The sequence below is a fragment of the Ammodytes marinus genome, assembly GCF_949987685.1.
Source record: "Ammodytes marinus genome assembly, chromosome: 6".
NCBI classification, from domain to species: domain Eukaryota; kingdom Metazoa; phylum Chordata; class Actinopteri; order Uranoscopiformes; family Ammodytidae; genus Ammodytes; species Ammodytes marinus.
Genome location: NC_137235.1, coordinates 10,706,866 through 10,773,323, shown reverse-complemented (window position 1 = coordinate 10,773,323; position 66,458 = coordinate 10,706,866). Strand labels below are relative to the sequence as shown.

Sequence of the window (66,458 nt, the reverse complement as noted above, 5' to 3'; positions counted from 1 at the left end):
GGACCTCCAGGTTTTTCCATAGTCATTTGATCCTGTTTCTGTCCCGGCTTTTGTCTCAGTTCATGTTTATGGCTGTCAGTCCGTCATGAAGTTTATCAGAGCAGCTTTAAATAATCACACCTTCTCTCATTACACTGTACTTTGTGGAAAAACCTCTACGGTAGATAGAAACTTTTTTCTCTCACATACTAGGAAAAAAAATCAATGGGTCCACGTGCTTCATGTTTGTTAGAGACTCTAGGTCAAGCATGGTTTCAAGTGTTTAAAGTTTTTATCTTGTACAAAAATAATATGTTGAGCTGATTTTGTTTTGTCTCTTTAGATCTTCCTCTTTTTAATTGGAATAGTCGTCTCACCGGCATGCTCGGGCCGTTTCAGGTGAAACCACATCCCTGTCTTGCTCAAAAACATTCTGTCCAAAAGGATGTTTTCACTTTTTAAACTATTCAGAGATTTGACAAACGTTGTAGGCACATGCATCTAGCTGATAACTGCACAGCCAGGATTATTACCCATAATACCCATAATAATATTCTTTATTTTTTACATATCAACATGTGCGCATGATAGGTCATATGTGATTCAGATAACAAAATTACCTGCAAAAAAATAAAACTGAATTGACTCCAATTTCAGCTTCAAGAATTTCTGATGCAACAAGACGAAGCTTGCAATCTATAATAGCTCTTTGGTATTTTTATCAGTACGGGCGAAACTGTATTCTTAAATATGTGATATTACCTATTTGAGCCAGTGATTAGTGGAGTGATGACATGATTTGAAAAAAAACAAACAGTTGTGAAGTTTTAAACTGTTTGAAGTGATGTAAGAAAACTATGGTGCATAAGTTTCAATCCTTCGACGTGTAAACATTTATCAGCAATTTGTGTGAAAAATGGTTGATGTATTTGTGATATAATAACTTATAGGAATTAACTACTCATTGGGGCAACTGTTTTGTCTGCAGCTAAAGACTTGGCTCTTTTTTGCTGCATCCCTACTAGTCCGATTAGTATTCTGTAGTTTAGCTGTCTATAAGCCATTGGTTAAGATGAAAACTGGACTCGGGACAGGACTGCGAAAAATGGCTGAACAGAATGAGAAATCATTTATTTTTGTTTCGGTGGGAATGTTTTATTAATTGAAAGTATGCAACCTACACTTAAAAAAAAACTTTGTCCAGCATAATGGCGACTAAAACCTAACCTGCCTAGGGCTTATGCAGTATTGTGTGGAATTCCCCCACCCCCCTTCTTTACCTGATGTACTCATAATCTACAAGTCAAACCAACCCTCAGTTTTTGCTGAATATGTTTAATTCAGCTGAGCAGTTAGGTGGCGCAGTGATAACGTTATCGCAGGGGGTTTATTCTCTGCAATGTCAATGATGTATTAACCCCTTCTGCTGAACAATCTGTGCAGCGCTTACCTTATTTTTTCCTTTCATCTCGTGGTAATGTTGTGCATGTATTTCTGGGGAGGGGAGTGCGTATTTGGGGTCTGCATACTGTACATGTTGTGCACAGGGACTGGACTGCAGAGGACCTCTGATGCTGAGCTATTTAAGAGATACTGTCTCTGACGGTGTTCAACATTTAATTAAACATGGATGTCTCTTTAATCAAAGGACCAACTCATAACAATATTCACTAGAATTACAATAAACGCTAAATCAAACTGAGAACCCATAGTAAGTGTTGTTGTTTTTTAAAGGGGAGCACAACTTATACAGACAGTATACAGTAGTTGGTTGGCCGGGGAAGACTTGCGATACAGCTTGAAGGTCACATATTTATTTATTATTTTGAAGGCGATAAAATCCCTTCCTCCTTCTCTTTCACCTTTTTTTTAACAATCATGTGTATCTTTGCCCTCAATGAGGACTGTACAGCTTTTCTGTGTTTTGTTTTCACCTTGTGTGTATAGTCGGTCGCGCATCTACAGTAAGGTATCTTATTTTTGTAACTGTGACAAAAGTATACACAACAGTATAGATGTATATATACAGTATATTATCCAGAAACAATGTGAAGAGAGGGATTCTCTGTGCTGCACATGATTGTCTTTGGATTGGTTCTGTTTCATTTGTTTGTTTTCTGCTTGATTTGATTCATGCACTGGATTCTAAGACTGTATGCTTGATGTAAAGAAAAACAATGTGATAAGTCAATGTAATTTATTCAAATAAATACCAAGAAGTAGTTCTTGCACCAGGCACTTTCTTTTCCGAGATGCATACACCTCTGGATCTTATGTCAACAAATATATAAATCTGTTATGAAAAATAACCACTTTTTGAACTAAATAAAACCCAAGCTAATTGTGAAATAATCTAACCATCTCTAGCTGCTGTTTACAGAATACAGAGATAAGACAATACGCAGTAAGAAAGATATGCATTATTTATTTTGCTGGTGGATTCTTTCATGTCCTAGTGCAAGAATCCAACTGGAAAAAAATAGGTCAAGTAAGAGATAAAAAAATATCTTGATAATCCTGTTACTGCAACATTAGCAGAGTACTGACTACGGCTTTAAGCATCTCAAAGTGTCTATATGCTGGGCTATACAATGCAAACTCTTTAAAGCCTGTACCGCACAAATAAAGAATTACAGTAAAGCTGTTATGTGAACACTGAATCAATTACAGTCAGCAGTGGACAAAAAGAAACAAGGTAAGTTTGCTCAAGCTGTGTCCTTATGTAAAGTACAAGTGCCACACAATTGTTCTTGAGTATTGTCACCACAATTCCATTTAAGATACAGTTCAGGGGTAAATATTGTCTCCAGTGACAGTGACTAAGCACCAGAAATGCATTATATGTCAATGAAGGTCCTCACAAGTATAGGAAGACATGTGTTTCAGTTAGAGTGTGTATTCTAGAACACTCACATACAGAAAAAAAACAAAAAAAAATAATGCACATTTTGAAACATAACCTCATTTGCATGAATTAGAATTAAGAACTTTAGAACAGAACTCTGTGATGTCAACACTTAGACTAGATACATTCATTTCAGTATTGAACACACATATGAACAGACATAACCTTCTAACTTCTGCACTCTATATATATTCACAAACTGAAAATACAACCGACAAGGAACATACCTTAGGAAAGATTGATATAGGACAAGCAACCAACATGTCAACTATGACAGAGGTACAGTATTAATTTTATATTTTTCTATCTATCTGAAAACATATCTATCTATCTATCTATCTATCTGTCTGTCTGTCTGTCTGTCTATGTATCTATCTATCTGAAAATATATCTATCTATCTATCTATCCATCTCAAAATCTATCTATCTATCTATCTATCTATCTATCTATCTATCTATCTATCTATCTATCTATCTATCTATCTATCTGTCTGTCTGTCTGTCTGTCTGTCTGTCTGTCTGTCTGTCTGTCTGTCTGTCTGTCTGTCTGTCTGTCTGTCTGTCTGTCTGTCTGTCTGTCTGTCTGTCTGTCTGTCTGTCTATCTATCTATCTATCCACCCATCTACCCCTCCCTCCCTCCCTCCCTCCATCCATCCATCCATCTATCCATACCAAATGTTTAAATGGTTTAACTTTCTTTTTTTTCCCAACAGCCTACCGGTCTGACTGAAGACTCAGTGCCCGTCAAACTGTCCTCCTCGCCCCACACTGACCTCCCTGTGTGGGACATGTACCACGGAGACTCACTGCTCTGCTCCACACCACAGCAACACGTGGAAACCAATCTGGGGGAAATCTTGGAACCAGGTGTGACTTATTTATCTAATTTTTTCAAATAGATAGATAGATAGATAGATAGATAGATAGATAGATAGATAGATAGATAGATAGATAGATAGATAGATAGATAGATAGATAGATAGATAGATAGATAGATAGATAGATAGATAGATGGATGGATGGATGGATGGATGGATGGATGGATAGATAGATAGATAGATAGATAGTTAGATACATACATACATACATACATACATACATACATACATACATACATACATACATACATACATACATACATATTATTTATAAGGTTTTATCTTAATGCCTTTGTCGTGGGTATGCTCACCCAGGAACAACAGCTGGCGTGGTAAAAACACTACCGCTTTTGTCCAAAGGGGGCGCTAGAATGAACACACACTGAATGTTCCTCGGAGCACCTTTAAAGTCTTATTGTTTGATTTCTACACAGGGTTTTCTTCTATTTTATCTTACAATACTAACTTCGTTTTATTTCCAATTCTTCCCTCAACAGACCCAGACAAAGGCAAAGACGCCTCTCATAACCAGAATTGTTCGCTTCTGGAGCAAGAAAAACTGAAAGACCCTTCCTCTCCCTCTCCCTCTTCCTCTCCCTCCCCCTCCCTCTCCCTCTTCCTCTCTCTACAAGACCATCTATCAACTCAACATTGTATTTGACTTTTATTTGTATTATACTTTATTTTAACCCCCACATCTCCCCTCCCCCTCCCCCTGCCACCTTACTGACCCACTCCTGCATATACCCCTCCCCTTACCCCCTTAGTATATCTATTGTCCCCTTAGTTTAGATCCTACCCCCTTAGTTTATCCCTTACCCCCTTAGTTTATCCCCTACCCCCTTAGTTTATCCCCTTACCCCCTTAGTATAACTGATGTCTGAATGGGTGTGTGAATGGGTGAGTGGACTGCGGTATACAGCAATTTGAGTGGTCGTATGACTAGCAAAGCGCTGTATACTTTTATATGTAAGTCGGTCCATTCACCGTTAAGTTAAGGTGGATTTTTTGTTTTTCTTGTCTCTGAACAGACCCCCTCTCCAGTATTTAGCACACTGGGGAGGGGGCCAGAGCACGGGGTCAGCCATAGCTAAGATAAGATAAGATAAGATAAGATAAGATAAGATAAGATAAGATAGTCTTTATTGTCACTGTACAGTCGCCCATACAACGAAATTGGGATTGCCAAGCGCTGGCCCTGACACAGTGCCTTGCTCAGGGACACAATGGTAGAGATGGTGTGGGGTTCCAACCAGCGACCTCATGGTTACTGGGAGGCCCCCTTTATCTACTTGTTAGGACATCCTACCATTGCTTACCACCTTAACTTAACTGTGTAAATGTGTGTGTGTGTGAATGTGACTGCCATATATAGCAATTTGAGTTTTCCAGAAGGACTAGCAAAGCGCTATATATGAGCACTAAATTTAATATGTATTACCCCCCCCCCTCCCCCCCTCCCCTTTTTATTTAATTACATTTAATTAAATTGAATTAAATTTTATTTTATTTTATTTTATTTTATTTTATTTTATTTTATTTTATTTTATTTTATTTTATTTTATTTTATTTTATTTTATTTTATTTTATTAGGCCCAATAAAACGAAATTATTTCCCATGTAATTCTTGTGTTGTCGTATGTCTGGTCCATGATAAAATATGTAATAAACAAACTCAAACACACCTACACATATACACACACACATGCACAAACACAAACACACACTTAAAGGTGTTCATCTGTTGACCTGATTATGTGAGGAAGAGATGCAGATACATGTAATTTATGATCATCATAGGAAAAATTCAAGGGCTCAGTGACAGACTGTTTACTGTTGCCAAGCAACAGAGGAAATATCGCCTTGCATGCCTTATTCAACCTCTTGCAGAATTTTTTGGAAAGATTGATCCACTATATTTTCAATTGGACACATGCAAATGTAGAAAGGCTTCTGAAAAAAAGTTTATATTGCAATTTCATGGTTTTGGCCAACAAAAGAAAAAAACACAACAAATTGGTAGGATCGCAGTTCAACAAGCAATTCAGTGTGTCACCATGAACTCTGAAACAATTACAATAAAATAAAAAAGATGTGTTGTAAGGAATGGGACGAGTGGATTATGAATCCTTTGGATACCGCCTCCTGTTTGCGTCTGGCCACATCGCCTCATCGACATCACATGCAATGTCATCCTTTGAGAAGCAACAGCGAAAATATTCCTGATATCCAGTCTAAATGTCCTAATTATGGAGCTATTTTGTTGTTGGGCTGAAACCTCCTGTCGCTCTCTCCTACATTGTTAGTTACACTTATATAAAGTCAAAATGCAATAAAGATTTCAACTCTTGCTTTAGCCAATATCTAGATTTTTGGTTTTTAAAGACATGCAAATGTGTGAATAATTTGTGAAATATGCTAAATTTGCATATATATTCAAAAAAAATTGAAAAAAACTGAAATACAAAAAATCATTGTTTTAATGCCAGTAATCAACTGGCAAAGTTTCATGATGATATCTATAAGATAAACAATTTAAATTTTACCCTCGCATTAAACCGTGGGTCTGATTTTCTATTTCGGCCCCCTGTAGCTTTCCAGCAGGTAGTTGTGCAGGTTGTCCACCCAGGTTGTGATCCTTGAAGGTCCTAGATATCATTTCTGGTGAACAACCTTTTACAACAGCCCATGTCCAAAAAATCACTTTGCCCCCTAGGTAACATGTGATTATTCTATAATATAAAATTCTAAATTACAGATTAACCCTTTCACGCATAGTGGTCACTACAGTGGACAGCTATTCAAAAGCTGTTTTCTTGAATATGCATGGGTGTAGATCGCCTAGCCCTAGTTGCATATCAACCACTACAGTGGACTCTTGTCTGTCATCCAATGCATTGCCAACCAGTGGCCAACCATTGTAAGAGCAGCCACAATTAGTCAAAACCAAGATGGCCGACAGATTATGTGTAAAACAGTTGGTGTCACTATGATGCCAATTTTCATATAAAAATAGCTTTGATGAAGTGATTGGAATTGGAATATGTTAATATATGTGAACTATGAAATATATATTATTTTATAGTTTTCAGATAATATATCATTTTTTTCAATGTTTTGTTAAATAGATAAGTGCAAAGTTGAGAACTCAAAACGCATGGAGTCCACCCGAGTGGACGTGTGTAAAACTCTCTGAAAAATGTGTGTTTAAAAAAAATGAAGTTATATTTTTTCTTTTCATGCCTAAAGAAGTATAAAATCACTTGAGAAAAAAATCCAGACTAAGGATATCATAATTCATGCATGAAAGGGTTAATTAGTTCTACCTTGATTACATGCAAGGCAAAAAGTGCTCCTCACTCAATAATAATAACTCAATACTTAAAAAGTATTACAGTGTTAAGATGGCCATTTTTAAACATATAAAGAACTTTTACCTGTTATACTTTGATAACATGCTTCTGATAATAGGCTACTTCTGTAATATTACTGGAGAAACTGTTTCAGTGCATTTCTTCTAATGGAGAACTGTTACATTGATATATTGTGACTTTTACTTTACCTTCATTAAGTAAATCTTTTGGCCATTAGGGGGCAGTGGAAACAAAAAGTGAACACAATACTGACAACTCATTTATTCTTAACAATCTCAAAACTACAATTCATTTGTAGTTGTTTCTGTGGTCACCTGATGAACGTCTGTCCAATAGTTATGTTTTTTGGAGATATCAGGCTCTCTCTAACTGCTAAATGTTCCACTTTCTTCACCAACTAATGCCAACCGTGTCTGTCTGCTGTGTGGTGCTGAGCAGTTAAGTATACAGTGGGTTTGTAGAGCTTTTTTGGTTAAAAACAGCTGCCTGTTGCTGTCAAACTACCCTATGAGAGTAGTGAAAGTAAATCGGACTCTGTGTGTGTGTGTGTTTGTGTGTGTGTGTGTGTGTGTGTGTGTGTGTGTGTGTGTGTGTGTGTGTGTGTGTGTGTGTGTAAATTAAATTGTTGTCTTTCTGCTATTAGCGTAGCAATAAGCGATCTCATTGCACACTTTTTGAAGATAATTAGTGAAAAATATTTATGAATAATAATATACAATTTTGAGATGTTCTAAAAAAACCTGCATATACAGTATTGTGCACACTAGCCGATGTCCAAATGATGGTGCCTTAGTTACATGATAAAACGCTGCAACACTCTGATGCATCAGATATAAGGAACTCTGTGATCCATGACAATCTTGATAAGCCAGCTCTGGTTGTAACTCATCAGATCTTGGTGACACTTTCTGGTCCCCACCCCATTATCTGTCACCGCTGGTAAACCTACACCCTCCCGTCACGCACAGTTTAACCCCTGCTCTCCCTCCACCAATCCACACACATGTTATAAACAAGAAGGGGGGCTCATGCTGCTGCATCATCCTGCAGATTAGGTCAGTCAATTCCTTTGAACAGCATCAGAGCATGGCACCCTCACAGTCCCACACCCTGTGGCCTGTCGCTTCTCTGCAAACTGCAAATATAGACACAGCCTGCACTTTGTTTGACATGAGATAAATCTACAAACACTTGTGAAAACCACAAGACACAGTAACTGGCATATGTGTACAGGTGGATATGGAGGATATAGGGCGTCTCCTGTTAAAATGTTGTTTATGAAACGGTGCCAACGCTCGCTCGCTCGCTCGCTCTGCTGCATGCGTACAATCTGAAGCTAGAAGATAAGCGTCCTCTAGTGGTTGCAATGGCTCACAATGCTCGGTGTGGAGGTTACTAATACAAACAGGACAGGGTCACTAATAATGATTGGTATTGCTTTACTCATACTTCTGTCTTTATTCTTAGCTTGAGTTCTCTCTTACTTACATTAGGAACCCCTTTTTTATGTGTATTTTTGTATCACAAAATCACTTTGCTATTCGAAGGAGGGAGGAGAGAAATAACAAATAAAGGGGGTAACTGATTAGCCAGGCAGTAAAGATCTTAAAGAAAACATTAATTACTTACATGTACAAGCAAATCCACTTGCTATCTGTAGTGCACAGACACCTCCTCCACTCCAAATGGTCCTTTTCCCCTTGGATAAGGTCACCCAGGGCCCTGAGCATGTGATTACTCACAGGCAGATCCATAAATCTGTTTTTATTACCTTTCACTTTGGTATAGAGCCTTTCCATTGGGGGGGGAGACATCTCCATGCCAGCATTTTAGATAAATAATCAAATAGATATTGATACCAGGATGTGGCTATACCTGGGTGTTTTTTCTTCTCCAAATAACATAAAATAAGATAATCCTTTAATCGTCCCACAGCTGGGCAATTAACGGCTTATAAGCTGCAGCAAAGGGGTTGGTGCAGAGTGAGAGACGTAATAAAATATAAGTAAACAAAGGTGTAATAAAAGTTAACAACTGTGTAATTAAATGATGAACAAACATAATAAAATAAGTAAACAAACGTAAAGGGGAAAAAACAGCCATACATAATAAAAAGTAGAAGAAACACCTTCAAGGGCTGGGACATATATGGAGGATAGCTTCTCTGCTGGAGAGGGCATTCTAGGACAGAGCTGTCCTTTACCACCAGTCTGTTAAGTCTCCTTTTGTCAGCAGTCGAGATGCTGCTGCCTCAGCAGACCCATCCATAGAAAATGGCTGATGCTGCCACACAGTTTAACAAGGTCTTAAGGAGCGTCCCCATGCAAGGCCTGAGCCGAAAGTCCTCTCTGTCCTTTCTTATATTTTGCATTTGTATTGTCTGTCCATGTCCAATTTATTATTCACGTGAACACCCAGGTACTTGTATGATTTAACAATCTCAATGTATGTGCCCTTGATGTTAGAAGGAGGTGAAGTCTGCAGTGTAGAGGGTGAAGAGGAAGGGAGCCAGACCAGTGCCCTCACACACTGTGGTCGTTTGGTGAAGTAGTCCAGGATCCAAGCTGTGAGGTGGTGGTGGTCCGCCCCTGTGCGCTCCAGATTTCCTCTAGGAAGTGTATGCTGTATACTATTAAAGTCACTGGAGAAATCAGAAAATATCCTTCTCACAGCATCACCTACCCCAATGCCAGGTTGGTATAAGCAAACTGTAGCAGGCGGGCACACTGATGGGCTCACCAGGGGATGAAGATGGACAATGACCAGCCTCTTTAGGGGTCTTCTTCAGATGTGATTCATGTGCCAAATTGACATCTGTGCCTCTCTTAGATGGTCTGGCACCTGTTTGAATTTGCAACTCAAAAAAGAAAACAGTGCTCTCTTTAATTTCATCTGACAGTTGGAATTCAAACAGGAGGTCTAGTCTACACTCACAGTCAAATACAACTCTGAATAGCACCGCAACTTACACTTGTTTTTATTATCAAAAAGTCTAATGAGTATTTCTCTATTAATCATTTATCCTATATAATGTCAGAAAAAAACATCACAATTTATGAAATCTCAGCTGGGAAATGCATCTTGCTTGAGTCCAGAGCCCAAATCTATACTGTACATTTACTGTCAAACAGGGCAAAGATAAACAAATAAAGATAGAATACATTTCTGGTATTGAACTTTAAAATCCATGAAGAACCAAAGGTCTTATACCAGGCATAATTATCCTTTGTTAAAACTTGGTGCCTTTATTACCCACAATGCATCTCGATCCTCTTCAATGCAGTCAGAGATGTCTGTGTGTTATATGATAATAGTTGCCTGGAGCTGCTTGCCTGAAGTAGAGATGAGGAGTGGGGTAAGATCACTTCTGTCTAACTCCCCAGCCCTACATTTGTTTTCGATTTGACTTCATGCAGCTTCTTCTGAAGCCACAAAACGCTTAATGCAACCTTCTTTCAAATTTGGTAGAATTCCCCTTTACCTCTAAATAACTTTTGTATCTATCAACTTATCATTTCAGCTCCAACTGTAATTAAAAGAAAAAAGCGGCCTCTTGTGAAGTCTTTCCTTGAATAGTCTGTCAGCACGACCCATAGAAGAAGAAGAAAAAAGAAAGAACCGCCAACTCAAAACCACAACACCGGTGGTCACAGTGCACGTGGAAAATCCCTGTCCAAGCAAACACAAACCTGCTGACGCTGCGCTCACAAACACTCAGCGGTGTTCTCACATGCACAAACAACACACACTCGTCTCTTCCAGGTAATGTGTGCAATGGTGCGTCTGACACAGGCCCATGCACACACACAAACACTGTATAGGTCTGAGAAGAAGGGGGGTGGACAAGACAAGCAATCCAGTAAAAAGCATTCCTCAGACCCCCTCTCTCCTGGTGGGTGGCCTGCTTGGACCATGCACCACAGAGACACCCAGCTCCTTTTCCTAAAAAGCCTTCACAGCCATTGTGTCTGCCCATGCCGCCGCCGCCCAGTCTTACATAGCCACTGACACACTTTATGTAGCCGCTGAACATTTCTAACCACTCATCATCCCTACAGGTCTAAATGCCAAATGATCCGTGGCCTCTGTTGACACAGATCTTTTTAAACACCTATCAGCTGAATGGTTGTTTGCATTTGCTTACATGTATCTTAAGATAGAAAGCAATCTTCCTTGATGAGCCTCCTCCGAATCCAGCTAAACTGCAGGAGTTAGATGCACCGATTCATTTAGTTTGCGTGTAAAGAGGAGCAATGCTACACACTTAGTCAGCCGCTCAGCTATAGCCAGCTATGGCAAGCTTAAACTGGCAGTGGTAGTAAAGCCACTCCATCATATTTGACACTTGAATCAGCCACAGCTCTTAATGCATGAATGGAAGGCTGAATCTGTTTTCTGGCCAACCCCAAACCGCAGCAGACCGCAAGACACCCACACCGGTTACAGACATGTTGCACTGTATTCACCATGTCTGAGGGAACAATACATATCAAACTCAGGTAACTCCCACGACTTACGGTACAAACTAGTTCTCCTACTACCACCACATGTAAAAAATATACTTTATTTGCAAACTTGAATTTAAAAACTTACATTGTATAAAAAGTGAATTCATCTCTTTAACCATGTGAATTCAGAACTCAGAATTTGACTACAAAATCGCAGAACATTATTTCAAATTCTGATGTCCAAACAGAAAACACAAAAAACAAATAACACTCATTTGCCAGTTTATTAGCTACACCTAGCTTAAACAAAAGTAATCCACAGAAGAGTCAATACAACTGCATTGCAGATCAAATGTTTTTAAAGTTGCTCCGAGGAACTTTAGCACTGTAGAAAACTACAACGAGCCAAAGAAATATGATGCATTGTTATAGAATAAAATACAGTAAGTGTCAGTGTGATTTTGCGCCGTCTCTTACACACACTTAATAACAATCAAACAATCAAACAATCAAACACACACACACACACACACACACACACACACACAAAGACATAAAAAGTATATTAATGTTGAAATGAAGAAATGCTGAAAATTAAACTAAGAAAAGAGTTAAGACTTCTAAGAATTCACACACACACACACACACACACACACACACAGCCTTGCTCATGCACTCTGAGTAGCAGCTGTTAGTGGGAGTGTGCCAGTGTGTGTCATTACATGTTTTCCCTTGGCGTTCATACATAGTTTCTCTATTCAGCAGGAAAGCTGAGCTCTCAACACCAGACAGAGGCAGCTAATACCCCTGTCTGTCAGAGACGCTCAAAGAGCAAGTGATTGGAGATGACAAACAAGGCGGTAAGACAGGTCAGGCAGCTCTACCACAGCAGCAGCAGCAGAGATGAGGGTTAGGGGGGGGGGGGCGGGGAATGAGAGTGCCAAATGGGAGGAGTGTGTTTATGTGTGTGTGTTAATGTGTGTGTGTGTGTGTGTGTGTGTGTGTGTGTGTGTGTGTGTGTGTGTGTGTGTGTGTGTGTGTGTGTGTGTGTGTGTGTGTGTGTGTGTGTGTGTGTGTGTGTGTGTGTGTGTGTGTGTGTGTGTGTGCTGCATATTTGTTAATTACACCGTGAGGGTCTCAGGGGGTCTGACGCCACACTTGTCTGTCAGCCTGAAGGAGAGCAAAGGATTGTTTCCGGCCCTGGACTCACTTCCAACACATGCTCCATCCCCTCCAACCCCCACAAGGATCTCTGTCACTCAGGCTTCAACACCGGAATCTCCACAAAGAAGAGAGGAAGAGGATCTTTGTGTGTGTGTGTGTGTGTGTGTGTGTGTGTGTGTGTGTGTGTGTGTGTGTGTGTGTGTGTGTGTGTGTGTGTGTGTGTGTGTGTTTGTGTGTACATATGGCTGCAAAATCCTTTTTGAACCCTAAATAATTGAGTGTGTGTCGGACTTCACCTCTCGTCACCAGGCTCCATTTTCCATTTGCCCTCAAAGGGGGGGGGTGTTGAAATAAAAAATGATTGGAGTGGATTCAACACATGTCAAGTATGTCACACAATGACAGAAAAATACACTTTTACTCAAATTATTTACCATTTGTCCATCATAAGACTCTCACGAGGTAGGCCTACTGTACATCACTGGCCTATAGGATTTGTTATAGGCCTCATTTCAGTGCAAATTATGACTGTTAGTGATGATACACTGCATGTGACCTGAGTGAACGCATCAGGTAACTTGTCACCAACGTTTGATTCATGTTGCATGTGTGTGGTTTGAGAAACAAATGAACACAATGTAGGTGCGTGACTGAAGGATATTACACAGCCCCGGAAATAAATCATTTTGAATATTTTGTGCTGATGATCAATTGCTTCATATTAGCTCATTTTCATACCAAAACTATTAATGTTGTCCTTAATAACCTTGACATTAAAAGACAAAATGCTAAATCAGCAGTTCTTCAAGGATGATAAGACAATCTAAATTGAATGATTCATTTAGTAAGGCAAATTAAACTAATACACAATCATTTACCAGATATTTTTTTATTTGTTGCTCAGAATATTGTTTGCTATGAAAAACCCTAAAAAACTTGAAAGCTTTTTACCTTTTTCAATGTTGCTTAATGATTTCAAGGTGACATGGAGAATGATTTGTTGGATCTGTCTCGTGACTTGTCTGGCACTCTTTGTGCAAATAGTTAGAAGCGACAAAAGGATGGAGGCAAAATTATTATTATTTTTAAACATAAAGAGGACATGTTTTGTGGAAATTAATCAAAGATGAAACACACAAAAAAGTAGCATTAAACATTTAACTGAAATTGTAATAGGCTTTGGATTTAAAAATGTATTTCCAACAACAGGGTGCATCAAAGTTAAAGCAATACCCAAATTTGACTTTAATATCATATACAACTATGTAAATAAGGTAGTAATCTGCTTTTAGAATATACCAGCCCAGCTTAATGGTTAAAAGAGTTGTATTAACAAATAAAGTGCAGGCTTTCTTATACCAGTAACTTCAGAAAAGCCTTTGAGAGTGATCAAACACCGGCAGACAGAGTGATACTGTTGTTCAGTTGTTCTGAGGATTTTTTATTTTATTTCTTACTTCCCATGAAACAATACTTACCCTGGGCCCTGCACTACAGCGGGCTACTTATGAGGAACTGGGTTTGGAACCAGAGTTATTTGGCAGCACTGAGCACATTCCCTTCAGTGCAGCTTACTCCTGTTCAAGAATTCTCCACAGTGGTTAAGCTTGTAAAAGTTTTTTTTTTTTTTTTAAAGTGCGAGCCAACAGTGAACCAGAGCGAAGAGCTTTCATGACAAATGGTGCCAGGTTAAGGGCCAGGCAGCCGCACGGCATGCAAAACAACACAATGGGAAAACATTTGGTGTGCAAATCCATCAGTCCATTCAAATGGTGTCTCCGAACAAAAAGTTGATACACAAGCAAACCAATTAACCTGAGGGGGAGACGGTGGGAATAATAATGATAATAAAAAATAAAATAGAAAAATAAAAAAAACTTAAGAGGAAAGTATTAATAATAAAAAAACAATTTCAACTTGTTACATCAGCTAATACTTAAATCATAAAAACATAATACAAGTCATACTGCTGCAGACACTGTGACAATTGTCAGGGTTTCCCCGTTCAGTGTGTTAAGGAGGAGTCGAGCGTGCAAGGCAGTGGAACCTGTCCGTTTCTGGATCTATTCTCCGACTTTAATCCCGGAGACAGTCACACCCATTTGCGCTATGGCATTGTGCAGATGAAACCGCTCTTTGCATGACAGAATGTGGATGCTTGAGTTTATTAACCTTTAAGCGAAGCCAGAATCACGCACTTATATACAGGCACACATGCACTTATACACACAAGTCTTGGCTTTTAACTGTTTGTGCATTTATGTCTGTTATACATTAGATTCAGAGCCTCAACATGCATCTAGATATTGCACTCTTTATCTCTCTTTCGCTCTCTCTTTCTCATCATCAGGCATTTAAAACAGCCAGACATAATAATGAAGTTGGCTATTTCCAGAATAACTATAGATTGCTGAGTTCTCGACATAGAGCAACGTTTCTTCAACATAGTCTAGTGGAGCAAGGCATGGCAGCGGTTAGCTGATCAGAAACTTAAAAAATTATCTAGATTACAGCACATAAACCGGAGTAAGCGAACCCAAAATGTCACCAATAACCCCTCAGTTTGTGAAGTTGTTTTACAGTTTGCCTTTATTTTTACATACGTTTGTCTGAAACCTGTCAGATCACCCGACTGCCCGTTTCTTGCTGTGGCAGTTTCAGCAGTAGACTTGAGTGAGATGAAATGTTTACCATTTCAGCATCGGTCTCAAAATCTACTAAAATAAAACCCAGAAAAAAGTTGTAAGAAACTGGAATCATCCTTTAACTATAGCCCAGATGATTTAATAAATATCCAAAGATTCCATCTGTAACAAATGACCTTTAATTTCATTTGATTTGTTGATATGTGGATTACTGATGGGAGCTGAAGGTTGTGTTTATGAACGTTTCGCTCGGCTGCTTTGGCCTTTCAGTGTGGAGTTTGTTAACTCTAAATCACCTTAGGCGTGAATGTCTCAGCCCTGTGACAGTTAACCTATCCAGATGTTCCACGCTTCTCACCCTGTCTCAGCTGGGTTTGGCTCCAGCACCACTCTCTGTGGCCCTCATGAATAAGTAGAAATAGATAATCAACGGGCCAATGTCTTTGAATACAAGGTCACACTATTTGGTATGAACCTTTTCTGTGACCTCGCTCCCTCAGTCCTAGTTATTCTAGATATGAGTAATAATAGAAACACAGTATATTATGTAAGTTGATATTAATCCCCCTTAAACAGCATAGATTGTGAATAGAGCATGACAACACCTGTGAAAGCTAAACAAAGAAAAGGGAAAGTATCCGCTTAGGGGCAGGCTTCCAACTGCACCTGCACAGAGAGACACCCAGGTGAGTCGGTTTCTGATGAGGGAGATTATCAGCACTCTTTCAATGTATTTCCTCTTGTAATGTCTCCTCAGCCGTTGACCCACCTTTAACCTGTGTTGGCACCAAAATTCAGCTATTGTTGCCAAACAAGCCACGAGTACAACTAATCATCCAACGGCGCTCAGCATAAATCCACATTACATCACATACGGCATCAATCTATGACTAAAAACAATAAAACACTTCTGCTTCAGGGTGTCTGTTTATGTTTTTGAAAAGAAAAATTACAATTAAGTAGGGTTACACTGAAACAACATAATTTTTCCAGGTGTAATTACAGCAATTATACTGGTAGCAGATCTTTAGAAGATTCCGTCCACAAAGGGGAAGAAAAGTTGTGTTTGAGTGCCTGATTGCTTGCACACAAGAAGTGGCTTGTATTGGCCTTTTTGCTGTAAGTACAGATAATCCGCATGTGTCAGTGATTGAGGAGGTACAAATCCCAACAGTAACAGACACACAGGTGGCACTGGAAAGACTCTAACTGGAATTCTGTGGAATTCTCTTACTCTACTTACTACCATGCGAGGCTGAGTCAGAAAGGGCAGCCTCCCTCCTGCACAACCCAGATGCAGGTATGCGTGAGACCTGCAACACCCAGTGCACTGCCACCTTTCTCTTGTTTCTAGGCACACATTCCCTCACACACGCACACGTGGACGGCTCTGCACCACATCCTGTTTGAGTGTTCATGCTCATGTCTCTCAGTCAAGTGACGCATGACAATAGTTGCATGTGTTTTTTCCTCGCTCGATTGGAAAAAACACATGACCCTGGCAGAAATTTTGACCAAACAATGTAACCTGAAACTCAAAAATAACCAACTATTGACTTATAATGACTGATCACCATAAATTATGTCAACGTCAGTTCTATTTATTTGAACCCTTAAGAAAACCAAGACTTGCTCTCATCCTTCACTGCCAAGTAGAAAACATTTGTTTTACTAACATTAGAGTAATAAAACCGTGGCTCACCTGGTAGAGTGCACACCATCAAGGCTCAGTCCTTATCGTGGCATGCTCTGGTTCCGCTTCGGCCTTGGCCGTTTACTGCATGTATTCCCCCTTTAACTCTCCCCATTTCAACTCTGTACTTAATTTTTTTTTTCACTGACACTGTTGTCTAGAACAGTTTGCAAGGAGAGAAATGCTCAATGGTTTCTAACTTAGCAGGTTGATTAACAAACGAGGAAGAAAATGGAAAAAAAGATCTCTATGATCTAACTTTTCTCTTTTTCTTTGGATACTTCGTCTTTTCATCAAGCATCATCTTCATGTCACAATTTTAATTTGTCCAATACTTTGTTTTGGGACTCAGTACCTGAAACACAAATTTTCTCACCATCAGCTGTATTCAGTATTTAGTGCTTATTAGCAGATGTGAACATGCTAAAGTGTTAAACTAAGATAGTGAACATAGTAAACATTATACCTGCTGCACATGTTATTATTAATGTCATTGTGAGCATGCTCAAAGCACACATAGAGGTGCTTGTACGGCATGTACACTATTAGTGTTGTTATCACTTGCTTATTTATTTTATAAAGTGTACCTTGTGTTTTTTTATCTGTGGGTTTTCTAGGAACATTTGTCCTGCACGTCAATTGAGGAAGTCGTGCACTATGCTGTATCATTAGAGGAGGAAATATTTCTTCCTTTACAAAGTCTTCTCACTGCTTATGAGTAATTTCTTTAAAAATCAATCATCAAAATATATTAAGAAAAAAATCACTGGTTCAATATCATACAATGACAAACATGCATTTTCCAAGCCACAGCCTTTTCCACAAGTGCTTCGTCTGTCAAGCTTAAGAAGACATGTCAGGAGTTTGACAGCTGAGAAAACACAACTCTGTGCTCAGGGATATCTGTGGAAGCTGTATGAATACCTGTATCTTCCTGCTTAGGAATCAGAGGATTTAGGTGGCGGTGAAAGCTTGTCAGCAATGACACACAAAAAGAATCATGCTATGCACCACTGAACAATTGCAATACCTGCAACCAAAGCAGCGATTATGGTCAGGTCCAGATAGAAGATAAAAAAAAATTAACTGACCATTATTGCAGCAAAAATAGATATGTGGTTTTGGCAGGGGGATTGGCGCACACAGCAAGACAGATACATCAGAGAGCATGTAACCTAACTATACATACCGACTGGTAGCATTGTCATGTTAAGGTAGTATTTCCACATTTTCGCTCTACCTTTTTACTGTGTATAAGATAACCTATTTTTAGCTGTGGGAATCCTTCTTGTGTTTTTTTGTTTTTTTTTGTAGTTTGCATAAAAGGAATAGTTCAAATAGTTCTTTGTCAAGGGTTAGATGACAACATTGATACCATATACCACTTTCATGTTAGTATATAAGCTACGACAAGCAAAATGTCTGGAGAGACAGAGCTGCTCCAAATGAAAGGTAATCATACCTACCAGCTGCTCCTCCGAAGCTTATTAATTAACTATTTGTATCTAATTAGTTTAATCCTTAGATTAACAACAGTGTGGTTTCCCCAGAGGGTTATCTGGTGGACTATCTCTTAATATTCTTAAAAATAAAATAGACCTTTTAATTTGTGAGCTTTAAAGGGTGCTACTAGGCGGGTTTTGTTATATTTGGACAGAGCCAGGCTAAATGTAGCTATGCTACACTTACCACCTACTGGCAGTAGCTTTATACTTTGTATTTACCATACACACATGAGAGGAGTGTTCTTTTTTTATCAAACTGTGTCTGCAAAGAATTTGATTAGTATTTTATAAAACATTAAACAAAAACCTCATAATTTAGAAGCATTTTTAAGCCTGAGTTTAAAATGATGTGTTTGAAAATCACTTTGAAGACTGATGTGCGTGCCTTTACGTGCTCACACAGAAAGGGCCGCACCACACAACTCGTAAGGAAAGACAGCAAAGGCTATTAACTTCATGGGAAATACTTTGCCAAAAGCCGCAAGAGCTCTGTGTGGCAACAACTCATCTCCCTCCACCCTCCTCTCTGCCTCGCTGTCAGACGGCAGACACACGGAGAGAGAGAAATGAATCCACGCTAATGAGGTAGAACAAAATAAAAAGGATAGTGTTCGACTTGTGTAGCCATCCTAACGTGCGATCCTATTGTGCAACTGAGCTTTCTTTCAGGTGCAGGCATGGGTAAAAATGCTCATGTGCGGCTGCCTGGGCTCTGTGCAGGCTGAGACATCTGTGAGGTGTTGACACATAGATCCTTACAGAACCCAACTGACATAGATGGACTGACATTTTCAACAGGGCATGACTATAATTGTGAGCTCTGTTACGGTGCAGGAGAGAGATAGCGTCTCTATCGGGCAAAGGGGTGAGTCATTCTTCATGTGAGTCATCCAAAGAGAAAACCTGATCAACAACTGACTTTGAAGAGAGATATTAACGTGGATCTTTTCATTGCCTACTGATAGCCTGTACATGAAAATATCAAACATCTGTAAGAACAGTTTTGTATTCATTACCTTGGTTAAGATTGTTTTCCTTCTAGGTTGTAATCCCATCCTCCAGCCTTAAAAAGCGTAAACTTTTCACTGATAATTAGTTTTTTTAAATCGGCCGACTAATTGACCCAAAGTTATTTTACCACTTTTTGTTAACTTGGATGTGTGTGGACTAACATAAAGGCAGTTATGTTATGTTATGGTAGGATGGCCTAGAGGTAAGGTGGCAGACCAGTAACCATGAGGTCGCTGGTTCGATCCCAGGCACCGGACAGGAGGGTGTGAGTCGTAAAACTAGCAGAGGCTGGTATTGTGTCTACGGTGCCCAACATCTCTACCATTGTGTCCTTGAGCAAGACACTTAACCCCAAAACTGCTCCAGGGGCGCTGTACTGCGGCTGACCCTGCGCTCTGACCCCCTCCGAAGTGTGGTAACTTGAGAGGGGATATGCGAAAAGACAAATTTCAATGTGCCTCGTGTACAACTGACAAATAAAGATAACTTAACTTATCTGTTCCATATCATTGTTTCCATATGACTGTCAATAAAATGAACATTTGTTCAAACTAATTGTGTGGCTGAATGTATTAAGATTCAGTACAACAATATGCAGGCCTTATTTACAGGGCTGTAATCCAAACATTTAAAAAAAAAAAAGTATCCTAATGTTCCGCAATGACATGTCCTATTTAGATACATTTAATACTACGTTTTATACTTGTTGCGAGAACTTATTTATTTCTAGTTGTAAGCTTTTTTAAATATTTTTTTAATGCGATTCTTAATACTTTGCCATTTCTTATTTGACAAAAAGTGGTAGAAAGGATACAGGAGATGAGGGAGAAGAAAGAGGAGGAATGGCGAAAACCAACAGTTATTTGACCCCAACATAGTAAATGGATTTCAATTATATAGCACTTTACATAGTTTGGTTCATTCATCCATTCACTCATACACCGATTGCAGCATCTACCACGCAGGGTGCGAGCTAACCATTGGGTTTAGTGTCTTGCCCAGGGACACGCCGACATGTGGCAGGAGGGGTGGATCGAACCACCATTGCTGCAACCAGTGGCTGCTGCTCTTCCTGCTTAGAGTATATTATCCCACATACACCCTCCTGCTGCTGTAAAGATGCATCAACACACATGAATCAATGACTCAAAATAGTCTTCAACCAAGGCTGTTTTAAGAAATTATTTTGTCTTTTTCTTTAACTGAAAGTATGTATTTGGGAGCAATTTTCAAAGACAGGAAAAATGTATAATACACCGGAACTTATATACTTTAATGTCAATAAGAAATTAATTTAGACACTGGTGTACTGTAGTCTCAAAGGTTGTGCAAGGAAGCTTCATCAGATCACCAGACTCCTATGGGAATCACCTCAGTTATTTAAATCTCTGTGGGTTGTTCTGTCCCGGAGATCAAATAAGAGTTTTAATGTTGACACAGAAGTCATGTTGGGTGTAAAATGGACTAATTCAGACTGAGTCCTCTTTTCCAAGGAGCAGCCGATCCAAGTTTATATTTTAAAGTATGAAAAAGAAAAAAAATATTACTATCCATAATTAATTTGTATTACATGCTTTAGTTTTTTTTCATGCAGTGCATATCATGTTGTAAGGTGGAGCTTCATATTTCTATTTAAACTTCTGCTCTGCATGTGTGTGTGTCTGTGTGTGTGCACGTATGTGTGAGAACACTGACCCAGTATCAGGCCACTGTGGAGCAAGTGATGGCTTCTTGTTTGCATTAGCAGCTGCAGGGGCTTGGTGAGGATGCAAAATCCTGACGGTTGACTTGCTCCAAACCCGGGCCAGTTTACATAACTGAAGCGCTGCACTGCCTGGGGAGCCTGCCGTTAAATCACTGTGTGTGTGTGTGTGTGTGTGTGTGTGTGTGTGTGTGTGTGTGTGTGTGTGTGTGTGTGTGTGTGTGTGTGTGTGTGTGTGTCTCATAAACACAAAGACAGAAGGATAAGCAGGTGGATATACGTACTGTATGTGTTAATAATGAATAAGTGTGTAGCTTTAACTCATATATCAAGTTGGTACAATTTCAAGTCAAACTAAAACTATCCATTGGACTTCATGGCTCTATAATGAGTATATTCTCAAAGTTAGTTAGTTATAATTTACCTATTAGGTGGAATTTGATAATAAACGTATTCCTTGTTTCCATTAAAAAAATGTTTAAGGGGAGCTCCGGTGGCGTAGTGGATAGAGCGCATACCATATCGGCTCCTTCACAACTCATGTGAAGTATCTTGTGTAAAAAGTTTTAACTCTCCAAAGGTACTGTCAAAGATCTTCCATTATCTGTTCTTTTTTCCTAATTTCTGGACATTGCTGCATCTGACATGAGCCCTGTTTTTATCAGCCCTAAAGTCATTCAACACCTGTATGTGCGTGGCCACCAAATGGTTAAAGTCAAGTGTTCAAATTCAAATATCTAATTTGTTTGCCTTTGTTTGGAGAGAGCCGTTTCTCTCTGGCTCAGCCAGAAGTATACATGAGACACAAAGTGAAGAGCTCTTCATTTGCCTTGGCTGCAGCCCCGCTCTGCTGTGCAGCTGTAGCAGCCTCCAGCCGTCATTTGCGTCTCCACACTGTGCTGTGATGGACAGCTGGAGGCCTCTCACAGCAGCAACAATGCATGGCTCCAGGGCCCTTGGCTGTGGAGGCCCCGACTTATACTCAGTGATGCTAAACTCAAGTACTCTTCAAAAGAAAGACAGAGTAAAATAAATCCAACAAAAAAGGTCTAGAAAGTTGTAACCATAACACACTGACATATTATCACCCGCATAAAGTTGATATACAGTAGCAAATATATTAGCAAACAGTTGCTTATTTACGCACACACAGCAGTTACGGAGCAACACAAGCTTAAATTCTTATGTGTGTAAAACTGGGGAATGGACAGCCAATATACACTCTACTTATAGCTCGATGTTGGTTTCCCATCTCTTCATGGGGAAATATTTGACTAGCAGCTGAAATGTTTCAGAATGATGCTTAACTTATCTGTGTGCTGTTGTTGTGGGCAGGTTCTGTAAAGTGGCCTTCTTGGTGATGAGAGTTGTGAGAGCGAACCAAAACATTTTAAAAACAGAATAATTAACTAAAAGTTGCTAAAATGCTCCCAAGGGGAACTGCCTTTTTGGGGGATAATTCCCTTTGTCACCCAAAGTCATTTATATGCATTGTTAATATAAACATAATGATGGAAGCCTCTTTGAAGTAAAATAAACAAACAATCAAAGAATACAAATATTTGAAATCATTGATCAAATAATTGTTTGTGAAAAGAGGAAACGACAACGATCTTTTCAAGTTACACAACATGATATGTTTGAGCTGAACTGGATATCATTTACGTACTGTAGCACATCATGTAATAAAACACCTTCTTGAACACAAATGTTGACAGTGGAGTGTTCTTCCAACGGCATAAGTCATATTTTTAATCAACCGGCACATACGCTGAGATAAAAGGCTCACGAACAAATATTAACAGTCAACGCTGTACGATTGCCAAATCATGATACATAAGCAAACTTTGGCTACTATGAGACTTAGCTCCAGTAACAACCATCACCTGAGAAAATGACTCACCACTAATTGTTCACAGCCATAAAGCATAAAACACTGTTTTAGGGAAAGGGTGAGGTACACTGCAATTTACACTACATGTCCGTCACATCTGTCAGAAGTTGAAGCGAAGTAACCACACAATCAAAACATTATTACTGTCATGCGAATAAATGGAGTGTGGATTAACTTAATGCAATATTCCCTGTGTTTGCACGCTGACTTAAAAACACAACCCAAATCCACTGTTTAAAAAATTATTAAAGATGACACGTTGAAATTATTATATGTAGCCTAATAAAGGCTCTTACGTCAAACAAACAATTAAGTGCCTCTTGGTTCGCTGTCCAGCCAAACACTATCCTCATTGCTATTCTTTGCCGTTTGCACTGCATTAACTGTTTATTTTATTTTGTACTGTGTGTACAGTATATTTGCACGTTCTTCTATCTTCCTTGATTTATTGTTTTATTAGTGTATACTCGTTTTAATTGTGTCATGCATAAGAATTTCCTTTTGCAGGAAAATAAAGGCCTGTACTAAACTAGACTAGAACGAAAGCAAAGTGATTGGAAAAAGAAAAAAGATTATCGGCTATTTTTAGTTTTATATCAACTAAATAATTGTGAACTTTTGGTAATGTTTTGCATAATGTTGCATCTAAGTGTTTCAGCATGTATATATTCATTTACTATCTTATACTGTAGACGTTGTGTATATTTCTATCTTTTTAATAAAATATTTGTACTATTTAAATAAGATAACAGAATAATTACTAATGGTTGGTTCTGTTCGGCCAACAGTCCAAAACCAAAATATTTTCTATTTTCAATAGAATGTTTGCATTTCAGAAGCTGAAACTAGTGAATCTTTGGCAGTTTTGCTTGATAAATGACTGAAATTATTATCAAAATAGATTTATTTTCTGCAGATCTACTAATCGATTAATTTTGCATTAATTTACATGTATTTGCATCAAGGATGTAAATTCTAAAAATAAGAAATATTTATCTTCACATATGGTATACACTATGTATTTTATTCCTTTCCCTGACCGGGAATCGGGGATGTGAAGTAGCTTTGCGTGATTTGTGCACGCACACACCCACACGCACGGCCTTGAACTGTAAATACATACAACTAAAGATTTGTGATATAAAATATATAAATGTCTTTGTATTCAATATGTAAATGTAAGCAGTAATAACTGACTCAGAAAATAGTTTTACCTCAAGAAGATATCTCCAAAAAAAACAGGATGTTTAATAACGATTATGACACAAATAAAATGGAAACATAAATCAACTACAGACTGAGGTTACATAAGCATATTCCAAACTTGAATAACTAGACCGTCCGAAAGAAGTAGTGGCTTAGTATAGCACTACAATGGGAATTATCACATGCACAATACTGCAACTGTAACTTGTAACAACTAATGAATGACTTCCTCATTATCTGATGATAATCAAATCATTATAAAAAAGTAATAATCAAACAGGGTATAATAAAGTCTTGCCTAACAAACTTTGAAGGACAATGAATTTAACTGCTTTGTTGGATTGACAAGAATGTGTTTTGTTGTTTGCGAGTACAACAATTTGAATTGAAGTCAACAGGTATGTAGACCATAACTTTAAACTAAATCAGTTCCTCTTCCCATCAGATCCAGTCCAGGAGAGCCACGTCCCCGGCCTTCCCCACAGGACTAAACCTTTCGTCAGGCAGTTTGTGTGAGCAAACCCACGCCCTCCTACCATGCTCCGTCTCTGACACATGCCCGCAGAGTTAACCCAGGCTGGTGTTGAGAAGTTGGAGTGTGCTGCCGTGTTCTCCTCTCTCTGTTTATTTAAGAGATTACCGTGGTGAACCCCAGCCCTGCGGAGTCCCCAGGCTTCATACCACTAGTGCTACTCAGAATGTCGCTATTGTCTCTACATCTGGTCGGGGTCAAATTAAATAGTGTTCTAAGAAAGCAGAGCTTCCACAGATTGGATTATCCAAAAGTGGGTTTGGTCATTTCAAATTGATTGTGCATGCAGGAATTTTCGCACGTAAAAATCAAAAAAAATCAACACATACTGTATTTAGAAAAACACTTGTGTGACACTGTTTATAAAACATGTCCATGGAGTGTTACCACCAATTCCTAGAGGACGATCATTATCAAAACCAATTTCAACGAACAATTTGCCATGTCAAGAGTTGGTTATTCCTGTTGCTCGGGTTGCGTCCAGGGATTATGATGATGGCCTATATTTTGCATGCTGCAATCACAGGACGGCCTTTGCCTGAAAAACATTTACATCTCTTAACACAGCTGGCTGGTCCAACCACTGGCACAAAACAAACAAGGAAGCAAGGTAGAAAAACAACACATAGGTTAAGTTACCACTAAAGAGGTCTTTTAGTGTTAAACGTCAAAACAACATGGACCATTTCGGAATTTTTAAAACAAACAGAGGTCAGCTATAAAGGGAAATGTGACTTTAAAGGGAAACAATGTTTGTTTTGGCAGTTTTGGTCTTTATCACCAAAACATATATATAGCTGAAGGAAATACATCAAAGGTAATCAGAGGTGAAAAGAATAAAAGTGCTTTTATAATTGACAAAAGTTGTAAAGTTTCGAATTCTGTATAGATTTGGTAGATGAAAGTAGATTCTAATTTAGATGGTAGATATGTTGTGCTATTTCAGGCTATTTATTACAACTGAATATATGCAATATGTCAACTCTCTCAAAATAGAAATGTCCACCACAAGTAGGTAGACGTTGTCAACATGAACAATAGACCCTTATAAAGCTGAGGTATGTCACGAGCATGTGATGCTAAGGGGGTGTGGCCCCTCGGGTGCTGCGAGAAGGTAATACACTCTTCAGGTAACGCTGAGTGACTCATTCTCATACACACCTTTTACACCAGGCATGGCGCACTCACCTTAACTCTTCCACTTAACCTGACAACAAACTTGTGGGAATAAGCTGAACGAGTGAGCATTTCATGAAACAGGATCTCTTGGAAGAGCAAATTGCTTCCACTGCATTTTGAAGAACCGCTGGATTTGGACTAATTGACAGTGAGTTGTTACAAACAAGTGTGATCTTTAAAGCCAGGTTGCGTGCCCGGCAGAATTCTTGTTTTGATTCCAATTGTGCAGGACTTAAACTGTGTCCTCAGGCAGAGGGAACTTTATCTAAACTGTGGAAGTACTAATACTGTGCAGCTTTTGCAGTAAGTTCACTTCATAATCTGTCTTCTAGGGGACATTTTTTAACCGTCCATGACAATGCCAGTGGTAAAAGTGGAGAAAGACTCTACGGCAGACACCACCTTGTCTGCCACCAACCAGTCACCTCAGACAGAGGAGCAGTCCAGGGGTCGTAAGAGAAAGAGACCTCTCCAGCGAGGGAAACCCCCTTACAGCTACATTGCGCTCATTTCCATGGCCATAGCCAACTCTCCTGACCGCAAGCTGACTTTGGGAGGCATCTACAAATTCATCACAGAGCGCTTCCCCTTCTACAGAGACAATTCAAAGAAATGGCAGAACTCAATCCGCCACAACTTGACTCTGAACGATTGCTTTATCAAGATCCCCCGAGAGCCGGGGCGGCCGGGGAAGGGCAACTACTGGGCTCTAGACCCAAACGCAGAGGACATGTTCGAGAGCGGCAGCTTTCTGAGGCGCCGGAAGAGGTTCAAGCGCTGTGACTTCAGCACTTACACCACATACGTCCATGACACCCCAGTTTTTTCTCCTGTCCAGATAGCCAGATCGGCCGCATATGCCAACTCAGTCTACCCCAACATGACAGTGAGTCCAGCCTACGGGCAGCAGCTGCCCTCTGCCTATTATCCCTCTTCATCTCCTCCTGGGTTTGGACCTGCTCAGGCCCGCATGTTCAGCATCAATAACCTCATAGGGCACCAAACTCCAGCCAGCATGCTGGGAGGCCAAGGGTCAGAGGCCATGCAGCAGCCCACACGAAGCTTCAGTCCAGATGGGCTTCCAAACGTGTCCACTCCCTGCAGCCTGGGAGCTCCGACTTTCCAGAGCCAGCCATGCGGAGGGACCCTATCCTCCCGCTCCTCTACCCATCCAGGGTTCACCTACTCAGCACCCAACGGTCACCCACACCACCATTCACACCATAGCTCGTACGGACAAGGCCACACCCAGGGGTATGCAGCGACAGGACGCCTCCATGCCTCAGCCCACGGGTCCGCAGAGTCCGTGGACCATTACGGCAGGGCCTCCCCAGTCCAGCTGGGCTCTTTCTCCCAGTACAACAGTGCTGCAGGTCCTATCGCCAACACTGGGGGCTACCTCAGACACCCCACGTACCCAGGGAATATGGACAGGTTTGTGTCTGCCATCTGAGCTACTGACAAATCCAGATCCGAGCACCTCAATACCTTGCTTACAGGGTGTCAGAGACTTCACCAAAGTGAGCCAGACATTTCTGCACACAAACATGATTTTTAAGGACAGAACTGAACAGACTGATTAAAAACATCTCTCCTGACTTAACTGTGCTTCACCACATCAACCTAACACCCGATTTTTCAGATTTATGGTAATTTACTTTGGCATTCACTCTATAAATTGGAATTTAAATGTCCAGGCCTCTTCACGGCATGTAAAAGTGTCACATTAATATAATGTTGTGTGTGGTTGCAAGCTTTCCTTTTTTCCTGTTGTGAATTTGATTTTCAAGTTAATTATTTACATTGTTGGTGAGTGTCAGACATTACATTTTTAGCATAAATTATTGTCATTGCATTATGTGGCTTGTATGAAGAACATCAACTTTAGTATGTTTGCATGTATTTTGTTGCCAAAGAAAATGGATGTTAGGTTGCATTTTTGGAAATAAACAGAATCATATAGCACTTTTTGTCCCTCAAGTATAAAACATGTATTGCCATTACAATTGTGCCAAAATATCACACTAGAATATTATTTTTTTAATATTATGTCTAATGAGAAGATGTTGCAGGCAGGTGACATTTTTCATTCATATTACTTTTATTTGCAATAGTTCAAATTCAACTACTATATATAACAAAATAAGAAGGAACAACCTATTGACAAATTCCAGCAAAAACAAAAAAAAGATGTCCTCTAAAATCTTTTTCTTTTGTGCTCCTGTTGCTTTCTGCTGTTTCAGCTCAGCTGGTTTTGAAGTGATGTCTGGAGCCACAGTATTACCAGTCACCGTGTCCGGCCTCAATTATCATGTCCAGACATCAGCACAGCACTTAGACAGACAGTTAATCTACCACACAGATCCACTGATCAAGTAAATGAATTGAGCTGCAACTCTATATTTCAGCCTTCAATCTCAACACCAGTAACCTCCTGAACAAAAGTCTGCATATCTGACAAGATGAGACTCGTATGGAGACGCTTCGTTATAGTGAAGACACTTCAATTTTCTATCAGGAAAGAAGCTTTGCTGACGGATACGACTTGAATTTTTTTTTTTTTTACCAAAGTATCCTCAGTTGAAAGGTTCATAATTCTTCTGAAGTGCAGCTGAATCTCAAAATCTTTGAGGATTAAATGAGGATAGCAGCAATCATTAAGTGTCATATTAGCGACATTTCAGAAGGCCAAGTATTTAATTATTGAGACGTGCACTTCAGATAAAAGTGTTGATATGCATCAAACGTGTGTTTGGTTTATGGTCTATTGGTAGGCTTTAAAATAATATGGCCCATTGTTTTTTTATGTTTTCATAGTGCACTTATTTTATATTTGTAAAATTAGATGAGCAATATCTGAAAGATTCAAACACACTTGGGTTTAACCTACAGTTGTGTACCTATCTATTTAACATTAACAGTTCGCATCAGAAAAGTACTGCGTGGAGTAAACGTAATATGTTAATGTACAAAAATATGCAATAATGTGTGAAACCACTTTAGATTCAATTGTCCCTGAAATCATAACGATTGCACCTGTGCCAACTGTTACTGATGATTGCTGAACTTTGTTAGATATTTAATTCATGAAAATAAAATAATGTACAGGACAAATTTTCTTAATTTAGTATTTTGCATATTAACGCTTCTGAAAGAAAACTGAAGGGGGGGGGTGTGATTCTAGTATCATAATCACATATTGCTCTAAAAAAATATTTAGGCCAAGCTGTTGAAATCACTAACTGCTTTGGCAGAAAAAAATACCTGTCATTAACTGTTTTTCTTGGAGCTTCACATGATCAGCATGCCATTTTGGAAGAAAATCCATGTGTCATTTGTGCACACAGATTTGCCACGAAGCAAACAAACATTCAGAAAAATGGCTAATATAACAGCCTTAGCTCTTGGAAAATGCAAAAAAAAAAAAAAAAAAAAAAAAAAAAAAAATCACACATTTAAGAGAACCAAAACAATTCATAAGATTTAAAAATGTATTTTCTTTTATTTCAAATAACACCTAAAAAAACAAACACTGACAGCGAGGACAAGCTTAACATATATACAATCAAAATTTGACTAAAAAAAGAAAAGTAAAAGTTAGCCAATGTAATCAACAAGCTGCTGGAGTTGATCACATTTCTTCACAGCCTCTGGCAAAGAAAGCAGCGTCTGTGTGGAGGTAATAAAAGTAGTTGAGAATCAAATATTAATACACTTTTCAGTATTCACAGGATCCCAAAGATGAAAAGGCATAAAAAAAAATAAAAAAATAATCACCTCTCTGACTCTATTGATCACGTTGTTTAACATTTGAAGTTCATTCTCAGATTTCTGCTGGTTGGTTTGGTGGATGCTTTGCTGCAAGAGGCAATACACCATCATTAACAACATACTATATAACTACATAATTCTTTAGTAAAATAAATCTTTTACAAGAAGATCAATAAAAAATACTGGTCAATAATATATTTAACTACTGCAGCATATCAAGCCCGTACTTACATGTCTTTTTGCTCTATCAAGGAGTTTGACTCTGGCCTGCTCCGCCTCCTGCAGACTCAACTTCAGCCTCTCCACCTATAGTTCAAAAACACAGACACATTAGAAATAATTGTACCATAAATGTTTCCTAAATTATTGCTTAAGTCAAAATGTATAACAGTAAATATTCTGTATCTAGCAATCCTCACATCTTCATCATCAGGTGATAAGATCATACCTCTTTCAATAAGTGGATTTTCTCTTCCATGAAATGTGCTGGGTTTGTCGATTGTCCACCACCAGCTTTTTTCAACTCCCCGCGCAGGAATTGAGACTCAACCTTTGACTGCTGGAAAGATCGACGAAGCTCAACCACCTCCCTCCGCAGTTCCTGGGAAAAATTCACGTATTTAAAAAAATGAAAAATAATTGCATTTAGCCAGCTGTATAGTGAGTGTTTGTAAGGTATGTATTGTTTATTGATTGTGTGCCTTACATTGCTGTCAGTCTTGTGTTTATTTAGAATTTCCTGGGTCTCCTGTAGTTCTGACAGCAACCTTGTGACGGTTTTCTCATCCTGTGTAAAGAGAAACAGCTTTTCAGCGCATAACTCAACTTGATAAGATAATTCCCATCAGCTGTCACTATTTTTGAAATGTAACTTAAGTCTTTATTTTGTCAATTACACACATGCAAGATGAGTCACACACATCTCAATCGAAGTTACATTTAGCTCACCCCTCCTACATTTCTAAACACACACATGCAGTTCTACATACAGGGGATCGTCGCACAGGGACTTAGACGAAGGTCTACAGTTTTGGGGTCAAATATCTTGGTATACGCAATACCAGCTGCTCTAGTATTACAAATAACACCCTCCTGTCCGATGCCAGGGATCCAACCAGCGACCTTATGGTTACTAGTCGGCCCCCTTACCTCGAGGCCATCCTACCACCCTAGTCAGGCACCATGGATGATTTCAACACTGAGGAGATGTACAGTAGTTTCTTACCTGAGCTTTATGCTGCAGTGCCTGACTGCCTCTCTCAACCAGGCTGTTCAGACTGCTCAGTTGAAGCTTCAGCTCAAACACCTCAGCCTCATGCCTGCTGTTTGCTGCCCGCTGCTCCCCCTGCTGGCTACAGCTGGAAGGACACATTCAGTCACGTTAGACTAGACGAACTACATTCACCAGCCTCAATATTAACATTGAACATAAAAACTCATTTGTCAGTTATGAAAGAAAAGAAACGTAATCTCCATACTTCATTCAGAGAATCGGAATCCTGATATCTTTTATTATATTTACCAACAACTGACCAATAATATTACCCCTTGTTGTTCGTCTCTTTGTTTACATGTTTCAGTTGGTTTTAGTCAAAATAATTGCTGTTAATTGAAGTCTTCACCAATTTATATATTGCAAAGAGGATTACCTGAATATTCAATAAATTGATGATTAATCAATTTGTCATTTATCAAAAATACCAAAAAAAAAATATATATATATAGATTCTGTTACCATTTCTAAAATGTAAGATTTAATTTTTTTTCGATATTCTCGTTTTTAAGTTTAAATATTCTTAGATGTATGACTTCAACTTTGGCTCTTGAAACCTTTGTTGGGCAATTTCTACTTTGTTATAATGGTACTCAGTGGCTCTAAAAAAAAAACTTCCAACAGATTAATCATTAATTAAAACAAATGTTAGTTGCAGACCTACTGGTACAAGTCATGATCTCAAAGCAGATTTTCCATTTTTGTATTTCTTCACCACAGGCACTTTTTCTGTCACTTACATGGTGTTGTTCATCTCCTCCAGCTGGCCATCTTTACGCTGTCTCAACAGCTTCAAGACGTTGATGAGCTCTGTGACGGTGCTGCTCAGGCCAGAGAACAGCTCTGCCACACTGCTCTGCTGCTCCTCCTCGGGCGTAAGCTCTGCTGTGTGCAAATTCTTTTTAGGTTTGACGGGGACGCGCGTGAAGGCACTCGTCTCACTGAATAAAGCTTCACACTGTGGCTCGGGCATGTCTGAGGAGGCTGAAGAGAAAGTGAATTACAATTATTACTATTTTTTTGATGATCAGTTGAGGTCCATGTTACTCCTGTAAAATCAATGACTGCTTCAAAAGACAGGTTCCTTTCAAAATACTGGGCGCAATTCTAGCAGTACGTTTTACTACGTTTCATGGTCACATCCTAATATTTAAAAGGAGGACCAAAGCACTGCAAGTGTGGGACCTAAGTATGACCCGGGTCTGAAGGAGGATCATGAAGCGAGGTTTGAAGATGCACCATGACCCATTCAGACTGACCAGCATGCATGGGTTTAACAAGAATCACTGTGTTGGCCTTAAAGTGCCTTATTGTGTCCACAGTATATAAAAACAGAAGCTAAATAAGAGGTCGTTTTTATGAACACAAAAAACGTGTTGATTAATTCTATTCTTATCTCTTAAAAAGGTGGAGTCAGCATTTCTAGAGAACAGTTGTTGTCAAAATCAGTGAATATCTCCTCACGACCCTCTACATGTCTGTACTGTGTGCTCTGAAAACATCTGGTGTTTATACAAAGCCTGGGCTATGTAAATAGGTATGTTAAGCCTTTTACCAGATTTGCTGAATCCACCTTTAAAAGAACCAAGCAACGATTTTAAGGTCATAAATTAAACTTCATAGCCATTTTGATTTCAAGACACATGCGGGGTGAGCAACAGTACCAGGAGGGGCCTCTGTGCTGACGCCTTCATCCTTCTCAGCGGTTAACGCGACCATGATGCTGTCCACAAAGGAGCTGGAGGGGTGACGATGCTCCGGGTTGTGAACTGATTGAGACTCTTTATCCTTCTGTGCTCCTGGTGTCTAAAAAAAAACAGTGAGACATGAAAGCCTGAATCAAAAACCTGTCTTTCTGCAAAGTGCTGCAGTCTACTTACCAACAGTTCACTTCATCGTAACTTGCTTTATAAAAATGTTTTTTTTTTTTTAAGAATTGTATGTGTAAAGTGTCTCTCATAACTGAACGATTTCTTCCATGCTGCATCTATGGACAGAATAGAAGTATGGGTGAAAATGAAAAAATTCAACCGAAGCAGTTAAGCCGTTCTTATGCATTACCTGCTCATTAAGAGCTGTGTTGAGTTCGTCGGTCAGTCCTCGCAGCGTGTGATGCAGCAAAGTTATTTCAGTGACCACCTGCGCAAGTTTCTCTCCGAGCTCCAGTTGGGCTGCACTGGCCCTGGACCTTGTGCTTTCCAGCTCCTTGTGCAAACTCCTGTTATCAAGCCTGAAGAACACACAGTCAAGTTATCAATAAAACATACAGGGAAAAAAAAAAAAAACACCTTTACAACAATTTGTAAAAAATAAAAAAAATCTAATTGTCCAACACTGACATGGATATATGATTAATGGAATATTCATTGGCTTTCAGATGTCATTATAAAATGCATAAACATTAGATCATTACCTAGGTGTTGTTAACTTTAAACTTACTGAAGTTGCCCACGTTCTCCTTTTAGGTCCTCACACTGGATGTTTCTCTCCCGCAGCGCCTGCAGGTTCTCCCTCAGCATACACTCACTCTCATCCATCTGATTCCGCGCCAGCTCATTCTCCATCTGTAAGAACTAACACACAACACAGGGAATCCAACTTACAGTCTTCCAAGTTTTTGCATGCATATTTAATTCCGGGTCATCAGGAGAGCTTACAAAAAAACAACTCCAGCAAGTTAACTTAAAGCCACTGGAAACCTGGTCTAAAATAGTACAAATCAATATACAATATCAAAGTGGGGCGTCTCAATAACCTTTACAAAAGTCTGATTTTAAATTGACATTTTCATAAATATTATAAAACTCAGCAACAGCTTTTTTTACTTTCTAGACCGTTTGACAGTCTCCATGGCAACAGTCATGTGTTCGGGCAGAGTACTGCAGTGATTGGTTCAAAAATAGGTAATATGTCATAGGAACCAGAGCATAGCCCACCACATCTAAACAGAATGTCTGTAAAGTTGATCAAAATAAAAAATATCTTTAGTTTTGGATTTATAAATATGCCTAACTCTTTTCAAATGCTCACCATCATACAAACAAATCCACAAATTACATAGTAAGAAGGATTTTGTGGAATTGGGTTAACAGGGGGATTTAAAATGGCATTCGAAGTCAACAAGAAGCTAAAGAAGTACTGCAAGCGTATAGCATGACGATCTAAAAAGCTCACCTCGTTCATCTCCCGGACACCACTGAGTTGTGTGCAAACCTCCTGGAGCTGCTGGATTTGAAGCTTCTGGGAATGTGAGAGGGTCAGCGTTTGACTGAGCTGCTCCTCACTTTGAGCCAGCGCTCGACTTAATTCACACACACGCTGCTCTGACTGACCCAGTGACTCCTCCAGCCTGGCAACGGACACAAAACACAAGACAGTGGGCATTAGTTACAGTCATTAAGTTAACATTTGTAGAAGATGTGTGCTTCGCTCTCAGAGAATACGGATGCCTACTGGTCCTATTCTTATGTCATAATTCAAGTAGTTAAACACTTAAAATACTTGTTACTTCATATACCGCAAACTATGAAGGCAACTTTTCAGCAGCAGAAAGATTAATAAGTCCCCTTGTAATAGAGTATATGAGAAGGAAAACTTGTGTAGATACCCAAACACAATAGTTTACTACATGGGCCTATGAATGTATTTAGAAATAATATGTCACAGTGTTTCCCCCAGAAAATGGCTTAGTCAAGGTGGTCACTGCCCTGGGTCATCGGATGCGCGGCGCGATGCGCCGCGGCTAAAATTTGGGGGGTATTTTGCTCAAAGATGCCAATGCGCAGTAAAGAAATAAACTGTTAATTTGAATACAACAGACACTGACCTTACAGTTGTGCAATTCTGTTTGCTATGTGCAGGTACAAATGATGTGCAAACATGCAGTACAAAGCACAATTAAAGAAAACTTCTACTGTTTTGGTGCAATACTATACAGACACACTAAATACAAATATTGGACCATACACTCAACATGTGTATGCACATAAAAGTGAAAATTCAACTTTAAAGTTCCTTTTTGGATGGGGGGCTGTTGTGCGATTATTGTGGACAATAGGCCTATTGTGATGCGATAGCCTATAATTCATTAATGGTTATTATTAGCCTACTTGCTTGATTTCTTTTTAAATACAGAGGTTATTGGTCGTTTTCTAACATGTATTTCCAAATTTAAAACATAAAAATAAAGCAGCATTGAAAATTCAGAAAATAAATCTTGTTGGCCTACACTAGCATGCTGTTTGAAAAATAACTCAATAGTTGAAATAATAAATACAATGTGTTTTCCCCTTAAAATGACTAAATACATTTCTCCAAAGGTCAAAGACAGTAACAGTGTGGCACTTCTGTAAACACTTACTGAAACTTGGCTGGGCTATCACTCATGCATTCATCAAACTTTTCTCTGCGCTGTCTGAGCTGATAGATAGGTTGTGTTGCCACGGTGATGTGGAGTCTTAAACTATTCTAGCTTTGCAGAGCACTTCTTTCCGTTCAGCTAAATATCCCCATAGAACTGCACCGCGTTTATTATCGCCACCAGTTAAATGTCGGTTTGCTTCTGCTCGTTTAACTCTCCCGCGTGTATGCCGTAGTCGCGCGCGGTGCGGTCGCGCGCACAAAGCCGCGGACACAGAGCAGCTGATAAAGAAACGCTTGGAGACACATGCTTTTTACCGCAAATCGCGGCCTTTCGCGCAGTTATGACCATGTATAAGTACACATCGCGCTTGCTAGTACATTAATTGTGCAGCACTAAAAAAAAAAAAAAAAAAAAAAAAAATTAAATTAAATAATTTTTTTTTTTTTTTTTGGGGGGTGGTTGGTAGTCAAGGCGGGGGGCTGGCGTTGCTAAGGCGGCCGCCTTAGCTATAAAGCGCTGGGGGAAACATGTTAACAGGGGATTGATTTTTTTTTTATACTGCAAACAAAGAACTTTTCCATACATCACTTTTGCCTCCATTGTGATTTCAAGTTAATAATTCATCCCTACTGATTAGGTAGAATCAGAGTCACCACACTTACTCATTCGCTCTGTCCTTGGCTTGCTGAATGTCTTTCCGTGACTGCTGCAACCTAAAAACGACAATTTTTTGCACCCGTTAACTGAATTTCAATCGTGACTGTCATGCTTTGTTAAATATATTCCTGGGCACATAGACAGACTGGTGTGATTGTTCGGTGGATCGTACTTTGTAGTCTCCGAGGCAAGGGCCTGCTCCAGGAAGGTGTAGGAGGCCAAGGAGGAGGAAACGGTGGCAGACAGCTCCGTCACCTTCCACTCCAGCTGACCCTTTTCTTCCTCTCTATCCGTGTGCTTCTGACGCAGCACGCCCATCTCTGAAAATGTAATAAGAAAATTAATGTTGGCGATTTCATAGGTCAGTCGAGAAGGTAACTATATGTTGACCGTTTATCCAACCTTTTGAAAAGCCAAGGTGTAAAATGACAAAATTAAAATAAAAAGAAAACATATTTCTTTCAGTTTTTTTTTTTTTACCTGTGCCCAGAATTGTCACCTGCAGATTTAAATCACCAATCTGTTCTCTGGCATTTTGGAGATCCAAGTTAGCTTGGTTGCATTCTTCTTCGATCTGTACAAGTTTGATTAGGTAAAAAAAAAAAGATCATCTTTATCATTTGTACTAGTAGCCATCATTCTAATGAGACAAGCAGAAAAGAGTTGCATTGAGCAGTCCCCATCAAATGGCAGAAATCAAACCTGCTCTCTCTCTTCAACAGCTTGGTCTCTTGCGGCTATGTGCTCGTCGCGCTCTCTCAAAGCAGCAGCTGCCGTCTCATTCAGCTCCAGAAGCATGGGAGCAGTTTTCTGCAGGAGGCCTTTGACTGTGTTGAGCTGTGAAAGCATCAGGATTACACCTTTTATTGCATTTAAAACAAAGCTGGACAACATACTGTGACAAGTTATCATTAGAGTGCTTATTAAAAAATAAAAATAAAGTATATTGAACATACCTCTTTCATCAAACTGGATTGTTCCTCTAAAGTTGTGGACAAAACATCAGAGGCCGAATCCAGGATTTCAGTGTAGGCCTTGTTTAAAGCAACCTATATATTAGCAGGGAGAAGAAAAAAACATTTTAAAAAAGATAAAAAGAAATTGAACACATCCTGAATAATTTTATTTTGATTTTTTTGCCTGTTCTCATCTCTGTACCTGTGCTGGGTAAGTCTGGTCTAGGGCAGCTCGCATTTGTTGCTGACACCCAACAACCCTCTCCAGCTCTGAAATCTCTGTGGCACAGTGTGTCCTCAGCTGTTCCATTGCACTGAAGGCCTGGGGAACAGACAAATAAGACTGATTAAGAATGCTTAACAAAAACTACAGTAACAGCATAACCATGGCAATAAGCATGTTTAAAAAAATGAAACTTTGGAAGGCAGTTTGAACAGTCTCCAAAATTCCTTTCTTGTATTCAGGTTCAGATAAGGAAAACGGTCACTCCTGCTACATAAAATGTTGAGCATTATTACATTTTATTTGTTTTAAATGTCTGACCTTGCTCCAAACCCAATATCAGCAAAGGAATTATTCAATATTATTGTAACATATATTTTCCCAACAAAACCATTTGTCATGACCAAGTAGTATAGTTTATACAAAACATTGCATTGCCAGAGGGAGCAAAGCCACTTCAGCAGTGACGGGAATAGCCATGGAGCTAGAGACAAAACATATATATTGAACTAATAAAAAAGGTAAAATACAACAAAAACAGAGATTTGTCACTGGGCTTACCGCCTCCTTGGCTGTGAAGGCCTCCTCCATCTGTGTCCTCATGTCTTTCCTTTGGTGAAGAGCGTCTTTGACCTTCTGCATCATTAATGTCTGGGTCTCCTTTGTTCTCTCTAGAAGAGACTTCATCTGACCATACTGAAACAACAAAGGGAAAATACACATCAACTACTCTGTACTCACTCACTGGATAGTTACACAAAAGCCTGCAACGACATCAGGCTGCAAAAATACAAAAATAAAATACATGTTTACATACATGTGAAGCGAGGCTTTGATGGTCCTCTCCAACAATGTCTTCTATTTGCCTCATGTTAGAAAGAGCGCCGTCTGTGTCAGCACTCAAAGAAGTCTGTGAACGAAAACACACATTTTTGTACAAGTGCCTTCAACACAATAACACGGCTGAATCTTTTAAAGTTTAAACAATTTTGAAACATATTTTGTGTCATTGTTTGTGGCTTTACCATGGTGACCCTCATGTCCTGCATACGCTGGATGAGGTTCTGTAGGGAACTTCTGTCCAGCTCCAACTCACCAATCCTGCTCAGAGCCTCCAAATATAGGTCTCTGTGCATTGTGGTCTATAGGAATAACAACAACAAAAATAACCCAATAAAACAGAAATTGTGGCGTGTGAGTGGTGAACTAAAAGAAGCTCAAGATTTCATCATAGTTAAAGAGTTAAGGTGGAGTCAGCAATTCTGGAGAATGCTTGTTGTCAAAATGAACCTGTCAAAATCAGCGATTATCTCCTCACAATCGGCTATCTGTCTGTGTCGCATGTACGCTAAAAAGAAATTCTGGAGTTAATACACAGCCATAGGCTCTTTGATCAGGAACATGTTGCTAAATACAGTGGTCCTCTTTTTTACATGCCCATTTACAGAGCCTAAACTGTGTATTAACAACAGATTTATTTTCCACACACACACACACACTATGCAAGGGTAGCAGATTGTAAGGAGATATTCAATGCTTTTGACTAAAGTGATTATGACAACAAGGGTTCTCCAGAATAACTGAATACACTTTTAAAATCTGCAGAAGTACTCTAAATGCTTTACATCTATCGTCAGCGCCTTGATGACGTGTGAATGTGTCCTTACCTGACTGAGTTCAGTGTGGTCTGTCTGCACATGTTTCTCCCGTAGGTCAGAAGGTGCGGGGCCTGCAGAAGGACATCCATGTGTGCTGGCTGCTGACAACTGCTGCACCAGAGCCTCCACCATGATCATGCTAGTTCTTAACCTCTGCTCCAGCTCCCGTCTGGGGAGACACTCCAGGCTGCCTGGAGGAACACTGAGAGCACATCGAGAGAAAGAACCAGTGAGAGGCGAGCCAGAGAAAAACACAGAAAGCTGAATTAACCATGTAGCTATTTAAAGTTGTATGTAATAGCTAATAAAAAAAATAAATAAAAAAAAACACTTACTTCCACAGGAGAGGGTCGGTCAGAGTGCAGGAATCGACCACAGAGAACTCCCTTTTCCTCTCAAACTGCCCGGATGTATTGACGCTATGGTCTGCCCATTTCATGGGAGAGGTGCCCACACAGACACTCTGAGATTCTGCAGGAGGAGCTGTTGCCAAGGGGACCGTGGTGGCAGCGGGAGGGCCCGAGTCGGGAAAAAGACCCATCTTTCCTGATGCTAATAAGAGGAACTCCGCCATCTGCCTAAGCTGCTGCTGTAGGGGACCGTCCGGAATCAATGGGGCATCTGGAGTCGGCTTCTCTGGTTCAAACTGAGGCGATGTGCACAGCTCAACAACCACATCCTCAAGTGGCTCAGTGAGCGGGCTTGGCTGGGGCTTGCAACGTAGTGCTGTGGAGTTAAACAGAGGTCGCGGCATAGGGCTCCCCAAGTGCTCCGCCCAAAACAGCATAGTCTTCTCAAACAATTGAGAGTCATGTGCTTGTTCAGCCTCACTTCTTGCATCGATGAAAGAGTCGTATGGAATAGCATCTAGTCTACTACTCTGTCTAGCAGGTATCAACAACCTAACCTGTTCAACTTCCTCCACAGCATTGAGGCTGAATGTTAATGGTTCCGGGGTCGTGGGGAGGTCGCCATTTTCGTCCGGAATCGATGGGGCATCTAGAATCGGCTTCTCTGATTCAAACTGAGGCGATGTGCACGGCTCAACAACCACATCCTCAAGTGGCTCAGTGAGCGGGCTTGGCTGGGGCTTGCAACGTAGTGCTGTGGACTTCAACAGAGGTCGCGGCATGGGGCTCCCCAAGTGCTCCGCCCATAACAGCATAGTCTTCTCAAATAATAGGGAGTCATGTGGTGGTTCAGTCTCACTTCTTGCATTGATGAAAGAGCCATATGGAATATTATCTAGTCTGCTACTCTGGCTAGCAGGTATCAACAACCTAACCTGTTCAACTTCCTCCACAGCATTGAGGCTGAATGTTAATGGTTCCGGGGTCGTGGGGAGGTCACCACGTGGGGTTGATGGATCATTTTCAAAATGACAGTATGGGTGATCTAAATCCTCACTTCCGGTTTGCACATCTTGGTCACCAGCAAACACGCTTGGATCTATATCAGGACTGTATGAACCACCGCAGGTAGCAGTTTGGTCGGCGGGTAGAGGAACAGTCGTCTCTTCTGCAATTTTGGTGCCATCTAAAACTTCAATCTCACCTCCACTACAGTTAAATGATCTGAAGGTTACATCGTTCGGGCCACCGGAAGGCTTTTCCGAACCGCTGGTGGTTTCAATGAAGTGTGTGATGTCATTTCCTCTGCTACAGCAAGGACTATCCGAATCTTCCACTGGACATATTTGGCTACAGTCAGAGAGATTTGTTGAATTTACGACGTTGTCTTGTAAAGTTTCCCCAAGCTGGGCCTTGGGCAAAGGAATGGTCTCGTCTTGTATTCTGGGGAGGTCCCCACTTGGGGTTGATGGATCATTTTCAAAATGACAGTATGGGTGATCTAAATTATCACTTCCGGTTTGCACATCTTGGTCACCAGCAAACATGCTTGGATCTATAGCAGGACTGTATGAACCACCGCAGGTAGCAGTTTGGTCGGCGGGTAGAGGAACAGTCGTCTCTTCTGCAATTTTGGTGCCATCTAAAACTTCAATCTCACCTCCACTACAGTTAAATGATCTGAAGGTTACATCGTTCAGTCCACCGGCAGGCTTTTCCGAACCGCTGGTGGTTTCAGTGAAGTCTGTGATGTCATTTCCTCTGCTACAGTAAGGATGATCCGAATCTTCCACTGGACATTGTTGGCTACAGTCAGAGAGATTTGTTGAATTTACGACGTTGTCTTGTAAAGTTTCCCCAAGCTGGGCCTTGGGCAAAGGAATGGTCTCGTCTTGTATTCTGGTGACGTCGGAAACCTCCACTTCACCACCATCACAGACAAAGGATTTCCAAGTGACATCCATTGTTCCACTGCAGTCATTCTGATCAGCTCTATGTGCAGCGTCAATGTCAACCAAGGAAGCATCTTTCATCTCAGGATTGTAATACGGGTGCTCGTTGTGATCACCGCATGACTCAACGATTATACTGTCAGAGATTATTGTATCTTCTGTTTCACAAGGGATTTTCCTAGCCTGATCGCTGGGCAAAATAATACTCTCTTCTCCACATGCTGGAGAGCCTGTAATCTCAACCTCCCCACCAGGACAGACAAAGGACTTAAATGTAACATCTCCGAGTCCACAATGTGTCTCAGTAGTCGTCATATCAATAGTCGAAGGATTGGATTGTTGGACTTTGGTGGATGGAGGACATTGGTCACAGATAGGAACATCATCCTGCTGAGCAAAATGAATGGTGGTGGGTAAGTAAAGGTCACAAAGACATTTTTAAAAAATAGGCGCATTTCCGAACATTAATGGAAACCCACCTTTTTCGTTTTCACAACATCATCATTGTGCAGTGATTTTGATTTGAACCTCGATGATAGAGTTGAGGGATGCAGCGTTTCATTCCCCAGGCTTCTCAGAGGGGTTCGCTGTCCACATCTGCTTGAATGCTAACAGGAACACAAGTCAAACAAAATATTATAAGCTTGCTGTTAGGTCACAATTTACGTATGACAGAGCAGAGAGCACACAAGTCTTACCAAGCCTTCCCCATTGGAACTGGACCTACTGGAGGACATTGCTCTGGACTGTTGGGAAACGACTCACACAGCTGCAAATGAAGAAAAAGATGTTGCTGTTGAACCCGTTTTAAAATATGGTACGTTAAGAAGCTAGTGATATTACGCTACTGATCGGGTCACGTAAAACTCAATTGTTCAGAAAAGGGCTTAGACTCGACCTTCATAAGCCCCAATAACTAACCAAACGTAAGCCTCGTACTTAAATGTTATGTGTAAAGTAATACTACATTGTTGTATATTGTGATGCTAAGAATAATGTAAGCAAGGGCAAACTCCTAGTTTAGGCAAGCGTAACCGAAGTCGCGAGCTAACGTAAGTTACGTTAACTCAAGTTAGTTTTTGATACATCTTACAGCGGCCACTCAAACATTTTAAACTTACAAAACTAAAGAGTCAAACAGCCTGGGAAAACACGTCAAAGAAAACCTTACCTTCAAAGTTTTGACAGCCAAATGTAGTCAAACGTTAAAAAAGTGACGAGAGAACAGTAAACAAACGCAGCGTTGAACTGCCGTCAACCGCGTTTCATTCAAAACACAAATCTCAGCGCTGTTATTGGTCCATTTCTCTTCTTCGCTTGTAGTATGACACTGGGGAGACGTGTCACGTATAATCGCACACTGCTGCCCCTTAAGGATTGTAACGGTACTACTACAGGGCGTAGGGCGGTGTTTATAATCCTCAACTTTGTACAATGATGCCTATACAAATAATAATAATAATAATAATAATAATAATAATAAAAATAATAATAATAATAATAATAATAATAAATAGATTTAAAAAAATACATCTTGTCCATAACAAAGCCCATAAACAGGGACAAAAAAATAAAATATATAATATATAATTTGATGTGATCATACAAACTTTCATATGTCTGACTTTTAAGAAAGTCTAAATTATCGATCTTACTGCTGACATACATATACATATTCAGTAGTGTTACCTTGAAATGTGGAGGTGATTTTTGACATTTGACAGACATTTTTGTTTCTCTGCGCACATGAAAAGCTTCACTCTGAACTTCGGTTTTGCTCAACGTGCTGCTCAACAGGTCAGACCTGCAACACCTCAGCAAAGCAAGGTCCAAACCAGCAGGTGTCAGCCATGTCCAGGGCTCACAGCACCCCAGGCTGTGATGGCAGTGGCAGCCTCTTTTGGAATGCACAGAAATTTGAACCTGAGTCTGTTAGTTTGTAATAATAGCATAAAATAGATAGATAGCTACATAGATAGTATAAAAGGTTAACAGACTGTTTTCAGATTTATCTCCTTCACAACAGCACCCTCTTGTGGAGAAAAACATAAAACACACCTTTCCTCTGGGTGGCAGGCAATGTTAAACTGCATACTGTAAGTTTGGCTTACATGGCAGGTGTGGGAAGGAATTCTGCTAACTCCCTCTCAGCATTAGGATTGAAACACACCTTCCAAATTGGCCCTCTGTGTTATGCTAGGCCTCCTCTCCCTAGCAAGGGTGGTCCACCGTTGACTAGGTTTTGGGAGAATCTGAAAGTCGGTCCTCCGTCCCTCATCTCAGCTGGAAAAGGTCATATTGGGTAACAAAGGCCTAAACATCCAACACACTTAAAGCAGTATTAACTTATTTTTAGTAATTTCAGTGCCACAAGTTGTAAACACAATATGGATAATGGACATACTGTCCCTTTATTGAGTTAATATTTTAAATGTGCTAATGATATGAATGTATATGTTCAGTAACTTGTACAGAGAAAAAGACAACAACAAATCCACTTGCTCCTACTGTTAAATGCATGATTGCTCCTCACGTCTCTTTTAAATCTACAGGTAGGTAACATACTGCATGTTAATCACAATAAACATTTTGAAAGGAGGAGTTGGACTGTGAAGACAGTTCCTCTCTCTGTGGTTGGAATTGGTGTTAAGATACTGTAAAGCCAGTTTGACTTCCTTCTTCTTCAGAGACGGACAGGGGAGGTTACAGGGGTAGGTGTCCAAATTCAAAATGAAACAAATCCATGACTGAGGTTTGCTCAAACACTGCTACACTTAATTAAATATACACACAAAGAAATACAGTGTGAATTATCCTCAAATAAGCAGCACAACTCGAACTGTAGCCCTTTGTAACAAGCTACTTTTAAGGGCATTTCAGGTGTGTGCCTTCCATCAAACTATGGTCACCTCGGCACAAACAAGCCTTTGACTGATATCTGCAGGACATTAAAGGACTTTGAATGTTGTTGAATATTTTTCATTCCAACAACAGCAGAATGGATATGCACAAATGGCGATGAATGAAAGCCATCGTGTTCATGTCTAACCGGTTCCTATGGGCTAGTCGATGAGAATAAAAGTTGGTGCAGATAACGAAAGTGTTCACAGGACGACTTAAATACAGCAGGGAACATTACACAATGTCACGGGTAAGAAGAAAGTGGATTCAATCATGTGCTACCGAAGGCTACTGTCTAGATTCTTGGCAATGAAAGTATTTATATAATGTTAAAAATGTGTTGCAAAATCAAAATGTGTGTCTGTTAAAGGAGGAAAGTGTCTATATTCACCTTATAATTCAGTTTAAAATGTGTATTTACTGGTTTGATGTGACATCACTAATTTGGACAACATTGGAGCACATTTTGGTCAAAGATGCAGTTTACTCAAGTGTGATATAGAGATACCTGAAGCCTCCAGCTATAGACTTAAAGTAGGAATTATCTTATGTCCAGCATAACCTTTGAAATTATTTGCATATTTGGTAATTCTGAATTTTTAATAACTCTCATCAGACCAAAGTTATCATTCCAAATATTTACAAGTATTTACTGTACGGCTTTAAATATGTCTGGAAGGGATCTTTCAATTATCAATCTTCGAAGTTTCGAGTTACGATCACATTTTAAAATGTCTGATGTGTATACGGTTTGCGAAGGTAAACAATTAAACAGTATAGTCTAATCAAGTTTTTAGTCTGGAGCAAAAGTGAAACCAGTTAGAAAGAAATGAGTGTGCCACTGCCAACACAGATGTAATCAATCTTGTCTGGCCGTATTGGCAAGGTCATTCAATAGTTCAGTTGTCTTGAATTCAACATTATAGCATAGTGCACATTGAAAAATACTGTAAAGTGGTGATCAGTGTTTAGATTATTGAAGAAAAAAAATTGTTCGTTCACAGAGCTGGTATTTGACACAAGCTAGGACCATGTTTATGTAGCATATAGCTAACTAAACATGAGCTGCCACTTTATAATCTGGATAAATGTCAGAAAAATTAGGGAATTGAGAATATTAAAATATAAAGTAAAGAGTAAACTCTTTACTTTCCTTACAAAGCGATTGGTTTAACTAGTAATATGTTACAGATTACGCCATGCTCCAAGCAGCTTCAATGTTTTTATTTATGTTATAAGTGCTTGAGTGATCCCCTCTCTCTCTGCAGCCAGTGCCCTTACCAAGGACAAAGATTTACTCTCAGGACAAAACTGAGGACGACAAGACATTAAAATGTAACTCCACTCCTCAATCTCCCACAAAATCTCCAGAGGTTGGTGCTTGCGGTAATCTACACATTCAACAATGTTTTTGTTTAACTCTGTAATGAGATTGAATCTGAATCTGAATTCAGACTGTTGTGGGCAGAGCACAGTGTTCTCAGCATACTTTGTTGTCAACTTCTGAAATGTTCAATTGATCTTATATTCTGAGTAGGAAAATAAATTATAATTTGTATCAGTGTTTTGATATCTTGAAATGTTTTTACTCAACAAAAGGGAAAATGGTATGAATGTATCATTGACTCTGTACTGGATGCCTCTGTGGTCCTGACATGAACACCTAACATGAATTTATTACACTATCAAACGTCACCATGCATGAATTAAAACTGGCATACAATACATCACATAATAAATTTGCACAGATGTTTGGCAACAGTATCATTTAATTAAATGTTTATTTCATTAACTTAAACTCAGGGAGGCTTGGTCTGCTCAACTCCCCCACTAGTGTCACCGAAGAAGTGGACTGTTAAAAGGAGTTCAGGTGGATTTGACTCAAATGGCAGTCTGGAGATCGTAAAGGTAACATTATTTTATTTTTTATTTCAAAGGTGTTGTGGAACAAAATCTACTTGTGCAGTAAAATAATTTAAAGGTTAATGAAAAAAGGTAAGTGCCCAGGATCTGTTGTGTCTAAGCTTTAGTTATACCAAAACAACATTCACTCAAACTGGCACTCGTTCTTTTAGGCAGTGGCCAAACCCTCAGCTAAACCTCCTCTGCTGCCTCAAAAATCTTTTGAAGAACAGCCTGACGACAAAAAAGAAATTCTGGTAATTATTATATATAACCATTGAGGTATTTTGCTAAAACAATGTAAAGACAATAAAACTTTAGTTGTTTTAGCTTCATTTACGTCTTATATTTTACTAGGATGCCAAGTCTTTGATGGATTGGTGGAAAGTAAGGACACGTGAGTAAGAAAACTAGTTTAAAAAAAGAGTAATGGATCATGTTCTTATTGTTATTGGTAAATTATTACTTAATTGACTTCTAGCTTGGAATTCTTTCTGCAAAGACCTCAAACTTAGAGGGAAGAAAGAAGATAAGTAAGTACCTACATCTCATATAATTTCATTGAGTCTTGTAGACATTTGGTCACCAAACAAAGTTAGGGAATCAGCAAAGTGATAACTATTCATCCTGAAGGGATCATGGCTACTTAATTATTTGGAAATCTGTCCAATAGTTTTTTTTTAGACATTTCCTGATAAACCATGCCCAAATGTGAACCTCATGATAGTGCAATAGCAAAAGTCAGGGGACCACAAAGGCAGCAAGGGTTCTCAGGGAACTATATTTGTACAATTGTTTAACTAATCCATCAAGTTAAGCAATAGGCACAAGATAAATGAAAGCTTTGGGCTGCTGATGGCGCTGGAGGAAAATAGTTTATTTATCCATCCATAGCTGTTCAGATATTTTGGTCCTAGCCAAAGATGTGGAACAACCGACCAAAGTCATTCCTAGAGCCATGCTGCTGTGGTAAGAACAAACATTTGTCTTGTGCTGCTGTTTCAAAACTTTAGACCGATTGAGATTCTTAGATTTCGTACAACCTGGTGGATGATGCACCATGTAAGTGACTGGTCCAAAAGATGTATTTAGGCTCTGTCTTGATTCAAACTACCTCAGTTCGCTAACTGGACAGATTTCCCCAAATAAAGCTGAATTATAACATTTGGATACTTTATCCTAATACATTTCAGGGTCATCAAAGACAAAGCTGAACAGCTCTGTAAAGCTATCCAAGTTTTTATCCTCCTGATGTCTGAGCATGGTGGCACCCTGAAGGATCACACTCACGAGCTGCTCTCCATTGCTGACAATTTAGACAAGGTAAACATACCATATGAGCATAAGAGGACTGTGTTACTTTCTGGCTTGGTATGCAAGTGTTTTAACACATTTGGCTTCACGTGTTCTTTAGAAACGACTGTACATCAATGGAATTCCCTTTAATCATAGGTTTCAAAGGGTACAAAGATTGCTGGCATCACAGGAGGGGCTACAACTGTAGCTGGAGGTGTTGCAGCAGTTGCTGGAGTGATTCTCTCTCCGTTTACTCTTGGAGCCTCACTGGCTCTGACTGCCGTCGGGGTTGGTGTGGCTGCAGCCGGCGGCCTCGCTGGTGCTTCAGCAGCCATCGCTCACAAGGTGATTGGAAGTTAAACAAACTGTGACTGATTTAAAGTATGCCTTTGTTTGGTTTGTTTCTGTGGCATAGATAATGCTGTTTAACAGATGATGACATGTTTTTCCAGGTCAACAATGATCAGGACAAGAAGAAAATCGAGAAGACACTTCAGGAGTACAAGGACGTCATGGAGATTGTTCAGAATTGCTTGATGTTTATTCATGAGGGTATGGAGGAGCTACAGAAGCATGATCTGTCAGTTCTGAGTGAAGCCAGGATGGGTTCGGAAAGAGTGGCCAAGATGGTACAACTGGCTACAGGGGGAGCAAGTGCCAGGGCCATTGAGGCTAACAGTAAGGCATCTGGGCTGGTGGATGGCTTCGCCCTCTGTATGGATATGTACTTCACCCAAGATAAGGATGGTCAGAAGCTGAAGACGGGCCTTGCTTCCAAGTTTGCCAAAAAAATCCGCAAGCTAGCAACAGAGCTCAATAAGGGTTTGGATGAGCTCATGCAAATCAAGGACTTGTTCAGTAAGAATTGCCTTAATATTTGGGCTCATGGTATGAATATGTGGTATGTGTAATAGGGAACAAACAAACAAAACACAAGAAACATCATAGATATATATGCATTTATGTTTGGCAGTGGCCGCATACGGAAGTGGAGAACAGCCGTCCTTGCAAAAAGTTTTTGTTGCAATGTCTCATGATAACGAGTTAATTATCTTGTTTTATTGTGATACAACAAAACAAAAGGTAATTGTCTTGTATCATCAAATGCTGTTAATGTCGGATCACAAATTCAATCAACTTGTGTGACCCCAAAAGGTTGCTTTATGCTCATTATCTTGTGATCACGACAAATTTGCCTTCTGTTTCAATATTGAGTTATGCTCTGCCACTACACCATGAGTGCCCCTTGAAATGTGTATCCTTCTTATATAAATATTAAAATTAAAATAATCCTTTCTCATATTTGCCTTAATGTTCTGTTTATCATCTCTAGCCTACCACTCTATCATGTCCTGAGATGTATGACTGAAGAAGATGAAATACCTGCAGCTAACCACCAGAGGCCAGACCAGTTCTCAGTCCTGTGACCTTAAATGGGTTCATCCAGTTTAACAGCTGCAATGAATTTACAAGAGACTGCATGATGCTGATGCAGAGGCATTAGAAACAGGTTACAATATAGCCTATGTGGGGCAGGGACAGCCCAGAAAAAGTGCATTGGCCGGAAATACTAAAATAAAGAAAATGAATAAAATAGAAATATAACGCTATATATTTAGGTTACATAGTCCTAGAGATATTTTTCAAAAATAAGTAGGAACCAGACAAAGGTTTAGTAGACTAGGCCTAGGCTACATAAATTACATTTAAATATGTAGGCTAACAGATCATCACAAAAAAGGATATTTAAATAGAATCTTCTATAGAATTTAGGAAATAGTTTCCATTTCACCTCAATGTTTACATTTTGTTATTTAAAAAGTTGGACATGGGGGGGCGCTGGTGTTTTAAATTCCACGTAAACTAGATCTATTTTGTCAGCTGTATTCACATCTACTATCTATGATTCACATTCAATGTTTAACAAATAACAAACCGATCTCTAGCAAAATAATCCCAGTGGTACGCGTTTTTTGGTTTCGTCAGGCTGGAAAGTTTTAAGTTTCTTTTAATTTCTAGTTTTTCTAATGGTCTGGAAACTCCTCTCAAACAAACGAGCTGCTAGTTCCACTGACAACAAACGCCCCCGCGGAGTGACACCGCGGAGGAGGAGGATGTTCAATCGGCGGTACTTCGGCTCTATATATATTCCTGTGACTCGCTTCTTCCTTATTTGGTTCCTTCCGAAGTAAAATTGATCATCAACTCTCACTGGACGCTCTCCCGCGCTAAAATGGCAGTCTAGGCTTGCGGCTATCCTGCAGCGGCAATAACCCGGCAGTGCAAAGGCTAAGTGCACTGGCTATTTCTGGCAAAATGGCGTAAGTATAGTTGTACATTTCTTGATCCTTATTTTAATCTCCATGGGTGTTTCTAACTTCAGCCGCTGTAAATGCCAACTAAAATTGATAGTGTTTATAAAGTTAACTTACCGAGTATGGATAAACACAGAAAATGGTATCGTTTGACACTTAAGAGTGCTCGTGACACTACAGGTGAATTCTGATATGTAAATGTGCTGGTTTGGAGTTAATGGTAGTGTTAAATTACAGATTGGCATTTGATACCCCAGCCAGCGCGAGAACATATTTAGTTGTTATTGGCAAGGCATGGTAACAGTTGCTTTACTTACATGCTGCGAAGTATGTTGTCAACATTGGTTGTGCTTTGTGTGTGATAAATACTGACAACGTGGCGTGTCCAAAATGGCGCGGGTGTCTTTTTCGCCAAGCCCTCATACAGATGGCTATGTTGTGAAAATGGCGGTTGCCGTCCCTCCCACATCATCCGCGATGACTCACACAGGAGGGCGGCGATACCGGCCAAAGCATGACCAAATTAGGAAATGTTACTCCCCGGCGTAGGGCGGAGTGTTCCCTCCTCCCCAGCAAACCCGTCATGACACTCCAGTTGAGTGGTTTAGCCCGAATTAGCTCCCCATCCCCCATGAGACACGTTAACGACCTAAACACACGAAGACTAGAAAGTTGCACAGTTGCATTGTTTGCATGATAAGCAAATATTTACTTGTTCCATGACGTGCCAACACTATGGAAAGTTACTATACAAATACGTTTGGCCCACTTTTCAACCCACATTTAATCATATTGCATGATATTTTCATAATAATCCATGTGTTTTGTGTCTACGCCATTTTCTTCAGAATAAAACATTGTTATTCAGCTTTCTTCTGACTGTTGTGATGAACATTAATTAGATTAGTGAAAACGACTCTGAATATGTTTCTGCTCATGTTTAACCTATAAAATCAACTCTCAAAACTATGTGTAAATATTTTTCTCCCCATAACATGGCTGTGTGTCTCATTTACCTAGGTCTCTATCGGCAACCACCCTCAGCTTTGCTGCCGTCGACAGCACTACCGGAACGCCCGACTTGTTAACGTCACCGGACCCTTTGATTTTATTCACCGTTTCACGGCTACCACTGATCAGAAGCAGCCATGACACACTCCCAGATGGCCTTGAAGGACGTGGAGGCCCTGTACTTAGGTTGGTATTGTTGTCATGGTGACAAATGTTCACAAAGCACTACTACAAACATGTATCTGTGTAGGTCGAATGTGGGGCAAATCTTGTACATTTACATGACGCCAAGAATAAAAAAAACTTACATTGTCTCGACCTTTATTTTTTTGTGGCATTGACTTACATTTTAAAAATTAGTTTGAGAGATTTTTTTTGTTTTTACATGTGATCATTATTTTAGAGTGGCCACCGACAGCTTGTCTTTGCACGTATATTTATAAATAAATAAATAAATGTCATCAAATGTGGTACTTATCAAGAACGTTTTTGTCCACAGGGCCCTCGTTTCTGATGGCTGACCCCATGGGGCCCCTTCTGGACCAATATGAAGAAGAAGCTCTTTCTCCCTCCTCCTCTTTAGAAGGGAAGGCGCCAGCTTCGCCCCCCCTGTCTTTCTCCTCCCACGCATCTTCCCTGTCTCCGTATCAGACCTTATCATCTTCTCCATGCTCTTCTGCTTCCCCACCTCCCTCTCCTCCTCCCATCCATCCCTCCTCCTTCCTGGGAACCAAGGCCGGGGTTGACTCTGTGTCCTTCTCCTGGCTGGGTGCCAGCGACCTGCTCGACGCACATATAGGAGCGGACAATGGCAAAGGTGTGCATGAATTCAAATTTATTAAGATTAATCTTTGAAAATAGCTCAAAGAATTCAAAAATAAATTGTTATTTTGAATAGGTCGTGTTGGTTATGCACTTAAGGAAAGCCTGTAGGTAGCATGTCCTAGATGTTCAAAAAAGGTTGTACCAAGTCATATCCCCCCCACACTTTTTTTTTTATAGACCAAATGATAATATTCACACAGCCATATATCATATATAATATATTTGTTAAGGCTTGAGTTAGATGAAAATTAGAAGTACTAAAAAAGTATGTTTGTGCCTCTGTCCACACCAAAGCTTTGATAAATATGGCATGAACACTAATGAATAAATCTTCTTTCGGCAGATGATGCTTTTGAGGGTATGGACTGGATGTCAGAAAAAATCGACCTGAGTGAATTTGACCTGGATTCCCTCATTGGCTCTTGCTCATCCGATGAGTCCCCCAGCTCCCCCGAGGATCTCCTGGCCTCCCTTGATTCCGGCATCGACTTGGATCTAGATTTAGACAGAGTGATCTCAACCCCGCACGACAGCCTGGAACTGGGTGCCTTGCTTTCTTGCGCATCCCCCCTCTCTCTGGAGCTCCCTCTCCCCGAGGCAGCCATGGCCAACATGACAGTGGAGGCTCTTGATCAGGAGGTCGTTATGAAGTCCGAGCCCCCGTCCCCGGCCTCCTCTCCAGCCTACACACTGGAGCTGGGGAGTGAAGTGGATGTCCTGGATCTAGAGAAAGTGGCCCCTTCCCTCACTGGCACAATCATTCCAGATCTAAGCGGAAGCATTCAGACCACCACCCCCATTGTGCTCTCTCTTCCCACCTCTGGCCACATTGTGGTAGTGCTCACCAACAAAGAAGAGCCTTCCCCCATTCCTCTCTCTGATCAGTCAATTAAAACCTCTCCTCCACCAAGCGACTGCGACAGTGACTCTGGCATCGAGTCCGTTGCCGAGTCGCCCGCTCACCCGGCCTCTCCTCCTGCCACCCCTTCTCCCACAGCTGGTTCCTGCAGGACCAAACCCTACTCCAAACCAGAGACTTCGTCCTCTCCCTCTGCCAAGACCCCCAAGGTCAAGTCAGTGTCTGGTCCTCCCAAGGTGGAGAAGAAAATGAAGAAGATGGAGCAGAACAAGACAGCTGCCACTCGTTACAGGCAGAAGAAGAGGGTTGAGCACGAGCAGCTTGGCACAGAAATGGAAGGGCTGGAGAAGAGGAACCAAGAGTTGAACGAGAAGGCAGAGTCCATCAGCCGAGAGATTCAGTACCTAAAGGATCTGATGGAGGAAGTTCGGAAGCGCCGGCGCGGAAAGACCAGCTCAGTGGTTTAGCAACCAGATTGTGTGTGAGGCACAGTCTGCTGTTGCAGAGTAGCTACGGCAGTGTGTTTCTGCTCCAATGCTCGCATGTCATTTTAGAAGTATATTTTAAAATATAAATGGAGAATGTCATGCGAGGGTAGCTGTATGGAACTTGCTGATGAAAGGAATGAACGGCTGAAGGGAATCGGAAAGGCCTGTGGAAGTGGATGAGACTCTTAGCGTAGGGCAGGGGGCTGGGAGGTAGTCAGGTGAAGCATCTGTACATGCTTGTCTCTCAGTCCCCTGTTAGATCCCCATAGTGTACTCCTGTCTTTCTAGCAGTACTTGTACAAGTAGGCAGGATGTATATTGTCTTTGTAGACTAGGCATGCAAAACACGAGTCACAATATTTCTTGGTACTGCTGTAGGCTTGTGATTACACTCCCAGCATCAGTCAATAGCCAGTCCCCAGCTTTGCTTCAATAAAATATCCCTTGTCAGTCAAGTGTGAAATGTACCTTTTTAACCCAAGTGTCACCCCATATGACCTTCTTCTTAACAGCTTCAAGTCCAGAAAGGGGCCTCAACGTAAATAATGAATACTTGATGTTACACTGTCATGTTTTTTGTGTGTATTTAGCTTTCTTTTCCTTTGCTTGCAGATTGTAGCTTTTGTTATTTAAGATTGATAAAACATGATAGTTTCTTTAGTAACGCAGTCTTATAGCACAACTGTTTGGCCTGTAAAAATGCCTTTCTCTTTTTCTAATAAATATCCATTACTGCGCAAATGACTGTGATGTGCTTTTCTGATGGTAGAAAAACATTTAAACTGAAATTATCATCAGCATCAATCAAGTTATTTTCATGTGTACCCTAGAAACTTACTATATAATATATATACTTTTAAACCAAGTATTTCCCATAGCAAGAGCTAATTATATCAAGACATCAAAAGTGGCATGCATTTGACGTCTTCAAGTTGGTCTTTTCTTTTTCAGTCAGAAAATGTGGCAAATCCTTAAATTTAAAGTTGGACTTTTTCTTAATGTATAACTTATAGTGTGACTTACAAAATGTAATATTTTGAAATTGCTATAACCACATTGTTGACAACAAAAATTGAAAGGACTTCAACATTGATATTTTTAAATATGTTCATAGTAGAAGGCATGGTAGGAAAAAAAAAATGTCAAAGTTATGGCAACATGGAATGTGACTTAAAATGTGTGAAACTTGCTGTACTGGTTCCACTCCTTAGCAGAGTTGTACTGTACCAGTGCTAGTATTTACAAGTTCCAGTCATGAGTCTTACAGTTTCTCTGAACATTGAGGTTATTTAGCATTATTGAAAGAAAGCTGCTTCATCGGTGCCTGCAAAAAGGTGTGAACTATGAGGATTACTTTATCCTCAGTAAGACCAAAGCATCCTTTCATGTTTCAACTGGTTAAAAATATAAAGGGGACAATACTGAATACTGCATTTTTAATAGGGACTTTGCAAAACAAATGTGTGCTAAATATATATATATATATTCCACTCCAAATATTCAGTGTCTCTGGTTTTACTATATATAGGTATTATATGTTAGAGTAAAATTACCATTTTGGTTTAATTCTATTACAGTTTTTTACGATTGCTAAACCACAGTGGGCACAACTGGAACGACAAGTGCAAAACTTAACAACAGTATGCAGAGCAGCGGTTCATTCGGGCCAAACTGTAGCTCGTTTTTCATTGATTAAACACAATTTTCAAAACTCTACACACCTATCTCATGGCTTAACCACAGCCTGCACAACACTGGATTTCCAGCACTTTTTTTCAAATGCTAACACTGCTGCCAAAACTGTAAACCACACATTCAAAACAGAATGAATGCCTTTCAAACACTGCGGATTGCAATTTCAACTGAAACACTAAGATGTCTTGTTTTAGACTTGTTAGTGAACATACAGGTCCTTCTCATATAATTAGCATATTGTGATAAAGTTCAATATTTTCTGTAATGTACTGATAAACATTAGACTTTCATATATTTTAGATTCATTACACACAACTGAAGTAGTTCAAGCCTTTTATTGTTTTAATATTGATGATTTTGGCAAAAAAGTAAAGAAAAACCAAAAATCCCTATCTCAAAAAATTAGCATATTTCATCCGACCAATAAAAGAAAAGTGTTTTTAATACAAAAAAGTCAACCTTCAAATAATTATGTTCAGTTATGCACTCAATACTTGGTCGGGAATCCTTTCGCAGAAATGACTGCTTCAATGCGGCGTGGCATGGAGGCAATCAGCCTGTGGCACTGCTGAGGTGTTATGGAGGCCCAGGATGCTTCGATAGCGGCCTTAAGCTCATCCACAGTGTTGGGTCTGGTGTCTCTCAACTTCCTCTTCACAATATCCCACAGATTCTCTATGGGGTTCAGGTCAGGAGAGTTGGCAGGCCAATTGAGCACAGTAATACCATGGTCAGTAAACCATTTACCAGTGGTTTTGGCACTGTGAGCAGGTGCCAGGTCTTGTTGAAAAATTAAATCTTCATCTCCATAAAGCTTTTCAGCAGATGGAAGCATGAAGTGCTCCAAAATCTCCTGATAGCTAGCTGCATTGACCCTGCCTTTGATAAAACACAGTGGACCAACACCAGCAGCTGACATGGCACCCCAGACCATCACTGACTGTGGGTACTTGACACTGGACTTCAGGCATTTTGGCATTTCCTTCTCCCCAGTCTTCCTCCAGACTCTGGCACCTTGATTTCCGAATGACATGCAAAATTTGCTTTCATCCGAAAAAAGTACTTTGGACCACTGAGCAACAGTCCAGTGCTGCTTCTCTGTAGCCCAGGTCAGGCGCTTCTGCCGCTGTTTCTGGTTCAAAAGTGGCTTGACCTGGGGAATGCGGCACCTGTAGCCCATTTCCTGCACACGTCTGTGCACGGTGGCTCTGGATGTTTCTACTCCAGACTCAGTCCACTGCTTCCGCAGGTCTCCCAAGGTCTGGAATCGGCCCTTCTCCACAATCCTCCTCAGGGTCCGGTCACCTCTTCTGGTTGTGCAGCGTTTTCTGCCACACTTTTTCCTTCCCACAGACTTCCCACTGAGGTGCCTTGATACAGCACTCTGAGAACAGCCTATTCGCTCAGAAATTTCTTTCTGTGTCTTACCCTCTTGCTTGAGGGTGTCAATGATGGCCTTCTGGACAGCAGTCAGGTCGGCAGTCTTACCCATGATTGCGGTTTTGAGTAATGAACCAGGCTGGGAGTTTTTAAAAGCCTCAGGAATCTTTTGCAGGTGTTTAGAGTTAATTAGTTGATTCAGATGACTAGGTTAAGAGCTCGTTTAGAGTACCTTTTCATGATATGCTAATTTTTTGAGATAGGAATTTGGGGTTTTCATGAGCTGTATGCCAAAATCATCAATATTAAAACAAGTCTAATGTTTATCAGTACATTACAGAAAATATTGAACTTAATCACAATATGGTAATTATATGAGAAGGACCTGTACATGGCCTTTCAGAAATCGGATAAATGTCCGATGCATGGCTGTCTCCACTATGCTAGGTGGCGCTGTAGCCCTTTCAACCATGCTTTCAACAAGTGGTTTTAGAGCCACGTCCGGTTCTCTTCCGTCAATAACCCATGGTGTAGCCTATCACGCGCAGGCACACAAGCACAGAACGAGAAGTCCGATATGCGATATCCGATCCCTGTATACATGCAGAGAGAAAGCCGACAATGAACGAATTATCTAGGTGTTCTTATCCGACTTCTCTTGTCCGTTATTGTACCGATTTGTGTCCGAAGTAGATCGGATAAAGGTGTTTACATGCAGTTTAAAAGTCCTGTTGAGGTCTTATTCGTTTAGTTATCCGATTATAAGTCTGCATGTAAACGCACTGACTGATAGACCCTGTTGCTGTTGTGAATCATGGTCTCGCATTGAGAGGCAGGGTTGAGAGTGCAACCCAATCTGCAAAAATCTAAAGTTGCATCTGTAATACGAATTTTCCAGCAAACAAACAGCTTAGGGTTGCATCCTTACAGTAAATGACAACATTACAGGAATTGATTTCTGTATTACAATTATAGAATATTTACACAGATAAATACTACATTTAGAAATGTTTTCAATAAAATATACAAAATGTGTATCTATTGAAGCAAACTTCTGATTTTCATTTCTTTTTGTTTTCCTAAAAAAACTGGTATGTTATAAAATAAACAATTTCATGTGAAAGAATTTCACCCTTTCATCAAAGAAAATATTATGTAATGTGTGTGAAATAACTCAAATTATTCAAACTGTAAAAATTAAAAGTTTTTAATTTGTGTATTGGGGTTTGATGCTAGTGTTTGTACTCTGAGCAGGTTCTGAGTGACAGTGTGTGTTATCTCAATGAGGCTGGTTCATAGTGTTTGCTGCACTGAACCTGTTTTGCAGGTGAAGTGAACTGTTCAGCTCCAATGACTGTTGGTAGTGCAGACTGTAGTTAGAGTTTTGCACATTGAGCTACAGTTGTGCCCACGGTGGTTTAGCGATCGAAAAAAACTGTAACTACTGAAAATATTTCTACCAAATCCCCCAAATAAAAAAAGGCTGTATCCATATTCTGTTAAATCTTTGGACATATAAGTTGCAAAAATGACTCAAGCAAGGTTAAAGAAAAAATCCACAACAATCACTCTGGTCTGTATCTATACAATTTTACCAGAGTTAACGTGGCAAACAAGTTGAAACAAGTACACTTAGAGTGGCAAATAGCTGTAGTTAATCTCCATGTAACTGCGTGGATCTAATGCTATAGCTTTCTATCAGGAAATGAGAGACAAGGAAGAAGAAAGCGAGAGACACCTGGGCCAATGTTTTACGGGAACGGCCTTGTGATTGTGAAACCAGACAACACTCTCACGTTTTCCAGGTGGTGTCAGAGGGGCGGGTGAGTCCAAGGCCACAGATGTCTTTAACAACCCCCCTTTGACTGTGTGGTTTCATTTAGATAAATATTGTTCATTTGATTGAGGAGAGGTTGTGTGAATGTTTCCAAAATTACTTCACATGTTAACTAAATTTCAGTCGACAATATTTGGGTGAGAATTGGTTATAATTAGGCTTACGGTTATGCCTCATGGGACTGAAAATAAGTCGGTGTGGTATCCCTGAAACTGACACTTGTGTTGGTGTGTGTGTGTGTCAATGTGCTGACTTGTTTCAAGCAGTTGTGTAAATTTAGTCTTGGCAGTAAAACCCCCTAAACACAAACACACCAAGCACCCACTCCTCAGTGACAGATTCCACAGAAGTGAGGCCGTTCCTTCCTGAGAAGACGCAGATAAGAAGAATGCTCCAGCTGTAGACACAGAAAAGGCTGCTTTATCATGACTTTCATACAGTATGTTGCCTACATATGAGTTGTTCATAAGATTATTATTTAATTATGGGATAATTATAATTTATTTTTAATTTATTTAATTTTATTTATTTATGTGTTTATTTGACAGGGACAGTGCATATTAATAAACATTTCTGTAAATATGACAGATTTAGCCAGAAGGCTAGTTTCCATCTGCAGTCTTTGACCAGATGTAACAATAGGCTCCCTAAAAAGCAAATAAGCAAATAACAGAAAGAGTTAAAAAAAACATATAAAAGCAACAGATAAAACATTAATTATAACCACATACAAGTATTCAGTAGTTCAAGCATTAAAATACATAAAGCATGCAGGACAAACAAGAGTCTGCATCAGACAAACACAAATTAAAAAGGTAGACTAGGACTTATAGCAACATCAGATGTGTTAGATATCAAGGCAGTAGCCCACCAAAGCAGACAGTACATGCACAACAAACAAACAAAAAGTCGACATGACAATAGTACATGAAGCAGCACAGGAGAGACAGAACGAGCTACACAAAAGCATACAAACAAACAAGCAAAGTAAGTGTTGCAAGACGCAGGACAAATTCACAGACACACTGACACCAGAAGGAGGCATGAGCAGGCGGGTCAAGTTTAGTGCTGGCAGGACATATTATCAATGAGCCACTGTTTCAGATTAGAACTAAATGACCGATATGTGTTTAGGTCTCTGATACATGTTGGGATGTTATTCCATTCACGTGAGGCTGCAACAGAGAAGGCTGAATGACTAAAGGCACTTTTCCTAAATGGAATAATGCAGTCCCCTCTCGTGACTCCTCTCGTGATCCGATGTTGGTTTGTTCTAATAGTTACAAATTCTCTAAGTGGAGGAGGGGCCATGCCATGTATGATTTTGTAAAAGAGTCATGCATTTTTGTGCTTAATCATGTTTTCCCAGCTCAGTAGATTATGTTTTCTTAAAACTGCACAGTGATGGAATTGCCTTTGTTTTTTGTCCAAAACGTTCAGTGTTTGTTTATACAAAGACTGTAGTGGTTTTAGTGTTGTGTGATTAGACCAGCTCGTCAGACAGTAACTCATGTGAGAGAATATCATTGAATGCATGTACATCATGGCTGCCTGGGTGGACATAGAGTTTCGTATAGATTTGAAATTGTCAAGATTTAATTTGATCCTTTTACAGACAGTTTTTACATGTGCCCTGAAATTAAAGTTGGAGTCTGAATATTGCCAAGGTATTTAAATTCCTTAACAATTTCTAATTTTTCTCCTGACACAAGAACATCTGGGTTTTCACTAGAGTCATTTGTTTTGGAGAAGAACATACCAACAGTCTTAGACACATTTAGTTGGAGACAGCACTGATTGAGCCATGCTGTCATTTTCACCATAGCATTTGTGAGTTTGGCAGCAACTTCGTTTTTTGTCAATCCATGCACATACAGCACAGTATCATCAGCATACATTTGAATGTGGGCCTCCGGACACACAGACGGCAAGTCATTGATATAACAACAAAATAAAAGTGGACACAGTATGGATCCCTGCGGGACACCAGTGGACAAGGAGAGGGTGTCAGATTGCTGGTTATTTATTCGAACAGTTTGAGTTCGGTTAAAAAGGTATGATTCAACCAATTGACGTGCCTCAACAGAAAAATTTTAATTGGATAACTTGGATAAAAGACCCTGTGATTCACAGTGTCAAATGCTTTACGGAGATCAAGAAAGACAGCTCCGACAACACCACACTTATCCAACAGTGATTACATTTTCTCAATGAAAAAACACTTAGCCGTCTCGGTTGAGTGGTTGGATCTGAAGCCAAATTGCATTGCATGAAGGGGGAATGAGCTGTTGTTCAGGTGGTGTATGATTTGCTCAGCTACACACTTCTCTGCTACTTTAGACATTATAGGGAGGATGCTGATCGGCCTATAGTTACAGGCGGAATGATGATCACCAGATTTGAAAATTGGTGTGACAAACTGCCCTTGGGATATTGAAAGATTAACAATTTTAGTGATGGGATTGGCTAATGATGAACCGATATCTTTAAGCATCGTTGAGTCCATATCAAATGAATCTTTTTAATTAATTATCTCTGTTTTCTTTACTTTTTTACCTATTTCACAGCAAACATTTTCACTTTGTTATAGCAGGAAGAAGCCTAGGTGAAACTAACACATTTAAAGGCTTTGTTAAATTTTAGCATCCTAGTAAGCCAAACATAAGTATTCCACACTACGGAATCATTGTTTAAAATATGTTCTATAAATAATTGTACTTTATTACCTCTTGCAATTAGTCCACTTGTAAAATATGTCTTATTCCGATGTGGCTTTTTTTTTTGGTTGCAAAATAATAGTAAGGAAGATTTCCCTCCACTTTGTCAAGCAGAATATGGAGTACAAATATATTTTGCTGGTGTGAAAGGAGACTATAGATCGCTGTATCTGCTTAACATTTTGTCTTTTCCACTTTTAACAGTATGACACTTGATCGTAAATTTGAAGTGGGAAGTAACCCAGCAGGTGTGTTTGTAATTTGTGTCTGAGTAGTAGGAGGACTTTGTCAAAGTTGAGATCAGTTTCCACCTCACATGAGACGTGACCTTAAGAATTCTGGGTAAAGCAAGGTCTACATACATGTGAGTTTGGTTACTATAAATAATCCCCAAACATGCGTCAGACAAATATTTAGTAAAAGGGGTTTTCTCTTCCTCACAAAGCTGTTGTCTGTATGTTGTCTCATACAGAGAACATGGGTGTGGTGGACCGCAGTAAAACCGCCAAGATTATTCCTGTCCTGTCACATTCCTCTGAGATTCATAATCATTATCCCAACGGTGTCATTTAGTTAATTAACTCAAAGCACAGCGACGGTGTAGGACAAAAAGACAAAAAAAAACCTGTCAGACAGGACTTATATTGTATCCAGGTTTGTGTGCTGTCATGTGTCTTATTCATGTGAGTACATCATGAGTGGTCAAGCCTCGTCTTACATACAACACACAACAGGTAGAGTTTGTAGTCTGGAATGTCCAGAGGGAGTGATATATGAAACAGTCACGTTACGTTCATGACACACACTTGTTTGATTTTTGGTTTGTTGCACACATATTTCATAAAAAAGCCTAAAAAACAAATTATCCATGATATGCTCAGAAAGGCCTTTTGTAGCAGTGCCTTTATGGAATAGTTTGACATTTCATAAAGTACACTTGTTGGATATAACCCCGGCAGTTAGACGACAGGATTGATACCACTAGGTATATAGGGTAAATATAATGCTAATGCCAGTTTGCTAGTTCACAAATGAACTGAATTGAGATGCAATACACTGAGAGGTGTTTTTAACACTTTTCCCAGCCTTGATTGTCAAAATATAACCATATAAAAGTTCATAAAGGTATAGGGTGTTGTAGGGCTTCTTGCTTAATTCTGCATTAGCCTCGAGCCATCTTCTAACCTATTTCCCTTCTTTGAAAGATCACATCTGTTTAGACCTGTTCCCTGGAGCCAACCCCGTAAGACCGGTTTTCAAAAGTTCACAAATTAAGTTGTAGCCTTGTACAACCCACATTTGTTACGCTCCGAGCAGTACGCTGTTGAACAATCCTCAGCAGCTACATTTCATGACTTGATAGCATTTGGCTTACCAAGGGGGGAAACCTAGTAAGGCTGTAAGGCTATTCATAGTCTGTCAACTGTATGTCAACGATATCCAAGTTACGTGACACATTCTAATATTCTAATATCTGTTCACAGTATATATTGTCAGGTCTATTCCTTCCATTTAAAAACACTACACTATGGCTACAACTCCAACTAGTGTTATATGCTATACAGTCAAAAGCAGTCAAATGCACATTTTTAATGTGCCAATTTTAAATTTGCATTCACAAGTTCACTTCTCATTATAACATTGACATTACTCTATCCAGAAATACAGGACTTTCCTGGAAATCTTAACAATCAACTTTTAAGTTTTTCTCAAATATCCATTGACAAATACATACACTGACTGTTTTATATGATTATAAACGGATAGATGTTGAGCCGCCCAAACAAAAAACACTTCAAAGGTTTGAGTATGCCATTGACCCTAGTTTACAGTAAATAATGTCCTCTCCGGTAAATACATTTAAGAATGTGTTAACAAAGAGAAAATTAGGATAAATTAAGCCTCTTGGATAACTAATACACCTGGCCTTTAGCTTAGCACATACATTTTTTCTAGACTGAAATACCTCAGCAACTATCATACAAGTGTGTTGTCTTCAGTGTTGATGAATTGTAGGGTAACATGTGATTCAAAGACTCCAAAACAAGCAATAAGAAATGCAGATATCAGAATCATATGGACCTCCTACAATCATATCAACCATATATCATATCAGTTATTTTTTCTGTGGAGAAATAGATAATAGCAAAAGTAATGGAAAATGAAAAGACAAGGATAGAGTGTATGAAAAAGCTCCACCATTATCTGTATGCTGTCTGGGGCGTAGAGCTGTCTTGGTTACAGGAGAAGATTCACGCCTCTGTTAAACACATGACACTTTGCAACAGCTCCCGCCATTTGTCAACATGACCTAGTTAAGCCGGATACACTCATAAACTATGTGGTTAAATCATGAAACAGAACCCAAACACGGTTGGTAATTTGCTAGTTTCGCGAAGAGTAGGTTACAGACAGACAGAGAACTGAAAAGGCCAGTTCCTTTAGATTTTAAGCCTAGGCCTATATATTTGAAGCATCCAGGGGCCATTTTTTTGTTTGGTTTAATTCAATTCCTCCTACAGTCAGTGTCTTTGGGTCAGTTTGTCTTCTTTAGTTTTATTTTTTAGAAATCTAGGCTGCATAATGCCACAAGAGTTATTACACAATATCCTGTTTCAATACATGTTTCCTGCTTTACATATATGTCCTCCAACAGTAAACCTATCAAGCAACTGTGAGGCAGTACTTTACCCATCTAAATACATACATTTTACTGTCACTGTGTTTCTTTGTATTTTTATGTTACTTAATTTATGAATTTTACTTAAGCTGGTTCTTAGATTATATTTTTTATAAAATATAAAGTCTACACGCATTGCAGGGGAAGTCACTGATTAATGTGCTATATTATAAATGATTATATATTTAATTCTCAGATTGAAATAATGCAGTATATATTACAATGCATTTTAAAGTGTAACACTTAAAAATAACTCATGTATGTATTGGGTTCTGCTTTGACTCTACGTCAAATTGAATGTAATTTGATGTTAAACAGATTGTTTACACACCTACAGGGAAAACAGTTTAAAGTGACCTAGAGAAGGATATTTTTGTATTTCTGCTATTCACTGCCCTCTCAGGCTGAGGGAATCATCGTGCTGGTCCTCAGCTGAAATGCTCCACAGAGGCTCTGAGCAGCTGAGCTCATTACTGAGGTCATGGGCTGTAGATTAGGAAGACAGATTTACTCCCAGAAAGTGGGATGACACATTTGTAAAGCACTGTCTGTATGTCTGTCATGTGAGACCACATGCAAACCAAAGGAAGGACATGAGTTGAAAATAAATATAAAACCAAAAGTACACCATATCCCTGCATTTTACAATACAACATTTCCTTAAGAATGTGTCAGCAATGTAAGTGACAATACAGGAGATGTTATTCTTATGTGTGTATGGTGTACAGAACATATATGGTTGACCAACATTGATACATAAGGAGGGACTGTAACTATTGTACTATTCTTTATGTGGGAAATACAGTATGTGACAACCTCCACTCCTTGATAGAAGTGAGTTGTTTTGGATTGACAAAGATGTATTCAGTAACTGTGTTGCATATTTTCCTCTGTATTTTATTCACCTTAAATGAAGTAACATGCCCTGTCTTCACTTCTTCAAATTGCTGTTTAAAGGTTAAAACATGGGTGGTGTGTTAGTTGTGTGTGTGTGTGTGTGTGTGTGTGTGTGTGTGTGTGTGTGTGTGTGTGTGTGTGTGTGTGTGTGTGTGTGTGTGTGTGTGTGTGTGTGTGTTCATGTGCGGTTGCAGTAAATGGTAAATGGGTGGAGACAGAGGAGAAGTATGTTCACAAATACACTGTTTTGTTTCCGATTGACATCATTCTTCAGAAAGAGTAAGTGAGTGTACTTCTGGAAACAATCCATAGAGTTTACAGTCTGTTGAAATAGGAACATCTGATAAAATGGAAATAAGTTTGAGTTAAAGGGTTTTATCTCAACAATGTTGTTTAATTTGCTTCTGAACAGTTTATTCAACAGGTGAGTAGCCTAATTCACTCCCAATTTCTCTGCAGGTCAGGGTGCCCTCTGGTGTCAGTTCTTCAAACTGCAGACACATTTTTATATCCATCAAACAGAGACTTACAGAAGTCAAAGAAGACTATTAAAACACAGAGCCTATTGGATATAACTGGTCTCAATACTTCATGATGGAGATTACACCGGCTTTCTGAAATTGTTCTATTTACTTTAAAGATGTTATCACTTATTACCTTTTGTCAGAATGTCATGGCACACTTTGTGTGACCTGTGTCAATATAAGGTTTAGCTTTATGTGCTTACTCAGGTCAACATTACCCTGCAAAAAAGTGGACTGACCAGGACTTGTTGATTTATTCACAAGGTGTCTGATGAAAAAGCAGACACAAGGTTGGTTATGATTTTCATAAATCAAGAGTGTTTTATATGGCAGATTCAAAAATAGACTGGATTTTTTTTAAAGTGTTTCCTGGAAAGACCTTTGGATCCCCCAGAGGAGTAGGGAGAAAAGCATGTAGGCTACTGTGCCTTGCTACACCACAATGAATGTCCCAGGACGCAAAACTTGGAAGAAAATGGATAAAGTGATGAATGTTTCTGGAGAAAAAAAAATAAGTTTGCAGTGATGAAGGGATATCAGTGGATTTTCAATGGAATTATTTATGTCATTTTAGTTGCAGACCTATACAACATGCAGTGCTTGACTTTAATGACTCAGTTCTATGCTTGAAATCCATTGCATGTTATGATTTGAGAACTGCAGAAATGAGAAATGGCTAGACAGGGGATTAAAAGTACTAATATAACACCTGCAAACTAACTGAAAGTGTGAAAGTCTTGTCAGACCACAATTCAGGGAAACACCCAATGGATCAGGCATATTAGGCATACACTATTAGGCCCTTCTGCATGTTAACCTATCATAATTGCACTAGAATGCATTGTGAATGTAGGCTACTATAATAATGGTAATTTAATAAACTAATTTGAATATGTTTCTTTAAGAATATTTAGGCTAGCCCAGTGCTTCTCAAATGGTTTTTCTGCCGTTCACATTCCAGTCCAGTAGATGGAGCCGTTTCACATTTTAACTGGTTCGCCAAACGCCAGTAAATCTGAAGAAGAAAAAGCTTTAGCTGATGAGAAGGAAGTGGGAGAAAAGAGGTAGTACAGTCACGAGTGTTGTCTCTGTGCTATAGTTTGTTTGAAATGTGTTTCTTTCGTGTCCCTCAGCACTGACGGGTGCACAGCTGTGTCTATACTGACAGCAGTTTCGTTTTTTGATGCGACATTTTATTTTTATTAGCCTACGAGCTGAGGGAAGCCGAAAACAGGTCGGTGCTAGTCACACTTCCTGCTTTAGGCTACTTTATGCTATTTACAAGGTTCATTAAGAGGTAAGCTCAATGTAGGCTAGACTAGACCTATGTGAATTATCCACGTTAAAATACAATCTGATTCCGGAGTGGACAGGACACATGGTTCAAACAGTAAAAACACCTTCCTTTTTAGACTTTTTCGAATTTGCTTAGTTAGCCTATACAGGCATAATAGGCATACACAGATCGACTACAGTAGGCTATAATTTACTCAGTATTAGCCAGTATTTCAGTGCAACCTCCAGTAGGCTATAGTGGAAGAAGTAGGCTACTAAGATCATTTTAATAGTGTTTTATCTGCCACATCCATAACAAAAATGAGTTTATGACCCAGACCCAGGCCCTATGTTTATTTACAATGTGTAAAAGCTGTTATTTCACTCAAATATTCCCCTATGCTATTTCCTCCCGGCTCCACAGAATGTCGTCCGCTCTTCCCCGTCATGTCGTCTGGGAGTCAGAGGGGCTGGTGGCTTACCTCCACCCCCGGCCCTGGACGCCGGGCTCTGTCATCCTGGAGCGCAGCCCCCGAG

The 66,458-nt window shown here is 39.7% G+C and overlaps 5 protein-coding genes across 5 annotated transcripts in view; 4 read left to right on the top strand and 1 right to left on the bottom strand.

Annotated features, from left to right (window-relative positions):
- Positions 1 to 26,105: 26,105 nt before the first annotated feature.
- foxe1 (forkhead box E1) lies at positions 26,106 to 28,075 on the top strand. The gene is made up of 2 exons (XM_080030054.1): positions 26,106 to 26,264; positions 26,449 to 28,075. Exon 2 carries the CDS (start codon positions 26,469 to 26,471, stop codon positions 27,567 to 27,569), a length of 1,101 nt encoding a protein of 366 aa, XP_079886180.1. The 5' UTR covers positions 26,106 to 26,264; positions 26,449 to 26,468; the 3' UTR covers positions 27,570 to 28,075.
- A 1,577-nt stretch (positions 28,076 to 29,652) lies between these two features.
- spag5 (sperm associated antigen 5) lies at positions 29,653 to 40,564 on the bottom strand. Its single transcript, XM_080030049.1, has 22 exons — positions 39,353 to 40,564; positions 39,027 to 39,219; positions 38,385 to 38,501; positions 38,177 to 38,269; positions 37,921 to 38,055; positions 37,339 to 37,458; positions 37,137 to 37,229; positions 36,883 to 37,017; positions 36,661 to 36,754; positions 36,353 to 36,500; positions 36,186 to 36,236; positions 34,335 to 34,509; positions 33,600 to 33,733; positions 33,222 to 33,390; positions 32,825 to 32,966; positions 31,901 to 32,144; positions 31,113 to 31,245; positions 30,594 to 30,674; positions 30,336 to 30,488; positions 30,119 to 30,193; positions 29,894 to 29,974; positions 29,653 to 29,785 (listed from the first exon to the last, which is right to left on the bottom strand). The coding sequence occupies exons 1-22, from the start codon at positions 40,180 to 40,182 to the stop codon at positions 29,714 to 29,716; spliced, it is 3,468 nt and encodes a 1,155-aa protein (XP_079886175.1). The 5' UTR covers positions 40,183 to 40,564; the 3' UTR covers positions 29,653 to 29,713.
- Positions 40,565 to 44,415: 3,851 nt separating this feature from the next.
- On the top strand, positions 44,416 to 48,329 carry LOC307252289 (apolipoprotein L3-like; the record flags this gene model as incomplete). The annotated part of the gene is made up of 9 exons (XM_080029926.1): positions 44,416 to 44,470; positions 45,489 to 45,593; positions 46,024 to 46,128; positions 46,296 to 46,379; positions 46,480 to 46,519; positions 46,604 to 46,655; positions 47,316 to 47,445; positions 47,575 to 47,763; positions 47,871 to 48,329. The coding sequence occupies exons 1-9, from the start codon at positions 44,462 to 44,464 to the stop codon at positions 48,327 to 48,329; spliced, it is 1,173 nt and encodes a 390-aa protein (XP_079886052.1). The 5' UTR covers positions 44,416 to 44,461.
- A 1,275-nt stretch (positions 48,330 to 49,604) lies between these two features.
- Positions 49,605 to 53,675, top strand: atf4a (activating transcription factor 4a). Its single transcript, XM_080030053.1, has 4 exons — positions 49,605 to 49,739; positions 50,754 to 50,930; positions 51,244 to 51,561; positions 51,913 to 53,675. The coding sequence occupies exons 2-4, from the start codon at positions 50,882 to 50,884 to the stop codon at positions 52,893 to 52,895; spliced, it is 1,350 nt and encodes a 449-aa protein (XP_079886179.1). The 5' UTR covers positions 49,605 to 49,739; positions 50,754 to 50,881; the 3' UTR covers positions 52,896 to 53,675.
- A 12,007-nt stretch (positions 53,676 to 65,682) lies between these two features.
- LOC307252396 (uncharacterized protein) overlaps positions 65,683 to 66,458 on the top strand; it is a 2,445-nt gene continuing 1,669 nt past the window's right edge. The window contains exons 1-2 of the mRNA XM_080030055.1: positions 65,683 to 65,710; positions 66,346 to 66,458. The exon at positions 66,346 to 66,458 is cut by the window's right edge and continues 152 nt beyond it. Coding sequence (XP_079886181.1) covers positions 66,347 to 66,458 — 112 coding nt within the window. The 5' untranslated portion in view covers positions 65,683 to 65,710; position 66,346. The remainder of the gene's footprint in view (positions 65,711 to 66,345) is intronic.

Excerpts from the sequence above, each read along its gene's own strand:
- atf4a (XM_080030053.1), top strand. The coding sequence starts at position 50,882 with ATGACACACTCCCAGATGGCCTTGAAGGACGTGGAGGCCCTGTACTTA. Across the intron at positions 50,931-51,243 it reads CGTGGAGGCCCTGTACTTAG|GGCCCTCGTTTCTGATGGCT; the intron begins GTTGGTATTGTT and ends TTTTGTCCACAG. Across the intron at positions 51,562-51,912 it reads AGGAGCGGACAATGGCAAAG|ATGATGCTTTTGAGGGTATG; the intron begins GTGTGCATGAAT and ends TTCTTTCGGCAG.
- foxe1 (XM_080030054.1), top strand. The coding sequence starts at position 26,469 with ATGACAATGCCAGTGGTAAAAGTGGAGAAAGACTCTACGGCAGACACC.
- spag5 (XM_080030049.1), bottom strand. The coding sequence starts at position 40,182 with ATGCTGTTATGGGCGGAGCACTTGGGGAGCCCCATGCCGCGACCTCTG. Across the intron at positions 38,270-38,384 it reads AGGACATGAGGGTCACCATG|ACTTCTTTGAGTGCTGACAC; the intron begins GTAAAGCCACAA and ends TTTCGTTCACAG. Across the intron at positions 32,145-32,824 it reads CAGCACAGAGGCCCCTCCTG|CCTCCTCAGACATGCCCGAG; the intron begins GTACTGTTGCTC and ends CTTTCTCTTCAG.